This window comes from Monomorium pharaonis, chromosome 6, assembly GCF_013373865.1.
Source record: "Monomorium pharaonis isolate MP-MQ-018 chromosome 6, ASM1337386v2, whole genome shotgun sequence".
Classification (NCBI taxonomy): Eukaryota; Metazoa; Arthropoda; class Insecta; order Hymenoptera; family Formicidae; genus Monomorium; species Monomorium pharaonis.
Window position 1 is genome coordinate 13713350 of NC_050472.1, and position 72089 is coordinate 13785438.

The 72089-nt window shown below is 35.2% G+C and overlaps 3 protein-coding genes and 1 long non-coding RNA gene across 7 annotated transcripts in view; 1 reads left to right on the forward strand and 3 right to left on the reverse strand.

Moving 5' to 3' along the window:
- Window positions 1-6730: 6730 nt before the first annotated feature.
- LOC105832591 (putative GPI-anchor transamidase) lies at window positions 6731-21136 on the reverse strand. The gene is made up of 4 exons (XM_012673687.3): window positions 20930-21136; window positions 20247-20852; window positions 7072-7182; window positions 6731-6998 (listed from the first exon to the last, which is right to left on the reverse strand). The coding sequence occupies exons 1-4, from the start codon at window positions 20990-20992 to the stop codon at window positions 6762-6764; spliced, it is 1017 nt and encodes a 338-aa protein (XP_012529141.1). The 5' UTR covers window positions 20993-21136; the 3' UTR covers window positions 6731-6761.
- A 14314-nt stretch (window positions 21137-35450) lies between these two features.
- LOC118646051 (eukaryotic translation initiation factor 5B-like) lies at window positions 35451-37119 on the reverse strand. Of its 2 annotated transcripts, none has more exons than XM_036288323.1 (2): window positions 36710-37119; window positions 35451-36333 (listed from the first exon to the last, which is right to left on the reverse strand). In XM_036288323.1, the coding sequence occupies exon 2, from the start codon at window positions 36266-36268 to the stop codon at window positions 35675-35677; it is 594 nt and encodes a 197-aa protein (XP_036144216.1). In that variant the 5' UTR covers window positions 36269-36333; window positions 36710-37119; the 3' UTR covers window positions 35451-35674. The 2 variants fall into 2 exon arrangements, with proteins under 2 accessions (XP_036144216.1, XP_036144215.1); XM_036288322.1 differs by having other exon boundaries at window positions 36559-37119.
- Window positions 37120-37238: 119 nt separating this feature from the next.
- Window positions 37239-46707, reverse strand: LOC118646058. Of its 2 annotated transcripts, none has more exons than XR_004963685.1 (3): window positions 46370-46707; window positions 44706-45101; window positions 37239-37489 (listed from the first exon to the last, which is right to left on the reverse strand). It is a non-coding gene; the product is annotated as an uncharacterized LOC118646058 (long non-coding RNA). The 2 variants fall into 2 exon arrangements; XR_004963684.1 differs by lacking the exon at window positions 37239-37489 and adding an exon at window positions 42331-44191.
- A 20713-nt stretch (window positions 46708-67420) lies between these two features.
- Window positions 67421-72089, forward strand: part of LOC118646052 (tubulin-specific chaperone C-like) — a 5293-nt gene continuing 624 nt past the window's right edge. Inside the window, exons 1-7 of one of the 2 annotated variants that reach the window (XM_036288325.1) lie at window positions 67421-68502; window positions 68622-68817; window positions 68912-69190; window positions 69450-69572; window positions 69952-70023; window positions 70837-71041; window positions 71774-71952. In XM_036288325.1, the coding sequence (XP_036144218.1) occupies window positions 68790-68817; window positions 68912-69190; window positions 69450-69572; window positions 69952-70023; window positions 70837-70925 (591 nt within the window). In that variant the 5' untranslated portion in view covers window positions 67421-68502; window positions 68622-68789 and the 3' untranslated portion in view covers window positions 70926-71041; window positions 71774-71952. Of the gene's footprint in view, window positions 68818-68911; window positions 69191-69449; window positions 69573-69951; window positions 70024-70836; window positions 71042-71773; window positions 71953-72089 lie in introns of both variants that reach the window. The other variant, XM_036288324.1, reaches the window with a different exon arrangement.

Genomic DNA, 72089 nt, shown 5'->3' on the forward strand with positions numbered 1-72089 from the left:
TGGGAGAACAGAGAATTAGAGGAAGTGAAAACGTTTAAATATCTCGATTTTATTTTTAATAGGAAAGGTGATTATAAAGATCATATCATAAAGTTAGCAGGGAAAGGGAAAATGGCAGCAAATAGGGTCTGGGGGTTAGGAGAAAGAATCTGCAGAAATGATTTTAGGAGAAGATGGATGTTATTTAGGTATCTAGTAAAAAGCGTAATGGAATATGGAGTAGAAATATGGGGGTGGGAAGAAAAAAGAGAGTTAGAGAAGATAATGATGGACTACGCTAGGTGAATTTTTAGTCTGGATTTTTGTACACCAAGGTATTTAATAGCTAGAGAATTAGGATTAGACAAATTACGAATAAAATGGGGAATTAGAGCTAGGAGATTTGAGGAAAAAATAAAGGAAATGGAAGAGGATAGGTGGATTAAGAAATGTTGGAAAGAAAAAGAAAAGGATGAGTGGCAGGATCAGTATGGATTAGAGAGAGAGAATTACTATAATAGAAATGGATGGAGTACAAAGGCTGTAGATATGTTAGGACAGGAAAGGGAAAGAAACTTAGCCAAAGAATTAGAGATTACGGACAGAGATATACAAAAGCAAGAGGAAGATAGGAGATTCAGTCACGCAAAATATAACACGAGTTATAGGGAAAAAGATTTAGATATGATAGGTATTAAACCTAAGTATTTGTGTAGGAAAAATCTTGAGAATAAAAATAAAAGATGTACTATAGGTGTAAGGGCGCTAGTTAGATTGAGATGCGGTAATATGGAGGAATACAATAAGTACTGGCTGGAAGAAAAGAGGAGAGTTTGTATATTCTGTAAAAAAGGTAGGGATCAGTTATCACATTTTATAGAAGATTGCGAAGTGGCGAGCGGATGGTTTAAAGATCTAGGTAAGAACAAGGAGGAAAGAACGGAAAGGATTAGGAACGACGAATTAGATAGAGAAAAAGAAGAGATATTGAGTAAGTTTTGGAGAGAGAAGAAAAGACTAGAGATAATTAGGAAATCGGAATGCTCAAGGAACGAAGGAGAATGACCCATGGAGTAAATGCTAATCAATATTAAAGAAAGGTAGTAGTAGCAGAAGTAGTAGTATATAGTAGTATTTAGTATTTAAGTGTATAGGAGACAGGGTAAGATATAAGAGACGGTTAGTACAAATGTGATAGGAAAGAAGACTGTTTAGACTGTAAGGAAAAGAGAGAAATCTGTGATAATAGTATTTATAGTATATAGTAAATTAATAGAATGTATTATCTAGACCAAATAAGGTAACACAGCGTTGGGTAGGTTTTTTAGATCTGTTGTATTTCTTTTGTAGGATTATATTTGGATATATTTATTCTGGTAAGGGTTTTTCTTTTTTTTTTATATTAAAGTATATGTTAAATAAGGGAGAAGGTTGAACGGTAGGAAGAGAAAGGGGGTTAGAGAGGAGATAGGATAATAGGAGAGAATAAACTATACGAAGGGATGGATGGATGGATGAATGGTTAGACTGTATGTAAACCAAGTCCCCTTCTTGGCTGTAATTTGCTGAAGAGAATAAAGTATTATTATTATATTATTATTGTAATAAATAATTATTATTTTAAAAAGCATGTGTTATACGTTATTACGTTTTCAAAACTATTGCAGTTACGATACAAAAGTGTCAGTCATCGCAAGAATAATGTAATTAATAAATTACATTTGAGAAAATTTATTTTTATTCTGCTCGTGAGAGATGTTCCACTGTCGAAATGTATTGGTCGCTCTGAAAAGAGCGGATTGTTAAAAAAATTTTTTAAAGTAGATGCTCGAAATGCCCGCCGTCCATCCTAACGCAAGCTCTCATGCGTTTTAATAAATTTCTTTCGACGTTCTCCATTACTTCTTCGTCGATATCCCAAACAGCAAATCGTAATCTTGTCTCTAGGTCTTCGATATCTTCGGGAAGCGTTTTATAAATTACTTCCTTACAATATCCCCATAAGAAGAAGTCTAGAGGATTAAGATCCGGAGATCTTGCGGGCCAACGTATCGGGCCGTACCGACCCATCCAGCGTCCGGGAAAATGTTCGTTTAAGTAATTTGTAACAATTCTGGCGTTGTGTGGCCCAGCACCGTCTTGTTGAAAGATAATCTTGTTTCTTTCAAATAATAGTACATTTTCTAGGAAATCTGGTAAATTTTCTGTTAGAAAATCAACGTAGGTTCTTCCAGTTAAAATGTCTGGGAGAATAACTAGACCAAGTATCTCAGTGCCTCTTATTCCAGCCCACACATTAAGTTTCCAACGAATTTGAAAATTTCGGAGTCGCGTGACTTTGGGATTTTCTTCACTCCAAAAGTGCATATTATGCACATTAAAAATTCCTTCTTGCGTGAATAGCGATTCATCGCTGAATATTACACGAGAGGAATATCGAGGATCTCGATCGATGTTTCGCAGAAAATTTTCGCAAAATATTCGTCTTGCAGGGTAATCTGCTGGTCGTAAATGTTGCACGTGTGTATAATGAAACGCGTGCAACTTTTCTTCTTTTAATATCCTTTGTACGGTTGACCAAGATAAGTGTTGTTCTCGAGCAACTACCCGAATACTCGTTTCAGGATTATTCTCGAAAGCACGTAACACTCTCTCCGTGTTCCGTACATTTCGAACATTGCGATCTCTCCCAGCGTCATGTTTGTTCGGCAGGAGACTGCCAGTATCGTGAAGTCTTTGAGCTGCTGTATGTATGACTTGACCCGATGGATGTCTTCGGTGTGGAAACAATTCGGCGTATCTTCTTGCAGCAGGGTACGGCTGCCCGTGACACTCGCCACAAGTGCCATCATCATGTCGTAGTACTCTTGACTTGTGTATGCTGCCATATCTTCTTCGCTCTTATTGATAATCGCAAGGTTATTGATTGCGGCATCGATCGTGCGTCTAATTTATACGATCTTCGCGGGTGGTCGATGCCCCCTCCTCGCCCCCCGCGACGAATCGTGAACGTCGCGGACGCTACGACGAATCGCGAACGTCGCGCACGGTACGACAAATCGCGCCCCCAACGAGGGATAGTCAGCCGCGCCCGCGTTACGCTCGTGACGCGCCGCCCCTGCCTGCCTTCTGTACTCGACGCGTAATTCGTTAACTATTTTGGCTTATAACTCTAAAACTACGCTTCAAATAAAATTTTGGTAAAGGAAAAATCGTTTTAGAATTGCGTCAGGAATACGTCATTTTACGGACCTAATGTTATTCTGAATGACCCTGTATATATATATATATATATATACACATTGTAACAATTTATATTTATACTTTACATAAATAAAATATAATTAAACAAATATTACTAATAACTTGTTTCACATAAATAAAATATACATAAACAAATATTTGTAATACAATTTATATGTACTTAAGAAAGTACCTAGTAAAATAGAATGCAGATAAAAAATTTTTAATCAAAAATATTTTTTAAATACTAATATTAAAAAATGTTCCGGAATAATAGACTTAAAATAGTAACGCGGAGTCCCGTACGTGACTACGGGGACAGCACGTGTCGGGGAGCGCCGCAAGCGCTACGAGCACGTTGCAGGCCGGCAGGCGTCGAGAAGCCCCCCCCCTTCCCCCTGCGCTCGCGCTCAAGAGTGTTCGTCTTGAGTTATGACGCAGCCCGTTCCGTACGAAATTGAGTAACGTGCTTTGTGAGTGATGACCAGATCAGTGAAGAATGACGATCGAAGCGAGGACCACACCCAAGGTTGTAAACGAGAGGCAATCACGGATCGCGACCTTGCATGAGAGATAACGATCTTCCCGACGACGGCGCCCAGGCTGACAACCGCGTGGCTACACCAGTGGTACGACTCCCGGGGACAACGGCTTTGGAAGCCCAAACAGTACTTGACACGTCTGTAGCATTGCTCGAGTTGGTTTCCAGCTCTGCTCTTTTCACAATTACCGCCGTGAAACAAAGTTAAAGGGTTACCAACTTTGTAACTAAAAAAATAGTTAGCGAAAGCTTATTCGGAACGCACCCAAAATATTATTCAAATATTTAAACTTAAAATTTTAAAAACTATTTTTCAAATACTTGAACTTAAAAACTTAAACTTGTAAACTTTGTTTGAAATATTTTTCAAATATTTAAACTTAAAAGCTTAAACTTAATATATTTATTAAGTATTAAATTAAAATGCGCGCGTCTCAATCTTTAAAGTAGCTTTTTTGTTATATATGAAAGCCAGCTATTTTATATATACATATATAGTTAGCTTTTATATATAAAAACATTTTTACCAAAATATGTATATGTATTGTATATAAACTTAGCCACACACACATTTTTGTAAACATGTTAATTATAATAGGTTTGTAACAGTTTGTAAGTTGTTACCTTTTAATTTCAATGTTCAATTCCTTAAGTTGTACATCTAGTTTTACGAGTTTTAATTTTTCTTTACTAATATCTAGTTCTGTTTGTACTATTTCTTTTTGTGCTTTACTATTTTCTTCCCTTACATATATTTCCAGTTCTAAAGCTATTTTTTGTACTATACTAATTCTTCTTTTGCAGTTGCTAATTTAACAATATCAATTTTTTCGATAATTTTGCAACTTTAAGTTCCTTACTAACTCTTGTTTTCATAACATTTTTTACTTGTGAGTGCTTTTCCGATGAAACAAGGATTGCTCTTAAAGACAATTGCTTTTTTGATACAGACGGAACATTATTTTCATTATTGTGTAAAACATGTTTTTCGGCCTATTAATCTATACAAAATTATACTGTTAAAATTAATTTAGAACATTTATAATAAAAAAACATGTATATAATATTAATATATTATACATATCATTGGATCAATATAAAGTATTTTTGCTTTTTTAGGATATTTATCCAGCAAGTTAGTAGTTGATTGATCTAAATATACTCGCTTTCTATTTGTAGATCTGTTCATCATTCTCAACATATTTGATAGAAAGTTTACCATTCTATCTACAAATATGCAGGTGAATTGAATAAAATATGTTAATGTTTCGTTTGCTGTAAAATTAATGCTTCTACCTTCTTTAACTTCCACTTTTACTAGCTAAAAATAAATTTTATATAATATTAGTTTAGAATATTTTTTTGTGTAATAAAAATTTTTGTAAATATTTGTGTAAAAAATAACAATTAAAAAAAAAAAGTTAAAAATACAAAGATGATATTGCTTATCAGTCTACAGCAGATCTTAGTGCCTAATAATTTTTATGTAAAGTTTACTGCTTCCAGTCAACTTTATATGAATACGTCGCATTTTTGTCAGGCTTGAAACACAGCCATTACATTAAGCCAGAATACATAATTTCACAAATTAAACTGACAAGAATTTTAATAATATTGGGCTCAGAAGCAGCTAAGTATGCAAAAAATATTATATTGGCTGATGTATATATTATCTTTCATAATAGATTAGTTACAATTTTTCGGAGAGGAAAGATCTTAATATAAATGTTTCTAAGCATTAATATTATTAAATTGCTTGTCAATTTATATTTAAAATTATAATTTCCAGCATAATGTAGTGACTATGTTTCAAGATCAAAATGCGGCGTGCAATTTATATGAGCTAAAGATAGTACAAGTCACACAAAAATTCGATTCCAAGATCCGATATAGGCAATATCATCTATATAATTGATAAATTCATTAATTTTACTTCAGTTATTATTGTTAAATAAAAATCTAGCCTTATTTTTAATCATTTGAAGTTAGCGAAATACAAAACGGAAGTATATATACATATATCAAGACGTTCATACTTATTTACAGAGTTACTATTCGACGGGTATTTAATCATGAAATAACGGATTGAATCTAACTTACTGGTTAGCCAATATATACTTTACCTATGAGGTAGTCACCCATCAAGTAGTGTGATTTTACCAATAAGTTGGAACAATCGGTCCTTAATCTTACATACTTACATTGCACTTTTTTATTTAAAATTAAAATTGAATTTAAGTTGTCATATCTTTCAGGTACAGTCCTCCTTTCCTTCTACTAAGATATAATGAAGAATCCTTTTCTGTTCACGCACGTGCTTTGCAAAATTACAAACTTACATAATTTTTTAATAGTCTATATTATATTGAATTAATATAATTCAAATTAAAACTGCTAGGAGAATTTACATAAACACAAAGACTTTATCATAATAATCATTTAACATTGGGATCTGTATAATGATTCGGAAAGTTTATTAATTTTTTATTTTGACCGAACAAATTGAGAATTATGCATACCGTCCTACATTTGACCGTTTTGTATAATTTTCAATAATATTATCATAAGAAATGTTATAAACTGTATAAAAAATGTCTTAAATTCATCCTTAGTTTTCTTCGAAATTAAGCGTTATATTATTTATAGTATTATATTAATAAAAAATGAAATAGCGATTTATTTAATTTAAAGAAAAGACAAGTATCGCGCGCGAAAAGACTAATACAATTTACTATACTCTTGTGTTTCCTTTTTAAAGACATTTTAAAATTTAGATCTATTCTCTGTATCTGCTCTTTTAAAATAAAGTTATATCAATAAAGAAAAAAAGATATCAATATAAAAAAGTTAAAAAACAACGCATAAATCACAGAAATTAACTATAAACAGTATCAATTTAATTATTTTTTCATTCTCTTTATATATCGCCTTTTCTAAGTAATAATAATTGAAATTATTAAACGTGCATTAAAGAAAATATTTTGTTTTTTGTTTTTATTCATGTGTACAGAGATACTTGAGGAAATTGCGCAACATAATTATACTTCTTTTCAATTTCCTGAGTTTTTGTATGATTAGATTTAACAGGTAAAATATTTATTATGTTCGTCGTAAGTTCTACAGGCCTAAGTGAACCAAAAAAATCTGTTACTGGTACTTTATCTGGATCCCTTCTAAACAAATCTCTTCTTACACCCACTGTAGACAGACAATAATCTCTCGGACATACTTTCAACTAAAAAAATATTAATTTCTCGATTAGATATAGTGAAGCTTACCATTAAATTTAATATTAATAAAATACTTACAAATTCACCCAATGTTTTAGTACTAGATGGTTCTACTTTTTCCAAAAAGTTTAATGCATAATAAGTATATCGATCTATAATGTAAACACCAATAGCAGGATCCACATGATGCTAAAACAAATAACAAGCTGTAGAATAGATTATATCAATAATAGTAACAAAACCATTAAACTATAGTACTTACTGGAATGCACACTGTCTATGTTTCTACCCGATGACCTCAAGCTGAACTACATGGGTCAGTATTCATTATTGAATGTTATTTTAAGGTCATCTCAAGCAATGTCTTAAAATGCTAATACGGCTCTGTGATTGGTTGATGGCATCATAAGACAGTACTTAAGATGATCTTAAATATAAGATCCGACTATGAATACTGGCTATAGTGTCTATGGAACATCCCTATCTCTATTTTTTTCGTATTATCAGAAATGTCACGGTTCGCTTTTAGATAATCCACGAATGTGACACGCCTTTTGACAAAGTGGACATGAACTACGTCAATGTCCAGGTTCTCAATTTTTGCTCGTTCTCATTGAAAACCTGAATATTGGCTATATAGTTCATGTCCGCTTTGTTAAAGAGCGTATTGCATTCAAGGATTATCTAAAAGCAGACTTGGACATCTCAGCCTTCTCTCTGGTATTATTCAATAGTATAATGTGTAACCCCTCACTGCCATAAAAATTTAGGAAAAATAAACTATAGCATGTTATCTTGTGTTTATAATACAGAGGCATTGAATTACATTTGCAGCGCAATTTTTAGCGCGTTTCAAATTATGGAATCAATCAATGGTTTAAGTGCGCCATTTCAAAAAATAGTCACGCAATAGCGTGAAAAAAAGCTAATTAATTATTCGACTAATAAACATAAAGTTAAGGTTGCTTATCTACTACGCCTTTTTCAGGCGACGTATGTATGTATAATAATAGATAATTACACAGGCACACAAAAAAAAAGTGGTTGGTCCGGCGGACTAGACTAGTCAATCCTTATGTATTTCGACCCGCTGAATCCGAATCTAAGGTCAGAATTGCAAAGTTAGCTCACATTTTCAAACCACAAAAAAAATTCTTTTTTAATTACACAGGCAAACGAAAAAAAAGTGGTTGGTCCGGCGGACTAGACTAGTCAATCCTTATGTATTTCGATCCGCTGAATCCGAATCTAAGATCAGAATTGCAAAATTAGCTCGCATTTTCTAACCTCAAAAAAAATTTTTTTTTAAATATTGGTCCGGTGGGCCAGACTAGTCAATTCTTATGTATTTTGACCTGCTGAATCCGAATCCAAGATCAGAATTGCAAAGTTAGCTCGCATTTCCTAACCTAAAAAAAATTTTTTTTTGAGATTAGGAAAAAATGAGCTAATTCAGCAATTCTGACCTTGGATTTGGATTCAGCGGGTCAAAATACATAAGGATAGACTAGTCTGGTCCGCCGGACCAACATTAAAAAAAAATTTTTTTTTGAGGTTAGGAAAAAATGAGCCAATTCAGCAATTCTGACCTTGGATTTGGATTCAGCGGGTCAAAATACATAAGAATAAACTAGTCTGGTTTGCCGGACCAACATTAAAAAAAATTTTTTTTTTTTTAAGGTTAGGAAATGCGAGCTAACTTTGCAATTCTGACCTTGGACTCGGATTCAACGGGTCAAAATACATAAGGATTGACTAGTCTGGCCCACCGGACCAATATTTAAAAAAAAATTTTTTTTGAGGTTAGAAAATGCGAGCTAACTTTGCAATTCTGACCTTAGATTCGGATTCAGCGGGTCAAAATACATAAGGATTGACTAGTCTAGTCCGCCGGACCAACCACTTTTTTTTTTGTGTGTTATTTGACCGATAAATGTTTTAAATTAATAGAAAAATTATATTCAACACCAAGATACTTTACAAAATAGGAAAAACGTTAAATTTATCTTTTTTATTTAATTTTAAAGTTTTTTTATATTAGTAAGTAAGAACATAATAAATTGATGGCTGTAAGAATAATGCGCACACTCTTTAACGTTGTTCGTTATACTGCAATTTATAAATTAACTGTAAAATAAATTATTCAGTCAAATAATTTAATAACAAGCATTGACTTCTTGTTCAAGACGTTGTTTGTAACGTTAAATTATGGAGCCCAAATTTATACATACATTTATTCTTACATTACGAGCAATTGTTATCCTTAAGTGAGTTTTTATCCGATTCTTTGTTAGATGGCCACGTGATGAGGATGTGCACTATAACTACTTGCATTTTAGCATACGTGTTTTTATATTTAGGATGTATTTTTAACTTACCGCTCGAAGTTGTGAAATGCACTTGTATATTGAAAAACTACAATTGGCGGTTATTAATAAGAGAAAAAACGGTGATAGAAAAAAAGGATGTTGACACTGTTTAAGGATGTATCGGACTGAAGTTCAAAATGGTACAAAGTTGCTAAAAATTTGTGAAATTGTTCTTTTAGTTTCCCTAATGTACTGCAAAAAATTGAAAACGCATCCACTAAACGGTTGCTGAGTTATACCTATTTTAATTTTCACTGATTTTACATGGTATCCTTTTCTATCTTATAGAAAAAGATGATCTTGACGGATGAAACAGCTAAAAAAATATAGAAGAAATAGTACTAGTGTTTTGAATTTTTTTGTACATCTAGTATATGAATAAATAAAAATATCTGCCATGTTTCAATTGTCTTCACTACATCGTTTTAAAGAAATAAAATATAACTTGAGATAATTGTGCATTTTCACTGTCAAAAGTTTAAACTTATAAGTGAAAAAAATTGCAAATACGTGAAAAATACCTTTGTAAGAGTAAAAATAAGACTCCAACTATCGTTCAAGTTTCTTACATCTAGATTTATTATGCGTTAGGCGTAAATATTTAAATATTTCAAATTTCATGCACTTTTGTCTAAGATTGTATGTCCGATACACCCTTAAAAGTCGTGTCGTCAGTTTAATAGTCAAAGTTAAAATAATTTATACACATATGGTTTGATAACAATAAACAGCCTTTAACTTTTTCATGTACAGTGGAAACCACCGTTCCCATCTTTTCTTTTTCATATATTAGTAAAAGTTTCTTGCTATTTTATGGTATTCGGATCGGGTTTTTTGCGTTTTTTTGTTTGTAGGGCCCGCTTCGCGCGGGCTCAAAAGCTCTTACTTCACGCACACACAAGTATCGCGGCTGTTTGTCCGCGGACCCTAAAACTCGCACGAAAATACAGGATGTTTCCGAGATCATTGCAGTAACTTTGTTAAAAAATTCTTTTTTGAAACAACCTGTATTTCGAAATACCGCTTTATACATCGTCGAAATATTTTTCTTTTTTTTTGAACATCAATTACTCTCTACCATTCTAGTTAACTTCTGAACCTTCTTTTAAATCTTTAATTTATCCTTAAATTTATTTATTATAATAAGATATTTTTAATTTATTTCAAAATAACATGCAATATATGAAACTATCGACTTATATTTAAACTGTTTTATTCGTTTATTCACGTATTTATAACTCATTTCATTTTTCAAGTATTTGTCACAGAAGACGATTGAATAGACTCCCTCTGAAGATTTAAATTTTCAATTGTAATCACCATTAAGTCGCGCTTGTGTATGTATGCATAATTAGTTGTTTTTGAATCCTTTATCTATCCAGCTAACCATTTGCTGCCAAATTGTTAGCAGACTGCTAAAAATTTTTTGCGGAATCAGGCTGCCAAAACCATGGCCTACTGTGTCCTCGAGTGCGCCCCAATTGCAAGCAAAAATTGTTATCAAATCCTGATATCAAATTGGGTGCAACACCAGAGCAGATCTGTTACTAGCAATACAATGACAAATTCACGCAGCAAATTGAGAACAGATGTTGCAACGTAAACTCATAGCAGATTTGCGCCAAATATGTAGCAGATCTGTATTCATAAATGACGACAGATTGGCGACAGATTTGTCGAATCTTTTCATTTTCAGTTATAATTTTATTTGAAAATCGATGTAAGCAGTCTCCTGGGAAGATTTATTAATTCAGGAGTAGGAACAGATTGAATAATTTACCCCACCCTCTCCTTAGCATCTAATATTTCCTATAAGGGGACCTCAATTGACCTATCCATTTTCTCCCTTTATATCGCAGGTATATCATCTATTCTAGGTGCAATTAATTTCATTAAATTTCTTGTAGTTAAATGTCACTTAAAAAAAAAAAAAAAAAAAAAAAACTACCAATTCTGTATCATAAAAGTATAATGTGGCGGTCCTCCGCAGGCGCAACAAAGGAAGATAATTTTTGCTTATCTTAGTCGCGCTGCGAGTGGTCTTTATGTAGCGAGTTAACTGCATTTTACTCCCGAAAGAATAGGCCGCCTATCGACGGTGCTGCACTTTTTATTGCCAATTTGACATTTCGACAGATCTGCTGCATTTCTGGTATCACTCTGTCGCGTACTTTGACGCGTACACAAATGTTGTATTTCTACAGGCAATTTGCTGACATTGTTTGCACTTTGGTGTTTGTCGTCAATCTGTCATCAATACTTTCAATAAATCTGCTCGCAGTTCACTATTATTTTGTCATGTATTCTGATGACAGACGTTGCTAAATATTTGCTGAATATCTGCTAACAGTGTTTCCTAACAATGACAAAATATGTTTCTCATTTGTCGTCTTTTTGGCAACAAAATCTGTTGCCAACATTTGTCACAGCAGAAATGGTTATCAGGATATATATGTATAACACTGATATGTAAGCCTAATCATTTCTATGTCCATCCATTTGCTTTTAGTATTCAAATTTTACATTTTTTTGATCAAAAATACACGCCCGTGTGAGTAGTTCGCGGAAATACAAACTAACAAATGTGCGTACTTATCGTATAATATCGTAAAATCATTAGTAATGCCGTTTACATGAGTACATCATGCCGTACTCAAGCGTGATCTTGTCCTATACATGTTTTTACCAAACTTTTCATAATAAAAATCATGTTATGTAACCCCCTATACAATGAAAATCCGATCCATATACAGGTTGTTTCATTTAAGAACCTACATTTCTTAAAGTTACGCCATTCATTTATGAAACACCCTCCTGTATATGGAAAACCCAAACCTATGGCTGCCATCCTCAAAAAATTTGGAATAAAATGAGACCATTTGCAAGTGGTTCGGACCACAAATAACGGTGTAGTTCGCGGTCATACAGATAAACCCATATCCGTTACTAATCTATATAGAGAAAATTTTGAAAAAACCCCGTTTATGTAAAAAATAAATCCGTAATTTTAACCCGGAAGAAATTTAAAACAAAATGAAACCAATTGCATAAGGATCGGACATCAAATGACGAAAATTATCGCGGACATACAGACATACAGACAACTGAATTTATATATATAAATTTTTGAAAAACCCTGTATATGTAAATAACACTTTTTTACATTGATTATTTATTCATTTCCATATACAGGTTGTTTCATAAATGTTTGGCGTAACTTTAAGAAATGTAAGTCTTTAAATAAAACACCTTGTATATGGAAAAATCAATCTTATGGCAGCCTTACTCATTAAATTTCGAATAAAATGAGACCGTTTGCAAGAGATTCGGGCTACAAATGACGATGTTGTTCGCGGTTATACAGACAAACGTTTATCCGTTACTAATCAATATATAGATAATTTTTTAAAAACCCTGTATTTCGAAAAACCAAACCCATAGCAGCAATCCTCGTAAAATTTGGAATAAAATAAGATCTTTTGCATTAGAATCGGACCATAAATGATGGAGTAGTTCGCGGGCATACAGACTTCAATCATTCATACGTATATTTTGACCTATCATTTTTTAAACACCCTGTTTTTGAAAAATTCGAGCCCATAGTAGCCATCCCCGGAAAAAATGCTAAATTTTGAAACCAGTTGCAAGAGGATCGGACCACAAATGACGGAAAAGTTCGCGGGAATAAAAACTTCAGTCATAAAAACGTATATTTTTGCCCATCATTTTTGACAACCTGTTTTTGAAAAATTCGAGCCCATGGTAGCAGTCTCCGGAAAATTTGCTAAATTTTGACACCAGTGGCGTTAAGATCGGACCACAAATGACGAAGCAGTCCGAGGAGTTACGGACATACATACATCGCGACTTATATCTATATAGATGTTTCATTTATTGCAAAAATATTGTTGCGTGCCGCGTGTCGCCCGATACACCCCTGAAGCGCTAGTCAGCTGACGGACCGATCGATATTTTCGGCTGGTTGCCGGAAGAATTTGTTATTTAAATAAATGAATTAAGCGGCTGGTTGCCGGGAAATATTTTGTAAACAAATATTGTAGACAGTTTAACGTCGGACTCCTGCCGAGGAGGACGTGTCACGCGCTTTCTCTGTTGTAATAAAGCTTTTTGAGTTCCATAGACGTTTTGATTTTCTCGACGCGAGTGTGTGTGTGAGTGCGGGAGTGTCTTTCGACGTTCCGGCGCAACATTATAAATAAATAAATTGATTCTGAAAAATGTCTTTTCAGAAAAAATTCAATTTTTAGCAATTATTTAAATGTCTTTGATAGGTTATACGGAGATTTTTTGGATCGCTGATTACGAATCCGATATCCAAAGTTTCAAATTTAAAATGGTTAATTCTGTAACAAACCTCCCGTCCGCCGGCATCACCGACCGCGCGCGGTCCGGCCGAACACCCGCCGGACCGTACAAACGGGCACCGGCCCGTCCTAATCACCCGCAAAAAAGCGTCGAGACGAGGCATCGTCTCCGCTCCGCGTATTTCCCCGCACGCTCCCAACCTCCACGGGAGGGGAGCGAGTGCGGGGAAACCCGAAGATCCGCGAGGATCCCCGATCCTCCACCCAAGCCGGTATAAAAAGCCGCTCCGGTGGAGGCTGCGACACTTCTCGCTCCGACCGTACGCTGGATTCCGATCCCGACCAGAGTACGATCCTGAGAAGCTTCCTGCGACCGGCAATTAGGGTAGAGTGTTCTCTGCCTTAACCGAGAGCTCTCGGTACCGCTCGCATTCTAAATCCTAGTTCGTCTCCGTAGCAGAGGGTAGAGCGTACTCCGCCTTCGCCGAGAGTTCTCGGCTACGGACTTTCCTTAGTCGCCCGATCACCCGGCTCGAACACAACGGGGGTGGAGAGTTCTCCGTCTCCCTCGAGAGATCTCGAGATCGACCGGCGTTTCCTCGATCACCAGAGAAATCACCGCGCAGCATAACACCCCGCGCTTCACGCCGCGCACCGCGCACCACCGATCTCGAGGCACCGGCAATTACCACCCGCCATACCGCTCGCCTCACCGCGCCACGAAACGCCGCTTCACGCGCCAGGGCATTGCCCGCCGGCCCGTCGCCGCACACCGCAACCGTCACCGAGCGAACTACGCGCCCGACAACAAAACAGCTGTTCGGCCCGCGACGCGCGACTTACACAAACACACATACACACCCTACACCTGTAAATACACATTCCGTCGAACGACTCATCATACACACCGACACACTGACACATTGTAAATAGCCTGTACATAGCCACGAATTATTAAAATATATCTATTCTTTATTACGGAAAAGCTGAGTCTATTGTCTCAGGGACCTTCCTACACCCGATCCTAGCAAATTAAGCCCGAGTAGGAAATACGGTCCGTTACAATTCAAAATGGCGGATGAAAGTGAGAAAATGCCTTTTTTAGTAACAATTCGTTTTTTTCGCTTGAGGGAAGAAGACGATCAAAGGATAATAAGGTAGATAAAGGAGGAAGAGAAGTATTAGAAATGATAGGAGAATGTGGGTGAGAAATTTTCAATGGAAATGTAGCAGGAGATGAGAAGGGGGAGTTTACATACACGGGAGGTAGAGGAAGCACTGTGATTGATTATATTTTTGGAGATAGAAATACGAAGGAAAAAATAGAAAGAATGTTAGGAGACACGGTAGATTCGGATCATTTGCCAGTTGAGATAGAAGTCAAGAGTGCTGAGAGGGAGAGAGAGTTAAAAGTAGAAGCATAAAGGGGGGGTCTAGAATGAAGAGGGTAAAAAACGGTTCAGGGAGGAGGAATAGGGGGAGGGTGAGAGCGGAGGTTAAATAAGGATAGGATGGAAAATAGAATCACTGAGGCGATAAAGAAGACAGAGTGTGTGTGTGAGAGAGAGAGAGAGAGAGAGAGAGAGAGAGAGAGAGAGAAGAAAGGGAAAGAAGGTTAATAAGAGTTGGTGAGATAAGGAGTAGGTTGATAAAAAACAGATGAGAGGGAAATTAAAGAGGTGGAGAGGGGAAAAAGAAGAAACGAGGAGCTTAATGGAGAAGAAAGGGAAGTATAAAGAGTTATGAAAAAAAAGGAGAATAGGAAGTGGGAAAAAAGGCGGAAGAGACTAGGACAGAAAGCGAAGTTTGGAAAATAATAAATATAGATAAGAGGAAAAAAGGTAAATAAAGGGTAGAGATAGAAAAATGGAAAGAGTATTTCATGTGCTTACTAGGAGAAATAGAAGGAGGTAAAGGGGGAAGATAAGGGAAGGGGGAGAAAAGGAGGAGGTAATAAGCGGGGAGGAGGTGAGAAGTTGAAATTAGGAAAAGCGGGAGGAATGAATGGAATTTCGAAGTATGGAATCTGAAGTATGGAAGTTGGAAGGGGGAGAGAAGCTGGATGAAAGAATTTTTGGATAGGGTGTGGAAGGAAGAAGAGTGGTCAGAGAAGTGGAAGGTGTAGTTGTGCCTCTATTAAAGAAAGGAAATAGAAAGAACGTGGAGTTATAGGAGAATAACTTTGATGTCCTCACTTTATAAAGTGTATGCGATGATCCTAGTAGAGAGGTTGAAGAAAGACATTAAGGAAAAGGGGATAATTCCAGATAATCAAGCAGGTTTTAGGAAGAATAGAGGTACAATGGATAACATTTTTGTACTGAATTATCTCATAAATAGGTAGGAAAGGAGGAAAACTGGTGGCATTATTTGTAAACTTGAAGGCGGCTTTTGACTCGGTTAGGAGGATTTTGATAAAGACGATGAAAAAGAGGAGGATAAGGAAAGGTTTGATAGAGAGGGTAAAAATCTTATTAAGGGAGATAAAAAGTAGGGTTAGAATAGGGGAAGAGAGAGGGGAGGAGTAAGACAAGGATGTCTTAAGTCCGTTACTTTTTAACGTCTTGATATCTGACTTGGAGGAGGCAATAACAGTGGAGGGTAGAAGAAAAGAGAATGTGTACGCTTGCATACGCAGACAATTTGATAGTAATAGCGGAGGAGAAGTATCAGATAAGGAGTATGATAAACTAAAAACGTACTTAGATGGAAAGAACTTGGTGCTAAACGCCGGGCAATAAAAAATAATGAGATTTTAAAAAGGAGGAGTAGGGAAAGTAGAAAAAGTTGATAGTGGAAAAGAAGGAGAATAGAAGAGGTGAAGAAGCTATCTGACATGTTATGCAAAAAAAACGGGGGCAAGAGGTTCAGATAAGGGATAGAGTGAGAAAGGTGTCCGCAGTGATGGATAAGGTGGGGGATTGGAAAGAGAAGGTATGGAAAGGACTGGGAGAGGAGACTGTGGTTATTCGACAGGTTAGTGTAGACAGTTATAGATTATGGAGTTGAAATATGGAGTTGAAAAGAGAGAGATAAGCTGGAGGGGCTAGAGAAGAGATATTTAAGGTGCATCCAGCTAGGATTGGATTGGGGTACATCAGAGTATATGGTGAGAGAAGAGATACAGAGAGATAAATTGACATGTAGAGCAGGAAGAAGGGCGTGGGCATATGCAAAGAGGTTGGATGAGGGGAGGGGCAGTGGGTTGGCAAAAAAATGCTTACAGGAGATAAGAATAAAAGGTAGGACTCGAAAAATGGATGGAGAATGGAAAGGAGGAATTTTTTAAACATAGAGGGTGGAAATTAGAGGAATAAAGGGGGGAGGAGAGAATTTGAAGCTATTTTTAATAAAGATAGACAGTTACAGAGAAAGGAAAGATGAAAAAGAATTAGAGAGTCGGAATATAGCAAATGGTATAAATATGTGAAAGAGGGTGGAGTGCCAGGATATTTAAAAAAAAAAGGAGAGTAAGTGGAATAAAATCATGAGGTTTAGGCTAAGTAATGGGATGAGAGGGAATAGATACTGAGAGAACGAAAAAAAGAAAATGTGTAGATTATAAAGAAGGGCGGTAGAGACTTGAAAGCATATGTGAAAAAAATGTAGAGATTGGGAAAGAGGTAATGATAGTTGGCAGGAGGTAGTGGAGAAGATTTTAGGGGCGGAAAAAGGAGAGAGTTAGCTGAAGAAATTAGAGATGGAGAGAGAAGGGGAGAAAGAGGGGACAAAAAGAACGAAGAGGAATAGGAGAAGATATAATAATTGAATCAGAGGCAGAGGAAACAGGTGGTTGGGTTTGGGTGGGTGAATGGGTGTGTGTGTGTGTGTGTGTGTGGCCACAGCAAAGAAGTGTCGGTTGATTTGTGTTGAATAAGTTATATGACGTTTTGAACATTTAACGTCGTTTTTCTGAAAAACTATTGTTTTTATGGCAAAAATCAATAGAACGTAAAATGTGTATTTCGATGAGATCTACAACTTTTTATTTGAAGTATTTTTCGAAATTTTCATTATTTATGGAAATAAATGGAAAAAACCGTGTTTTTTATGGTTTCCGCCATAAAAATTAAATTAGCGCCAATTTTCATTATTATATTCGTAATTAGGGCGCCAAAATACAGTTTCCAAAAAATCGAAGGTATGTCGTTTCGGAAATTTATCCAAAAATATATTTGAAATATATCAGGATTTTTTCCAGTCCAAAAAAATAAATGTTTTTATTATGACACGCATTTTTGTAGCTGGAATCGCGAGAAACCCCAGTATGATTATTATACGACACAAAAGTGTGTACAACAAGAGTTAATGAAAATTTTATAAATGAAATGCTAACTCTGAAAATCACATGATAGCATCTCACCATATTTCGAATATATAACCACAGAAAAAAAAATCCGTTCTGTCGTTTAGAAACGTCCTGTCAATAGTTCTGATGATTAAATTACGTAAAAAAAAATTATTTTTACAAAACGTGTATATGCGTATGTCTGTGTATGTGTGCGTGTGTGTAATTGACATCTCAGGTAAACAAAATTAATTAAAAACATTTAGTCACTGAAAAAAATGTACGCGTGCAGAACTATACAAGACCTGCTTTAAAATAAATACAACTGTCATTTCACGTTTAGAGACAAAAACACAAGTTTTTTTAGCAAGATAATTGTTTAAAACATTGTCTAATTCTATCACCAAAACTCTTTAATAAAATAATGTACGCGTTTTAAACTATACACGAACTTTTTAAAATTAACAAAACTGTCAAAGTATGATAAAAGTATGTCCAAGATCTGTGCGAGAGAGAAAGGTATATCATGATACTTACTCTCTCTGTGCATGCGTCAATATCATTACCTGCACCGCAGTTTTAATACATTTCTGCACTTCTGTACTGTTCTGTACTTAATGTACGAATTGTATATGTGTGAAAACATATATAATGCCAGCCATTGTAACTTATAGCGTCCATAATACATTTGAGCATGCGCAGAGAGGGCAAGTATCATGATATCTTTCTTTCTCGCACAGATCTTGGACTCACTTTCAGTGCTGGCATTTCTCCTCCATGTATATGTACTCAAAGATATTTCTTATATCTGCAAGAATTGAGGTTAGTACTTTGTATGTGAAAATTAATAACCTAGTTGTTAGATTGTTCTAAAATTCTCTTTCAATTAATTCATTAAAGTTGATACTCAATAATGTTTACATTGCTAATTTATTAGATTCATGTCTATAACTTGCAATTTTCACTTTTGATTATAAATTTCCACTAATATGAGTTTTTATTTTTCAAAAACCTATTAATTAAATTTTATGCATTTTTAATGATATTTTTTGTTTATATTAAAAATTTAAAAACCAATGAACCAAAACTTTTTTTATATTAATATAATTTTTAATAATAAACTTTGAACAAATTTAATTTTTTTTGTTTAGAAGATGTAACATTGATAAGAGTAACACATCTTAACATATTACTTTATAATAAGATAAATAATATATTATAAGTTTAACAATTTCAGTATTCTTCAGTTTAAGAATATTGTAATATAAACAGTCATAAAAAGGTTCAAAATGTTTACTTTACATGATATTTGAATGTATACATAACCTTTAAAAATATGTACTTTTACATTCCTATACCAAAAACTTTTACAAAGTCAAGTATGATCTCCCTAACTAAAGTTTTATTTATTTTTGTTTATTTTTGTTTATCTCATATTTTAAACTTGTAAAATTTTAACTAATAAGTAAAATATGCGCAATACCATATCAATAATATCAATTCTTCATCAGAACCATCTATCCATAAATCAGAACTGACAAGCTATCAGTGGTAATCAATTCCATTGCACTATAAATAATATTATTTGCATTTATTGTCATTTCTAAAAATCAAATTTTTTAATTAAAATATACTCAAAGATTTAATTCAAAACTATTTAAATTATAAATAACCTAGTTTTTTCAGTTTTTCAATTTGAGAATGCAATCTGAGTAGTTCACTACGCAGATATTCTTTCCATAAAATATGTCACGTGATTAGCAGATGAGATACGCTAATCATGTAAATGTGCTAATCAGTGGATGAGTTACGCTAATCAATGGATGCGTTAATCGCTGTGTACGCGAATGCACTCTTCTAAATATGCAAAATTAATCAAAATTCGATTAATATGTTAAATTTTGATTCCAGAATATTGATCATATAGAGCCACAATTAGCATCACACAAAAAGCTAGTGGATTGTTTGACTGAATAACTCATTTTAATTTGTAAACTGCAATATTAAAAAGCTTGCATAGTATCTTTAGTTATAAATTTATCATGTTCCTACTTATTGATATCAAAAACTTTAAATTTAAATTTAAAAAAAAGTGACTCGAGTAACAATTTTCCTTATCAGAAACATTTTACACATAAAAATACACAAATTTATAAAATTAGAAGAAAATCAGAGGCGAGAGCATTATATTGCATATTAACCCAAAGCAGTATGCATTCAGTTAGCACTATAATTCAATGGGTAGAACAAATAAAAGTATCCGTTACTTACAGAAAGCGAATCTTCCCCAACTAAACTAGAAGCGACTGCTAATATGTTAGGAGAATAAAATTTCTCATACATCGAACTTGCTTGACAAGTGTCAACCACAAACAAAATTTCATGGTATCTTCGTTTTTGCCACATTTGCTCCAAAGCATCTCCTAACTCCTGACTAGTGATTTCTTCAGAATCTTGAAACTTTAAAAATCCATTACCACCATGGCCAGTTAAATAAATTAAGATATTTGAACCCTCGTCTGTTAATAATTTTTTAGATCTCGGAGTTTCCTGAACTAAGCGTCCAGTCAGCAGCCTTACAAAATTTTCGACTGTTACTTCATAACCTCTATAGTCAACTTCGACATCGTCGCCATAAACATTAATATGTTGTTTGATGTTGTTGAAAACAGTCGCTGGTCTAGGATTCCTCGGATTACACGCCATATCATCGGCTATCATAAGAATAATTTGCGAATCTGGTATTCCTAAACGTTTGACACTTCGGTAGATAGACAAAACATTTGCAACATGTCGATAATTGAACCAGAATCGTGACGTATCAACCAAAACTGCCCAATTGTTGGAATGTTCAGTTTTTGCAAAGTTATCCGGTATCTAAAATTTTAATAAAAACTAATAAAAAACGAAAAAATTAAATGTTTTCTTAAAGAAATAAATATTAAAGAAATCACCTCCCACGTATAACACGACACTAAAAGAAAAATTAGCATTGTCATAAAGGAAATCAAATACATCTTGATACATACAATGTATGTTTCCTTAATATTTTATATTATAATTTTACCGAAATCCGACTGCGCCTGTTTACTGGCCTAGTTTACATCGTCAAAACCTTAGTACGCGTATTAATGGTTTGTTCGCGTCGCCATGCTCCGACATGCTCCTACTCACTCCAACGCATTCTAATAGGTTGGCGTCATCGGAATCAACGTATTGGAGTGCGTTGGAGTGAATAGGAGCATGTTGGGGCATTTGACGCGAACAAACCATGGGTCTGTTCGCGTCACATGCTCCGACATGCTCCTATTCACCCCAACGCACTCCAATACGTTGATTCGATGACGCCAACCTATTAGAATGCGTTGGAGTGAGTAGGAGCATGTCGGAGCATGGCGACGCGAACAAACCACATAAGTTTGGTGCGCACCAAAGCCTTAGTACGGGCGCGTTTACATCGAATGTACTAATAGCGTTTTCGATTGGGCTGCACTAAAGACCCATAATCAAAGATGCGCCAATGGCCCCCCACCATGACTGCTATCCACCATCTTGTACCCATACGGTGACTGAATGGGATCTGGGGCTAAGGTCTGGAGTAGTGGAGATAATAAACAATGCGAGCCTGCTCCAAGTTGTACGCAGCCATATAACAGATGCAAATTTAATTTTTCTTGTTCTTCCTGAGTGTATCGTCAAAATATAGTGACCCTCGAGAGTGCAGAGATTGAATTACCTTATAATTTCTGACACATATTTCTTTAACCTATACTGCTCAACCACTGATCTCATTAAAGTGGATATGGCGTACCCTAATAATCTGAGGTAAAGAAGTGTGACCAATAGAATACCGGAAGCCATTAAAGTTGTAGTCAGCGTACACGCTTTTGGCGGAAAATTTGAATGACTAACACAAAATATATGTGTTAAATAAGATATATTGTAAAAATATAAAATATGATTATAATGTAACCAGTAAAAATGAATTAAAAAATTAATTAATTTACAAAATATATTAAAATGTATATGTTTAGTAATTTAAAATGTTCTAAAATATTAATCTGGAATGTGTTTATTTGAATTTTTATAATATTGTTTTATATCATACATATAACATTTAATATTATGTATTTTTTTATAATTGTAAGTGACATTTGTAAGTGACTTTATAACAAATATTTTGTAATATTTAAAAAAATATTTGGTAATATATAACATTTTTATGTATAAATTGAGTCAAAATATATAAATATTTTATTAAATAAGAGGATAAATAAAAGATTAAAAAATAAAATTTTGCAGGTGTCTAAAAATCAAAAATTTTTATTTATGACCATCTTGTTAAATAATTTTACTAATAAATAATACTACTACTACTAAACTTATAAATAAGTTTAAAGGGTATTGTTATAGCTTATTTTATCCTCGTGTCCTTGTGTTGTAATAATCCATACTTGCAGCTTGTAAAAAAAGTAACTATTAGACATAGATTAGCATAGATTTATTTAATATTTAAATATAAATATTATAATGTACATAATAAAATGTATATACATGCACTATATACATGCACAGCATAGAAGCAAATAGAAAATAAGATAATTTTTTTATCGCGTTTTTTAGAAAAAAGTAATAATAGAAAAGTAGTAATAGAAAAATGTTATTTTGCGTGCTTTATTAAACTTTGCAAGTCACATGCTGTGCTATTTAAACATAATGACAATAATGTTACATTATAAATATATTTTATAACATAAAATATATGAATTTAAAACAAACATATCACTTAAAACTTAAATTTGTAATTTAAAGCAACATAATAAAAATGTATATTCAACAAATCCTTATGTACTTATGAGGTACATATTTGAATCCAGGTTTATATTTTAATCCATTTTTCAAATAATTGTGAATATTTTTCCTTGTTTGGGAATCTGTAAAAAACATTTTATTAATACATTATATATTAAATATATTATTATTAAACTTTTCAGACTTAACCTTACTCACCTATGAAACGTTCGTTGTTTATTTTCACTTCCTTTTCCACAATAAACACATTTTTTAATTTTGGAATCTCACTATTTTACTATTTTACTATTTCTATTATAAAAAAAGTAATATTTTGGATAAAACTGCTACACATCTAGGTCTATAGATAATTAATTACACGTGGAATTTCGTATCATCGTCACAGTAAACTGTGTTCGTATTCGTATACACCGCCATATTGTGTACAGAGACTACAATCTTCAATTGGTCACACTTATTTTGTCCTATGCCATATCCACTTTAATGAGATCAGTGTGCTCAACACAGAGCACTCTCCCCTCTTCCTCGCCCAGCGTGGGTACGCAATGGCGGATAAACCATGTGACTCAAGTGACCAATCAAAATTGTGTTTGCCATTGGCGAATCTTTGATTATAGGTCTTTAGGCTGCACTGGCTGCACTCAGTAGGTTTGTTTTTTATTCCTGCACTGCTGCACTGGTGCAATAAAATAGAATAAGACATATATTAATTCTCATTCTAACTTATTGCATTAGTACAGCAGTGCAGGAATAAAAAACAAACCTAGTGTCAGGAGCGTGTTCGATTGGCAGTGCCAATGCGCACTTGGCTAGTGTCATGTAGGCCGGTATTCATAGTCGGATCTTATATTTAAGATCATTTTAAGTACTGTCTTAAGATGTCATCAACCAATCACAGAGCCGTATTAGCATCTTAAGACATTGCTTGAGACGATCTTGAAATAAGATTTGACTATGAATACCGGCCGTAAAGACCTATAATTAAAGATGCGCCAATGGCCCCTCACCATGACTGCTATCCACCATCTTGTACCCATACGGTGACTAAATGAGGGCTGAGGCCGGGGGCTGGGGTCTGGGGCTGAGGTCTGGAGTAGTGGAGATAGTAAACAATGCGAGTCTGCTCCAAGTTGTACGCAGCCATATAACAGATGCAAATTTAATTTTTCTTGTTCTTTCTGAGTGTATCGTCAAAATATAGGCTGTTTTCCAACTACGTACACAGACGACACAGTGTAACAGTGTCCACTAGTGTAAGTGAGACACACTGATATGTTCTTTCTCACACTAATGGACACTGTGTTACACTGTGTCGTCTGTGTACGTAGCTGGAAAACAGCCATAGTGACTCTCGAGAGTGCAGAGATTGAATTACCTTATAATTTCTGACACATATTCCTTTAACCTATACTGCTCAACACAGAGCACTCTCCCCTCTTCCTCGCCCAGCGTGGGTACGCAATGGCGGATGAACCATGTGACTCAAGTGACCAATCAAAATTGTGTTCGCCATTGGCGAATCTTTGATTATAGGTCTTTAGTGTCACGTGTTCGTTTGACTAAGGCACTATAAAAGTGAGTATTCTCTGCCATTTTTCTTCTAACTACCAGGAAAAATTAGGTATGTTTTGTATATATATATATATATATATATATATATATATACCCAGTGAACACAGTAATATAGCAGCAGTGTAACAGCACTGTAACCGAATATAACAGGTTACGTTACTCTGAAATTACACGTAACTTACATGTAAGTTACAATTTCCGACTCAGCAATATAACATGTTATAATTACATGTTATCTAACCGTTACACAACAGTTACAAAGAAAAATAAAATAAAATTAAAATTTCATTTTTTTGAAATTATTTTTATCAACAGCACATACTACATTTAGGATAAATTTTTATTAATTAATTAAATTTAAATTATGTTATTTTTTATTTTATTCTTACTTGCCGCTGCTAGGTTTGAACCCGGGAGCTTAGGATTACGAACCTTGTACTCTACCTGCTACGCCAATTTGACTCATCGATATAGGTACTTGTTATTGTCTACATGTACCTATATGTAAACTGACGCGACTATATTATTTTTTATAAAAGCAATTAAATTTTGCAAAACATATTAAAAATAAATAGCATTTATTTATTTACTTATTAATTTCATTGTTAAATTTATCTTTTTCCATAACCTTAATAATTTGATAGAAATTGCGATCTATTTAGCACTAATCTTTGAAGCGTTCAAATGATTAATTAGATGGTTAACTATATAGATCATAATTCTAAGAAAAATTGAATAGTATACATTTATTATTCTGTTTTTGTTCAGCACATGATGAATTTAGATTTTGTGCATTTTTTGTTTGCAGTAATTGTAGACAAACCGTTATTTTTGAAAACATTATCTTTATAATAATTTTTTTTATTATTAAATAGATCTGTTATTCAGGATGTTATAATGTCTGATTTCTGAGTCAACTACAACGCATCGTTCCGTAATAACATTGATACGAACGTGTTATGTTACGATTATACAATTTTTGTTGAATAACTGTAACGCCAAAACGATGTATAACAGCTAGATCACTTGCGTATAACAAATATTACGTAACAGGTTACTTCCATGTCATATAGCACCTACATATCACAAGAATAACAATGTTAAATTACTTGTAACTTCCATGTTATATTGCCGCTATAAAATGTGTTCACTGGGATACTTGGTTCTCTGTTCTCGACAATCTCGACGAGCTCCTTTTATTAATTTAGTAGGTAAATCTTTTTCACGAGAAACGCGCCATCTCGAGATAGATTATAGTAAAGTCACCCAGAAATAAAGTTTAAAATCCGATAATGCAACCCTGTTATTTGCATAAAATATGCGTCATACTATTTGCGACTAGCCTTGCCTAATTAATCATTTGAACGCTTCAAAGATTATTAGTGCTAAATAGATCGCAATTTTCCATCAAATTATTAAAGTTATGGAAAAAGATAAATTTAACAATGAAATTAATAAGTAAATAAATTAATGCTATTTATTTTTAATATGTTTTGCAAAATTTAATTGCTTTTATAGAAAATAATATAGTTGCGTCAGTTTATAACATATAGGTATATGTAGACAATAACAAGTACCCATATCAATGAGTCAAATTGGCGTAACAGGTAGAGTACAAGGTTCGTCATCCTAAGGTCCCGGATTCAAACCTAGCAGCGGCAAGTAAGAATAAAATAAAAAATAACATAATTTAAATTTAATTAATTAATAAAAATTTATCCTAAATTTAGTATGTGTTGTTAATAAAAATAATTTAAAGAAAATGAAATTTTTATTTTATTTTATTTTTCTTTGTAACTGTTGTGTGACGGTTAGATAACATGTAATTATAACATGTTATATTGCTGAGTCGGAAATTGTAACTTACATATAAGTTACGTGTAATTTCAGAGTAACGTAACCTGTTATATTCGGTTACGTTGCTGTTACACTGCTACTATATTACTGTGTTCACTGGGCTTCTTTCTCTTACAAAATTATTGTAGAAATAATTTGAACTTTTAATTTTTTGTTAAAGTTTTTTTTCAATTCTCAAAAGCTGTTAAAAATACTTAGAAATATTTAAAAATTTTCTAAATTAATCGGAATTTTTTATTTTTTTAATTTTTCTGAGAAACGTTTCAATTCTTATAAAAAATCGATACATTTATTAAAAATCCTAAAAAAAATCTAAAAAATCTGATAAAAAGTGGTCATTGTTTGCTATTCCTGAGGATGTCCTGAGGAAATCCTATGGTATCCTCAGGACGTCCGATGGACTGTCCTCAGGATGTTCTGAGGACTAAAAAGTGGCGCTCGTTTGCTATTCCTCAGGATGTCCTGAGGACGTCCCGGGATAAAATCAGGACGTCCTCAGGATATCCACGAAGTCCGTCCTGGACGTCCTCAGGATATCCACGAAGTCCGTCCTGGACGTCCTACAAACGTCCGTGTGCTATCTGGGACACTTCTTGTACACTTTTGTACTTAATTACGAATTGTATGTGTGTGTGAAACATACAATGCCAGCCATTGTATACATATAGCGTTTGACGCATGCACAGAGAAAGCAAGTATCATGATATACCTTTCTCTCTCGCACAGATCTTGGACACACTTTCAGTGCTGGCATTCCTCCTCCATGTATATTATACTCAAAGTTCACAATCCAGTACAAAGTTATATCTCTTGATTGCGTTCTGTAAAGTGCACCTATGCGTTTTTTAAATAATAAACATTATATATATTGTAAACAAATACGCAATATGAAAATTTTAAAACATATTATAGTTTATCAATATCTTAAATTTTTAAAAGAAATTATCACAAAGACATGCAAAATTATTTTTAAGAACTTAAAAACAATAGTAAATAAAATATTAAATGATAAAAATGATAAAAATGGATGATGAGTTAAACACTCTGAAACATAAAAATACAGTTTATATTTTTCAAACAAGGAAAAGGAAAATGAAGAAAAAACAGAATAATATAAATTAAAATTATAAATTTATTCACGTGTGGTAAAATTATTTATATAATATAAAATATATTTATAGAATATAAAAAACATAAAAGTAAGATTTTTTATAATATATTACTGTCCTTTAAAAAGTATTAACTTCGTAAAGTTGTGTCGAATATACTGTGGTTGTTTACTTATTATTTTTGCTTCATAATTCATAAGAATTTTAACATAATATTCTATAATTAATTTTATTAAATAATACTTGTGATTTTCCATAATATCTAACTCTTTAATATGATTATTGAAATTAATAAATTATCAATATCAATATTTTGTATAGTATTTATAATTATTGATTGAAAAGCTTTTTTTACCTAAATTGTTTTGCAGTTTAAACAAATTAAATATTTTGTCCGCAGCAATAATTACTTTACATGTGTCTATTCGCGGGTAATGTAAAAATCCATAACTTTTCTTTTTTATAAATGTAGATTTTATATTTGCACATTCATGAATAAGATGAAGGCATGTTTCGCAAATCGTAATCTTAATAATTTTCTCTCAACAAATCCTGCCATATAAATTATAACATGTTCTTTGCCTTCAATATAATTTCTATTTGAGTAAAAATTAGTAACAGTAATTGGCATTTCATCATTATTTATTTCAATATCAGTAACATTAGCTACTACTGTTTTCCGTGAAGATATTGTGAGTATATTTATCGTATCTAATGGAATACAATTTGCTGCTGCAGAAGATTTTATTTCGTTACAATGCAATAATTTTTTATAAGCAGCAGAAAATTGTATTGCATTGTTATTGAATCCTCCTATAGCTCTAATACACGAAAAGAAGATTTCGAGGTGATTTTGTGAAAATTTGTAAGTCATTATATGTATAGTTTATTAGATTCTTTTCGACATACTCTGTATATATATTTTCAAAATTTTTCATGTCATTAATTAAACCTAAAAAGCCCATTTTGCTTTTAGTTTGTAGAATATATTTTTTATTATAATTTTCTGTAGGAACTTTAATTTTAATTTTTGATAAGTATAATTTTGCTTTTGTAAAAAATGAACTTATATTATTAAAAGTTTGTGGAGATATCGGTTGCTTATATCCGTAAGAATATAAACTGCGAGAATTTAGAATATCAAAAACGTCATTAATAATATTAATAAATTCAACTGTAGCAGAACAGCCTATAAAATCTTTAACATTATCTTCTTTCAATTGTTGTAAAGCAGTTGCAACACTTTTGCTAAGTGTTTGTACTGATAATTTAACGTTCATTTTGTTCTTTTTCCATTGAATATGCTTTTTTGTCAATTTATTCGCTAAATGAAAAATACCTTTCTCTTGAAGTTCTACTAATTTAACAATAAAATTTCAATTTATTTCTTTATTATCTGCATTATATAATATACGTACCTTTACTGGCAAAAATATTTCTTATTAATTTATGCATGTGAGCGGCGTCTAAAATAATAAAAAATTTTTGGTTAGAAATGGAAGGATGAAAAAATATGATGTCTACTGAAATATCTGCTCCAAGATTAGCAGCCATAGAAATATTGGCAAATAACCCATCAAATGTAAGAGCAATAATTGTTATCCCAGATGGAACAAGGAAATCTAATACTTTTTTAATGATTTCTGCTCGTTCGTATGCAGTGAGAGAATAAAAAAAATATGCAACTGGAATCTTCCATCTTTCATTAATGCCATTAATCAAGTACACTCTAATGCTTCTTTAGCAATTGGTAATTGTTCTGGTTCGGGTATAAAAGTTCCATAATCAATATATCCTACAAATTTTTTTGTAGAATAAACCCACTGAATCTGCTTGCAGATGGCCATTTTATCCATCATTAGACATCCGTATAATTCTTTTTCTTGACTTTTTGCTACTTTACTTTTCATTTTCAAGATTTCTAAAGATTCCATAGAAAATCCTGGACTTCCATCAGTATTGCTATACCACGATCTAATTGTGGATGAAGCAGGTAATTTATTTTTATACACTCGATGAACGTAATCATATGCTTTATGACTATAAAAGTGTAAGGTTAATGCAAAAGTTTCTAATTGTGGCGGATATTTTCCTTTAACTTTTTCTCTCTATATGTTTAATGATATCATCGTCTGAAATATTCTATATAGTGTTATATATTATTAAAAACAATTTAAAAATACAATTGGATATATAATAATAAAAATAAATACACAATTAGATATTAGAATAGACACACGATTACATATTTAAAATATTTTATTTATATTGTTTCCATGTTACAAAAATACTGCAGCTCAATCAACAAAACAATATTAAAAAAATGTTTTCAATAGTATTTAAAAAACATTTTAAAAAACATTTCTAAAAACGTTAAAAATAATGAGATAAGTTCCCTTTTTTAAATTAAAAAAACGTTTTTTTAAATGTTTGAACAATATTTTTTTAACATTTAATCAATATTTGTTTTAAAATTTAAGAAAATGTTTTTTTGACATTTGGTAAATGATTTTTTTAATATTTACTAAACATATTTACAACAAAAGCAAAAAATTGATTGCATTATTAAATAATTTTGATAAATTCAACATAATCTGATCAATCTAATAAATTTCTACGATAATTTTGTAAAGAGGAGAAGACTATACATGTTTCAGCTAAGCCACAATATCTGTTTTTAGAACATATTTAATTTCTACGCCTGAAAAAACGGTCACCCATCCAAGCGTCACAACTCCCGACGTTGCTTGACTTCGAAGATCGTACCCATCCTAATGCTTCGTGATGATCCATGAATACTTTATGTTAATGCATACATATTTGTTATACATTATTTCAATAGATGTTGTCAGAAGGATGAAACATATATAGTTAATTTATATTTTTATATATAAATATAAAGTATTACAATTTTTTACTGATTTTCACATATGCAAAATAGTATATGAAATATGAAAAAATCTATTTTTGCTCTGTTCGTAAAAAATAAAAAATAAATGTAATTTCTTATAATTTTTTAGTATTGTTAATATGCCATATTCATTGTTTCAATAAGTGCAATGTTGTTTTAATCTCCACTTTCTTTATGTTCCGATGTTTCAATCTGTGCTTCAGAGGTTTTATACGCTTTTGTGACTCTTTCATTACATAGATTCACTCCTTTTTTACACTTGATTTACATAATTAGTCAAGCTTCCCAACCATAATTTAAGTATTTTTTAAAATATTATTTTAAACAACTTTTTAAATGCAAAATAATTATTACATAAACATTAAATAAATGTTACGTAAATATTATTTTAAAAAATTTATTAAAATGTTAATTAATAATAAACATTAATTAAATATTATATAAATATTTGTCTTAAATTATTATAATTATTGTAACTTAAATATTAAATTAATATTAAATAAATAAATATAAAATATTATTTTAAATATTTTTTTAAAGATAAAGTATATAACATAAACATTAAATAAATGTTATATAAATATTATTTTAAACGATTTATTAAATTGTTAAATTAATATTAAATAAATATAAATTAAACATTATATAAATATTTGTTCAAAATTATTATTTCAAATAATTAATCATTGTAACATAAATATTATATTGATATTAAAAAATATTTTCTAAGTATTACTTTAAATATTATTTTAAAAATAAAATAAATATTACATAAACATTAAATAAATAATGTTACGTAAATATTATTTTAAACGATTTATTAAAATGTAAAGTCAATATATTAAATAAATATTAAATATTATATAAATATTTGTTCTAAATTATTATTTTAAATAATTAATAATTAAAATATAAATATTAAATTAATATTAAATAAATATTTTTTTAAGTTTTATTTTAGATATTGTTTTAAATATAAAATAAATATTAAATAAACATTAAATAAATATTGCGTAAATAATTTTCTTAAACTATTATTTTTAATAATATTTTAATAATAAAATTAATTATTTTTTAATATTAACCCTCAATCCCTCCCGTGTTTTTCGGCACCTTCCCAAATAGCACTGGATGTTCCAAAAACGTCCATTTTAAGTCCAATTCAGGTCCGCATGTTCATGGATATAAAATGGACATTCATAGGATGTCCATTATTGGAATTAAAACGGATGTTCTATTCAGAACGTCCTATGCTGGATATCTGATCTTTATGTCCGCACTTGGATCTTATATATATAATTTATCTTATATATATATATATATAAATATATATATATAAAAGTTACATATTTATATATATAACTTTTATATAATTTATCTTTATTATTTTTATTATATAATCTAAAAGAAATATTGTAAATTATATATATATATATATATATATATATATATATATATTATTTACAATATTTCTAATTAATATTAATTTATAAATAATAATAAATTATATTATTTTTAATTTTCGAAAGGTTTGTTTTAATTGTTCTACTTTTAGATATAATATAAAATAATATGAAATAATACGTATTATTTTTTTATTTATTATTAACATTATTGATTATTGGTATTTTTTTAAATGTTTGTTATAATAATAATGTTTATTGCTTATCCCTTGCGGGGTACAAGCAGACCTCCGCTCCGCTTACAATCAGTCTTCGCTTTCTCTGTACTTAAACTAATATCCGCCGCTTGACTCACATTCACATTCGCATTCGCTTGAGAGAGAGAAAGAGCATTCATACCTCCATTCCCATTCACACTTGGACCTCCGCTTCCGCTGCACACTTCTTCCATTCCATTTCTTTTACATTCATCCATCCACATGCGCTCTACCTTCTTTTCTTCCCTTCCCTTTCCCCCTCCCTCCTCTTCTATCCTCCTATCCTCCCTTAATCTATCTAACCTTTCCATCCACCACTCTCCTTCCCCCTCCTCCCCCAATATTTCCTCCACCATCTCCTGCCAACCTTTTTGTACCCCCCAATCTATACACTCTTCCCAAACATGCTCCCACGTCTCCTCCCCCCATCCACACAACCTACATGTCCTCCTCTCCTCCTCCTCTCAATATCTCCCCCCCCCCTCATTAGTCCCCCTAACCTATACCTTGCCACCCTCTGCCATCTTTTTTCCTCCCAATTCCTTTTTAAATATTCCGGAATCCCCTCCCCTTTTACTCTCCAATACCACCCATTGTACTTTGAATCCTTAATTCCCTCCCATCTTTCCTTTCTTTGTTTTTCCCTCTCTCTCTTTACCATCTCCTCTCCTCTTAGCCTCCCTTTCTCCCTTAACCTCTCCACCTCCCATCCCCTCTCTTTATAAAAATTTTTCCTTCTTCCCACCCCGATTTTGCCTTGCCCTCCCTCGCTTTCTTCTTTATCTCCGTCCAACATCTCCTTGCCAGCTCTCCCCCTCCTCCCTCTTCTAACTTCTTTTCATATCCCCATGCTCTCATTCCCGCTCTTCCCTCCAATCTATCCCTTTGCAATTCTTCTCTTATCATATATCCTGGAACACTTCTCTCTACTCCTAACATCCATCTCAAGTATCTCTCCTGCAATCTTTCTATCCCTATTCTCATCTTCCACCCCCAAATCTCTACTCCATAACTTACCACTGACCACACCAACCTATCAAATAACCATAGCCTTCTTCCCCAATCTCTTCCAAACCTCCTTTTCCCTATTCCCCAGATCTGTCCTAAAATAGCCGAACCCTTTTTTACTCTTTCTTCTACATGTCCATCCTGTTTTCCATTTGCCAACAACGTGTACCCCAAGTATTTAAACCTATTTACCTCCTCTAACTTCTTTCCTTTCCATCTCCAGTTTACCTTCTTCTTTCTCCCCCCACCTCTTTTACATCTCATAATCTTTGTTTTCTCCGTATTTACTTCCAACTTCTTCCCATCCAGATAACTCTCCAATTTACCCATCATCCCTTTTATTCCCTCTTCATCCTTCGCTATTAACACCACATCATCTGCATACGCCAGCGAATATACTTTCTTTCCCTCCAATTCAATTCCCCCCATCCTCCTTTCTTTAATTTTTCATCTATATCCGCTAAAAGTAAGGTAAACAGGCACGGACTCAACGGGCATCCCTGTCTTAAACCCTTTTCTGTCCAAAACTTTTTCCCTCCCGTTTTTCCTACCTTCACCCTGCTTCCTGTCTCCTTTAGCACCTCTCCACATCTCTTGACTAGCCCCTCTCTTACTCCTCTCTTTCTCATTGCTGTTATCAAAACCTCTCTATCTACCGAGTCAAAAGCCGCCTTCATGTCTACAAATAATAAAATTAGTTTCCCCCCCCTCTTCTCTAATTGCCTGTTTATCAAATAGTTCAAGACATACACATTATCCACTGTACCCCATCCCCTTCTGAATCCTGCTTGACTCGGCGGCAAAATACTCTTCTCTTCTAACTCTATCCTTAACCTTTCTGCCAATACTGCCGTGTACACCTTATATGCCGTTTGCATTAACGTTACTTCTTTGTACTCCTCCACTTTTACCCCTTCCCCCTTTTTCACTATAGGTACTACTATCCCTTCTGGCCAACCCTCTCCTTTCCATACCCTATTACATAATTTCCACAAACTAGTCTCCAACTCTTCCCCTCCATATTTCCACACCTCATTCGGTATCCCATCTTCTCCCGTTGCTCTCCCAACCTTCAAACTTTTCACTACCCTCCTTATCTCTTCCCTACCTATTTCCTCCTCCTCATCCTCAACCCTCTCTCCTACCCATTCCATCCTTACCCTCTTTTCCACCCCTCCCAACAGCTTCCTAAAGTAGCCGTCCCATTCTTCTATTTCTATTGACTCATCCACCCTCCCTCTCTTTTTCCGCTCCCTATTTACTATTTTCCATACCTGCCCCTCCGACCTCGCCCTCCCTACCTCCTTCTCCCACTCTTCTCTCTCCCTTTCCTTTTTTTCCTCATAATCTCTTGTATTTCCCCTTTTCCCTTCTGAATTCCTCCCCATCCCCTCCCTTTCTTTTCCACCTCCTTAGTTCCCTTCTCACTCTCCTCTTTCCCTCTCTACACTCCTCATCCCACCATCCCTTTCTCCCCCCCAACTCCTTTCTTTACCATGCTCTCCATAGCCTCCTCTATCTTTATTTTCATCCTTCCCCATTCTTCCTCCACCTCTATGTCCCCCGAATTTATAACCCCATACTTCTCCGCAAACCTTTTCCTCCCTTCCTCCGACCATACTACTTTCTTCCTCCCTCTATCTTGTTCTTCTTTATTCCTCCCCTTTTCCCTCTTTCCTTTTAACTATACCGACACTGGCTGATGATCCGAATCTATTTTATCCTCCACCTCCATTTTAATCAACCTTTCTCTCATTTCCTCGTTCCCGATCACGTAATCAATTACCGATCCTCCTTTCCATCCCACATGCGTCCATTCCCCTCTCTCATCCCCTTTCACATCCCCATTTATAATCGCGTATCCCATCTCTCCTATAAACCTACAGAACTTCCTCCCTTCACTATTCACCGTAGCATCTCTCGATTCTCTCTTCCCCTCACCTTCCATATATCTTCCCCCCTCTCTACCCGTCCTTACATTGAAATCTCCTCCTATAATCATCCTCACTCCCTCCTCTCTCCCCTCCATCCACCCTTTCAACGACTCCATTTTAGCTTCTAGGTCTTTATTTACATATACTCCTATCACCCTCCACCATTCATCTCCTAGACACATTTTCCTTACCAACACCCCTTCTATCTCCCCCCCCTGCCCACTTCTATCTATCTTTATCCCCTTTCTTATTCCTATTACCATCTCCCCCTTTTGCCCTCCCTCTTAATCTTTCTCTACCCGCCCATTGTGCATCCCACGTGTAACCCTTCGGTAACCTTTCCTTCACTTTTACCCATCCTCCCTTATCCACCCACGTCTCACTCATTACAATTACATCCCAATCCTTCAAACCTTCCCAGAAGTCTTTGTCCTTATTCCCTAACCCTGCTATGTTCCAAAATCCTACTTTATATTCCCCTCCTGCTCCTTCCCCCCTCCCTTTCTCCCCTCCCCCTCCCTTCCTTCCCCTTTTCCTCCCCTCATACCGCCTCTCCTTACTCGTTTTCCTTATCTCCAAACCACATTTCTCCTATCTTATCCCATATCTTCATTTTCCCATCTACCCACATCCTCATATATCCTACATTAACTCTCTTCCCTTTTTCCCTCTCTTTATCTGCTTCCCTTTCTATTTTCCATCTCGCTCTCCTCTCTTCTCTCGTTAAATCGTCATCTATCCTCTCCCTTCTACCTTTTAATCTCTTCTTTGCCTCCATCAACCTCTTCTTACTCTCTAAGCTTCCTAACTTCACTAACATTATCCCTCTCCCCTCTCTATCTACCCCCCCCTACTCTCCTTACCTCCCTTAGGCTCTCTTCTATACCTATTTCCCCCCATAATTCTTTTATTGTCTCCTCCACCTTTCCCTCTCCTATCTTAATTCCTTTGACTATTATATTATTTCTCCTTGTTTCCCTCTCCCTTTTGTCTAACCTTACTTCGAAATCTCTCATTCTTCTTGTTATCCCCCCTTCCCCCTCCTTTCCTTCTTTTCTCCCCTCTTCTTTTAAAATTTCCGTCTTTTTATCCCCCTCCTTCTCCAATTTCTCTTCTAAGTCTTCTATTCTTTTTTCCATCAACTCTATCCTATCCCTCATTTCTCTTCTTTCTTCCTCCCACCTATTTTTTAAATCTACTATCTGTTTCTTCAGCTCCTCCTTTCCTTCGTCCATTTTCTTTCCCAACTTTCCTAATTGCTCTAATATTTTACCCAAATTGCCCCCTCTACACTCATTTATCTCCGGTGACCCCTTTCCTATCCTGCTTCTTTTAAGTATCTCCTCCTCCTCCATTAATTCCATCCCCTCCTCATCCTGCTCTCGTTCCTTCCTTTTTCCCCTTGTCAACATTTCTTCTATGCTATTCATGCTTCTTGTTCTTTCCCTAGTCAGCCTTTCTAAATTTGTCGGCCTCCCCTTCTTTTTCGCTACATCTCCCTTGTTTTTCAACCCTCCCCCCCTTTCTCCCTCTTCCCCCACCTGTTCCTCTCCTCCTAATCCCTCCTCCTCTCTATTTTCGTTTTCCGCCATACCCTCCTTATTGTTCTCCTAACTTACTTACTTCTTTCTATACCGCTCTCCACGAACTCACTCGCCCGCCTCTCTAACTCTCCGCCCGTCCACTCGCGCCGCTCGTGTCTCCCTCCTACTCGCTACTCCTCTTCGCTTGCCTCTCTCTATCCCTTACTTTCTCTATGTTCTCTAACCTGCCCACTCACTTTTCTTTCGTCTCTAATTAACTAATTACTATTTTCTCCGCTCCTACTCTTCCTCCCCTACTCCACCCAACGTACCTTCTCTCACTGCCACCCCTCTCGCAATTATTCTCTGCTTCTTAACCACCTTACTCACTCGCTCTTTCATACGCCACACACACACCTGTCACTCTCTACGACACCGGAAACGGAAGTCCTAAATGTTTGTTATAATATATTATTGTTTCTTTTTCGTTTTTTATTGTTTTGTTTTTTTATTTTTGTTTTTTTGTTTTCTTTTTCGTTTTTTTTTTCGTTTCTTTTTCCGACCAAAAGAGGGACACAGCAATTGGTCTGGGTCAAGCGCTGTCTCTGTCTAACCAGTAGCATAATGGGCACTAGACAAAGAAAGAAATTGACCCGGATCATGTCTCCTCTTTGTCTTACTGCCGGACACTTTTCAAGAGCTTTTTGCAGGAAATGCGCAGTCCATGCTTCATGTCGATAATTTTTACAAAATGTGGATTAACCCACTATTGCAGCAAGCTCTTTAATTGAAAAAGGCCCAAAAGAAATAATCAAACCATAATAGGTCCAAAATTTGGTTTACTTCGGACTTTCTATGAATGTCCAAAATTGTGACAAACGTATATACCATGGACGTCCATTAAAGGACTTTCTATGAACGTACAAAGTTGTGCCAAACGTATATCCTGTGGACGTCCATCGAATGTCCGACGGACCTTATTTGGACTCTTAATGGACGTCCGAATATCCAGAAGCGGATATCCATTAGACATACAATGAATGTCCTTGTGCTATCTGGGTTCTATCCCTCCCTATGGGTCGTTTTCGTCCTTGCCCTTATAACCATATGAATAATGGTTTAAAAAATCTGAAAAAAATCATGTATACTCTTTAAACATTTCTCTTTAAGAAACTACTATTATATTATCTTTCACTTCTAAATTTAATATGTATTTTTTAATAAACAATGACAAAAATCAATAAAAAAGTTAATTTTTAAAAAAATATATGGCAATGGTAAAAATTAAAAAAAAATTTTTTTTAATCACTTTCTGGAAGAAAAGAAGTTCCTCTTTACAAAAAAAAATGTTTGATCAACGTAGAATAAAAGCAGATATCCAATTTCAGCGTATAAAAATTGGTATTTTTTTAGGATGATAAATAATGTTGTAAAATAGGGAAACATCAATAAATCTACAATTATTTTTTCTACTTAATGTTTTAACAAATTATTATTTAATACTGTGACGTGACAGCCGCAGGCTGCTGTCCGTCACAAGGCCCTGAGGGCCCTTACGCAATAACATCACGCGGGCCCTGCGTCCTCCCGCTCGGGAGCGGACGCAAAAGCGTATTCTCTGTACTTTTGTGTGTGTGGCGTCCCACGTGCTGTCCATTTAATTACGTGTTAAGATTTTTTGCGAGCGTTATACCGCGGGTGCGGCGGAGATCGGTGGCTGTGAAGATCTCATTGTAGTTGTCGGACGTCTCGTCTCCACGGAAAATCTTCCCGGAGATTGCAGAGGAACGGACAACGAGGGAGTCAAGGAAGACCCTTTTTAAGCGGGGGTCCGCAGGTAATGCCGCCCTTATCTTGCCTACCGTTTGTGCCATGTAAGAATTCCGATACTGCCGCTGAATCACGCTTTCAGGATCCAGTGACGGCGCGCGAGGCCGACATCCCGACGGGGCGACTGCAGACCCGATACCGCGGGAAGTGCGGCGAAGGAATCACGACAACTCAAGATCCGCCTACGCCCCGTCGAGGAGGAAATGACGCCCCGATGGCGGAGGATACGCCGGGCGAAAAGAAAAGAGTCGGCCGCGCAAGGAAGCGCCAGGATTCCCGTGCCCGGGGCCCATAAACATCGACCGCCGTGCGTGGATCGATCAGCCGGCGACAGCGTGGGCACCGCGCTCTGCGCGAAAATCGATTTTCGCGAAATCCGCCAATAAGGGCCGGGAACGCCGGGGGCAAGGTGGGGCGCACCGCCGAGCGGTCCCCGCGAGATCCAGGATTCCTCACTCGTGCTGCGGACGTATCCGTAAAAACTGTGTGTGCGTTTTCGAGCTCCCGAGCCTAGCCGTACAGAAGGACGCAGGGAAGAACGTCATCCCGACCCGGAGGAGGCCAGCCAAGGAGAGGCGAAGTGGTGAGACGAGCGTCAAGCCTATTGTAAAGCCACCGATTTCGCGGGTTGGGCGAGCCGCGAGGAAATCGCGTACTTGTCGCAAAATCTCTCGGCGTTTAGGAGAATCTCGAGCTTCCGGATTCAACGGAGCTTCGTCGTCTCGCCCGATCGCGCCCGTCCGCGTGATTTCGCTACGTGCCGTGTGTTTCTGAATCGTTTCGCGTTGCGTGTGCGTCCCGATCCGCAGCCGAGTCAATTGTTGTTGCGTCCGGTCGTCGTGTCGCGGGTTATCCCCGCGCTGTATCTTGTCGCGTCGTAGAAGATTTTGTTCGTCAATGCTGTAAAATTTGGTCGATCGCACTGTGACTGCGAGCCCTTCGGGGAGTATATTCGGATAATTGTCGACGCGTTTGTCGTATCCCGCCGTGCGGGAGAAGCATTAGTAATCATCGCGCTTATCTTCGCGAGAATCGTTCGAGCACGGGAGAACACGAGTCCGTCGCATGTCGCGCGGGCTCGGAGTTGCGATCCGTCCCGTTCGCCCTTGGCGAGGTCACCCTGACGGAAGTCGGCGTCCTCCAACGACGCCGAGTAAAGCGTAAGACAAGTCGGAGAGTTCCCGCGTACGCATTATAACCCGCTCGTTTAACAGACCGTTCTCGAAGAATTTGATATCCAGCGGACACCCGCTGATAACGCGCGCGAGCCACCACCGCTCCGCAGAGTCGGTAGTTTCTGTATTATTTACGATCAAATACACTTGTTATTTTTATTTGTTACATCTGTGTCGTACAAGTAATTCTCTCGCCTTCCCGATTCCATCCGCCCGCACCGAACCTCCCCCTCTACCCTTTGAGGGCTGAGCAGCTGGATCTCGGAGCCGCTAACGCCCCGGTCGCCTAGCGTGCGCCCGTCTTTCCCGAGATTCACGTCTCGAAACATTGGTTTGCGAGTTGGTGCACACAGAGTGGTACGCTTAACGTACCTGGCGCCCAACTTAGTGTTGCGTCGGGAAACCTCGCGAGGATAGCCGTCCCGACACCCGGGCGGCTCAGGGCCGCGGCCAGGGACGGAGGCGAAGTTGGCCGTCGCTCGTGAGCGGCGGTTACAATACATAGTAAAAATACAAAATTTTGTTATAAAAATAGAAAAAGAACAGTTTAAAAACAGTCGCGACAGCAATTTAAACGATAATAATCGCAAACGGGTTTGTTGCATCGAGCACAACATTGATTGGTTTTTTTATCATTTTTGTATAAACAATAAAAACATCTTTTTTTTTTAAATTTATTAGTTAATGTCCAATCTTCCCAATATTTGCCGAAAACTGAATTTTATTGATCTGCTCGAAATATTCTGGATTTCTAATTTCCATTGTAGATGTACAACTTAAAATATATACATAATTATGTTCTAAAATGCATGTACGTGTCCCAAAATACGTAATTTAAAAAAAAATTTTTTTTTTAAAGTCATTTTTACTTACGTAATCCCTCCCTATGGGTCGAAAACGTCCTATTTGAATTTTATCTGGCTGGCGTTTGGAGTAGAACAAACGGACCGGGCTGGCCTTTGGCACTGAAAACCCTTCCCCCCCCAAGTTTTTTTTAGTATAACTTTAATGGCGCTAACATCGCGGTTGTACGAGAAGTTAACAATAGTAGTTTTAAGTAGGACGAAAACGACCCATAGAGAGGGATTGAGGGTTAAATGAACGTTAAATAAACAATTTATAAATATTTTTTCTAAATTGTTATTTAAACTGAATAATTTATATAAAATACATATTAAATAAATATTAAATAAATATTATTTGTACAATAAATATTAATAATGTAAAAATAATTAAAAATAAATATTTGAAAAACATTTAAAAAATATTGCTTGCTGATTGGGAGTATATGCATAATTTCCTATACCAATAATTTTACTAACATGCTTATTCTATTACTTCTGTAATAAACATTATTATTAGATACATCATATACATTATTTATTATATAATAATAATCTATATATATATAAGTCGCAATGTATGTATGTCCGTAACTCCTCGGACTGCTTCGTCATTTGTGATCCGATCTTCATGCCAGTGGTGTCAAAATTTAGCAAATTTTCCGGAGAGTGCTACCATGAGGTCTGATTTTTCAAAAATAAGTTGTTACAAAAATGATAGGCAAAAATATACGTTTTTTGGACTAAAGTCTGTATTCCAGCGAACTCCTCTGTTATTTGTGGTCCGATCCTATTGCAACTGGTCTCAAAATTTAGTATTTTTTCCGGGGATAGCTACTATGGACTCGGATTTTTTAAAAACAGGGTGTTTAAAAAGTGATAGGCCTTAATATACGTATAAATGACTGAACCCACACAGCACACTTTATCCTGAGGATATCTCAAATTATCCCAGACAGACGAAGGCGATCCCACGGATATCTCAATGAGTAGCTCCCGGGATATCCTACAAAAATATCTTAAAATATCGTAAAATATCTTAAGATATCATATGATGTCCCATTAATATGTTTCGATATCCTAAAAAAATATCTTAAAATATTATAAGATATTGTAAGATATTCTATTATATCTTACGATATCCTATTACATCCAGATAATATCCCATCATATCTTTTATCTCTACAATTAACAGAGCGTAAATCAAGTGTAAAGGAAAAGTGAATTATAATGTAATAAAAGAGTGACAAAAGCGTTAATTAAATCTCTAAGAAACGTGAATTAAAACAGAACATAAAGAAAGTACGCTTATCGAAACAATGTGGTATATATTAATAATACTAAAAAAATTATAAAAAATGACATTAAAAATTTTTTTTGATTTTATACAAACAGAGCAAAAACAAACTTTTTAATAAGTTATTCCACATGCTATTTTGCACGCATATGTAAAAATGAATAAAAAACTAAAACTTCATATTTATTCATAAAAATGTAAGTTAACTATACATATTTCATCCTTCTGATAACATATATTGTAATGATCTATAACAAATATGTATGCATAGACAAGAAGTGTTCATGGATTATCACGTGGCGTTAGGATGCGTACGGTCTTCGAAGTCAAGCAACGTCGGCGATGGTTGATACTTGGATGGGTGATCGTTTTTTCAGATATAGAGATTAAACATGCTTTAACGGGTACGACTGTGGCTTGGCTGAAACATGTTGTTATAGTCTTCTTCCTCTTACATGATTACCGTAAAAATAATTAGAATTTTTTATATTTTGTTCAAGTTTTTTTCAATTTTTAGAAACTCTCAAAAATACTTATAAATATTCAAAAATTTTTTAAATTAATCAAAATTCTTCATTTTTAAAGTTTTTTCGAGAAACGTTTCAATTCTTATAAAAAATCGGAATATTTATTAGAAATCCTGAAAAAAATTTTTTTAATTCTAACAAATTTTTTCACTAGGATATTACGATATCTCAGGAAATCCCTTGGACATCCTCTGAATATCGTTTGAGATATCTACAGAATGTCAAATCAGTGGACATTTGTGCATCCCTTGGATATCCCTTGGATATCGCAGACGGTCCATCGATATTGCGATATCCCAAAATGACATCCCAGGGACATCCCTAGGATAAAGTGTGCTGTGTGGGAAGTCTGTTTGCCCGCGAACTACACCGTCATTTGAGGTCCGATCCCCTTGCAACTGGTCTCAAAATTTGGCATTTTTTCCGGGGATGGCTACTATGGACTCGAATTTTTCAAAAACAGGGTGTTTCAAAAGTAATAGGCCAAAATATACGTATAAATCACTAAAGTCTGTATGCCCGCGAACTATTCCGTCATTTGTAGTTCGATCTTAATGCAAATGGTCTCAAAATTTAGCATTTTTTCCGGGAATAGCTACTATGACTCGAATTTTTCAAAAACAGGGTGTATCAAAAATGATAGGCCAAAATATACGTTATGAATGATTGAAATCTGTATGCCCGCGAACTCCGTTATTTGTGGTCCAATTTTAATGCAAAAGATCTTATTTTATTCCAAATTTTACGAGGATTGCTGCTATGGGTTTGCTTTTTCAAATATAGGGTTTTTAAAAAATTATCTATATATTGATTAATAACGGATAAACGTTTGTCTGTATAACCGCGAACAACATCGACATTTGTAGCCCGAATCTCTTGCAAATGGTCTTATCTTATTCCAAATTTAACAAGTAAGGCTGCCATGGGATTGGATTTTCCCTATACAAGGTGTTTCATTTAAGGACATACATTTCTTTAAGTTACGCCAAACATTTATGAAACAACCTGTATACGGAAATAAATAAATAATCAATGTAAAAAGATGTTATTTACAGGGTTTTCCAAAAATTTATGTATATAAGTTCAGTTGTCTGTATGTCTGCATGTCCGCGAACTACACCGTCATTTGTGGCCAGAACCACTTGCAAATGGTCTCATTTAATTCCAAATTTTTTTAGGATGGCAGCCATGGGTTTGGATTTTACATATACAGGAGGGTGTTTCATAAATGATTGGCGTAACTTTAAGAAATGTAGGTCCTTACACGAAACAACCTGTATATGGATCCATTGAATCGGATTTTCATTATAGAGGGAATTACGTAACATGATCTTCATTCATAAAAAATAATTGGTAAAACATGTATAGGACAAGATCACGCTTGAGTACTGATGTACTGATGTAAACGGCACCACTAATGATTTTGTATTATACGATAAGTAGGCATGTTTGTTAGATTGTATTTCCGTGAACTACTCACACGGGCATGTATTTTTGATAAAAAAATGTAAAACTTGAATACTAAAAGCAAATGGATGGACATAAAAATGATTAGTTACATTTCTTACATTTCAGCGGACAAACAGACGCGGTACTTATATATGTGTGTGCATGAAGTAAGAAGCGCGGGCGAAAAAGCTAGTATCAATAATAATACATAAAATTGACATAAAAAATTAGTTTTTGCTCTTGTTTTATTTCTAATTGTTTTTTTCGATACTAGTTTAGCAATGGATTTTAATAAATTAATTTATGATTTATTATTAAGTCTTAAAAAAATAATATTTAAGATTATAAAATTAAATATTTTATTTATGTAAAAAATTATATGTTATGATGTTTTATATTAATAAATACATAATTATTTATTGCATACATATATCAAATTTTTTAAATTAATTAAAAAACATTTTTAAATAAACTAAAGTTTTGTATTTTTGTTAATAACTTTATTTAGCTAGACAAACGACATGTTTGGTTGGACAAATAAATTTTGTTGTCATTTTTTAAAAATTTACACTTGGGGATGCAATCTTTACAAAGCTAAAATAGATTTATTTTATCTATTGTTTTTTTATGTTACTAACAAGGGTTTTTTTATGTTACTAACATTGATAACACCAGTATTTATGTCGCGCAGAAATGTATGCCACAGAAGTCTGTAAAAAAATAGAAAAAATAAATATGGCTTGTTCACAATTTTTTTGTTATATGCCTATATGTCATAGTAAGAGTGTTTAGTATACATATATATATTTTTTATTTACATATATATATTTTTTTTATTATATATGTATAATATTTCTATTCTTTTGTTAATATTAATAAAGACATTGAGTTGAATTAATTTTTTAATGTAATAAGTACCATCACATATTATGACTTACATAAAATAATTACTGTAGAGAGATAATATATGGCGCTACTTATTACATTGAAAATTCAATTCAGTTCAATGTCTCTATTAATATTAACTAAAAGAATAGAAAATTACAAAAAATTAAATAAAATATAAAGTAAAAAAATAAAAATAGAAAATGAAAAATAATCCACAAAAAATAAAAATAAAAAAATTACAAAAAGTAATTGAATGATTTAAAAAGGTGCGATCATACCTTTTTAAATCCTTTAATTATTTCTTTATTTTTGTATAATTAAATTATTCAAAGTTACCTGTAGCACTTGATGAGCATTTGTAGAAATGAGATTATTTTTTCTCAAATTAATTAAAAAACTTTTGAAACATACAATTTTCTTCTTTTGATAATATGTTTTCTTTCTTAAGTTTTTGATTATTTTCTGTTGATTAAAATATTTTCGTCTTAAAATTTTTGTATATTTTATTAAAGCATTTCGACATATATTCGAGTGCCTTTCCTGAAATATCTTTTGGATATCTTAACATATTTATTGTTTGAGTGCTCGTTGTTGGAATTCCGACGTTTATAAAACATTCTCTTAATTTCTACTCCGTTTTGAGTCGAAGAGCATGTTACTGTTGATTCAACTTCCATTAGTATGTCAGATGTAGCATTAGTTTCAACATCAAAGTCAATTATTTTTTTTACACTGAAAACAATATTATTTTTAATGTAAATATTGTTATTTTATCAAACAGATACTAATCTCAAATTTTATTAATGTTATTCATTTTAATAAACACACTGGTAAAACCCGGGAAAAAATGTTTCATGTAAAAACATATAAATATATACAGGGTGTCCCAAAGCACGTGGGTCAATTGGCGTAAAAAGATAGAAGGGACCGAGATGAACATAAAAGTCCAATATTGTCTCGGATTAGGTTTAAAAATAATCGAGATATTAATTTTTCAAATTGTGCGAATGAGAGCGCGCCGTAGGAAGAGCCGAACCGCTCGAGCCGTAGCGCGGCCCACTGTGTCAAGCATTGGCTGTCGGCGGCGGGAGGAAGGAAGAGAAGCGGCGCCGCTGTCTGTACTTCGCCGCCCTCACATCCCGCCGCACTGCGTCCAGACTCGCATCAATGGCCGCTCTCGCATCCCACCGCACAGCGCGCAGCGCCTAGACTCGCGTCGTTACGCACATTCGCAATTACTTGACAAAATTATTCAGCAAAGATAGGGACAAATTAAAACCGTAATCAATTTCTGTGACTGAGAAAGTCGAAAGAGAGAGAGAGAGAGAGAGCGATAGAAACTTATAAAATATTCAAATAATCTAATTTCTATTGTAATTGTGAATATAGTAAATTAATGAAAGTTTTCGTTACATTGACGATATTTTTTTTTTTCTTAAATATCTTATTTACAGTATCACACAATTCTAACTTTGTTTCTTATCGAATTGCATCGTACTGTTAAATCCTCGATGAAAACATTGATAAAAATTCGTAAATTCATTTGTAGAATCATTATCGTAAATTCACGATTGATTCTCAAATTGATAGTTTTTTTTATTCGTCTATTATAATATTTGCCACGTCGAGTTCTCTCATTGTTATCTTTTTTCTCTTACACGATATATTCATAAATATTTCTTCATATTTAATCAAAATGATGCAACAATGTGTAACGAGCCGTTCCTCCGCTGCCGCTAGAACGGAGGTAGGGCCGTTACCCCTACCTCGCTCGCTCGCTCCGTTCTTCTCTATTTCCCTCACCACCGAGTGGAGGGTATATAAGCCCTCCACTTGCGACAGAAGGCAGAGCTTCCCCGGCCTGCGAAGTGAGTAGACCGAGCCTCCTGGTGAAGTGAGCCAGGCTTCCTGGCGCGCACATTGAGCGCCGTAACCTAAAACTCGATCCTTCCCGGCACGCAGTGAGTGCCTTCCTGACCGCGTACCAAGCGGTAACTCACCGACACGATCCGTACCCGAGCTCTCGGCCGCGCACTGAGCGGTCGCCGTCGTTCCGACCCGGGGATTCCGCAGTGAGGAGGAACCGGCTCCGCGACTTGTCACCACGCGTGGTGACAACAACGCCGTCGATCGATCAGCTGATGCGCCGAACAGCTGACACCGGGCACCGTGCCGACGACCGCGCCAATTCACAGCGCCGCTAGCGTTAGGCCTTAGGGCCACAGCGTACTACCGGGCACCGCTGCCGCCGATACCGCACCTGCCGCCATTCGCCGCGCCGACCGACCGGCGCGCACGCCGCCGTAGCCAACCGAGGCATCATGCCGACACCGATCACACGCACCGCCACCGTAGCCAATCAGGGCACCGCACCGATTGCGCGCGCAGACACCCCGCGACATAACCGCCAACATATCACACGCGGACGCCTCGCATTTCAAGGACCACACTGTATATATTAGCGTAGGGAATTGTACATATTAGCATAGGCTTGTTATTAATCAATAAACCATAGTATTAGACCGAACACACCGTCTTCTCACTTATTCGAGCCCGCCGCCCGGATCCTGAATTCCGCGGCTATCCGCAGTCAATAAGCACACAGGATTCACGGTTACAAATGGAACAAACTTTTCTAACAGAAAATGCGAGAACGATAGAAAATGATACCATTTCTTTAAATTTGTTCTTTTTGATTTAGAGAAGTGATGGATTATAAAATAGGAATCAATTAGATTCTCGTGTTTCTATTTTAAATAAATCACTGAAAATCTATCGTAATTAATAATGCAATTAAAGATAGAAGAAACTCTAAGTTTTTTATCGTCATGAAACAAAACCCTTCGTTGTATTGACTATGAAGACTAGAACCTGGATACCGATCTCTATGATTTTGAGTGAGGCGAAAATCTGTTAGAAATGTAGTACCAAATGATGGCGCTGATGATGCTGGTACACCGGGATAAACCGGAATATATTCCAACTCTAGATACAATCGTCTAGTCTATGTTTATCGTAGTCAACCGTGCTAGTGGTGCTAGGCTGTACGCAGTTGTTGTATTGGTATAAGAAAACTGAGATAAGTACTCTAAATGTAAAATTGCTAAGATTTTTATTATAAATTTGCATTTATTGTCAAATGCTTGTCGTTATATTCCATATTGTTTCCGGTAAACCACTGTCGCCAGCGTCACCATTTGGTACTACATTTCTAACAAATTTTCGTCTCACTTTTGGAGGCGAAATCAGGCTTAGTTCGGTCTCCTGGTTCTAGTCTTCATAGTATTGACAATACGTGATATTAAACGTTAATCTCTAAGCATAATTATCGTAGAAGATGCATCGCGCCTAATCTATTGTTGCACGCATACTGCACGCGTCGCCCGGCCGCGCGAGTCAACTGGTTGCTATGGGGAAGAGCGTTGTCGTATTGTTGTTTATGTCAGTTCTCGAGCTGTCAAGCTCGGAGAGTATCGGAGTGCTTTGAATAAATTCCGTTCTTTTAAGAAAGCGTGCTATTGTAGACTTTATTTGAATCCTCATGTGTACTTGCATGAAACCGGTGGAAGGCCTACTACTTTCTGTCGGTTAAGAAGAGCAGGCAGCAATTAATTAACACTCGCGAGTTGTAATGTAACAAGAACTCTTTTAATGTAGCGTTACGCGGCGGGAGTACAAAATGTGTCTATTGGTAATGGCGGACCAAGCAGATCTCTTGGCGACGGAAGACCGCAGCGCCGCGTAGGCATGGGCGCTGAGCTACACGAGAGAGGAAACTCTCTAGTCGCCACACTATCCTATTTTGTGCGCACGGGAGTGCGCAATTGTGTACAGAGTTTGTAGAGCTGGCGAGTGCGAGAGCGCGACGCAAGAAGCGCAACACTATTGTGAAATCGTCACGTCAACAGGGGGGCATTTTTCTATTGTTATTACAAAGAGTGTAACATATTATGGATAATATTTCACGCATTTTAGTAGACACCTCTCACACACACACACACACACACACACACACACACACACACACACACACACACACACACACACACACACACACACACACACACACACACACACACACACACACACACACACACACACACACACACACACACACACACACACTTTTCCTCTCAAGTACTACGTACACAAATACAATAAATATTATCACTTTTAACAACATTTTCAATTTGTACTATTCTACTTTTATTTTGTGTAATTTAAATAAAATTTTAACAATAATTATTTCTTTATATTTTTATTATTAAACACATTCGAACAACAAAATTAGCGAAAATTATCACTAGAACTGCGATAAATAATCAGCACGATACTTTCTCTCTGAATGTCATATCGTGTTTAATGTTAAAAGTGTTAAAGGAATAGTAATCTCGTTTAAAAAATTTTTTATGACACATAATAAAACTCAAATAGTATTGATTGGAACTGTTGTTAAGAATGCTGTTTATTGTGTTTCTGTAAATACTTTAGAGAGAAAGATATTTTGTTAAATTCGCGAAATACATCTTTTTATCTTTGTTTTTTTTAAATATAAAATTGCAACAATATTCTGCCTTATTTTTAGTATTGCAGAGTCAAAAACGTTCTCAATAAAAGTTGGACCAACTTCGCAAATTTACGAAAACGCTATCATTTCCGTACCACCACCGAGGTGGATAGCTTGGCGCGTTTTTTTTTTTAAGTGGTTTCCCTAGTAGGCCTAATTCATTCTTATTATTTTAATGCAATAATTACTTGAAGTGTTTGCCTTGTGCATCTAAGCACAGTTCGGCTCTTCGAACAATCTGCTGTGTTGCTCGGCGTATCATGTCTGGCGTTACTGTATTAAAAGCCGCTGATATCGCTTCGCGTATTTCGACTTCAGTACGTTTACGCTCGACTTTCGCTTTAATATGGCCCCAAACAAAGTAGTCGAGCACGTTTAAATTTGGCGATCGTGGTGGCCAGGCGATGGGCCATCTCGACCCATCCATCTATCTGGATAACGTTTGTCTAAAATCTCACACGTCAGAAAAAATGTGCCGGAGCCCCATCATGCTGGAAAATCATATTACCCCGTACGTGTAGAGGGATATCCTCTAGAAGCTGCGGCAAATCATTGATTAAAAAATTTGCATACGCTAGTTCGTTAAGTCGTGATGGCAGAAAAAATGGACCAATCTAAAAATTAGTAGTAATTTGTAACAGTGACAATTATTAGTAACAGTTATTAATATACGCGTCGAGTATATGTATTATAAGTACAGCGAAGGAGAAATTCTCATTTCGTAAGAATATTTACCAATCTATCGTCAATTACACCTGCCTGGCCATACGTTAATTGCCCAGCGATATTGAAATGCAATTTGACGAATGGCGTGAGGCTGCTTACACATATACTTGACGCGTATATTAATAACTGTCACTATATAATAATTACCATTGTTACAAATTATTACTAATTTTTAGATTGGTCCATTTTTTCTGCCACCACGACTTAACGAACTAGCGTATGCAAATTTTTTAATCAATGATTTGCCGCCGCTCTTAGAAGATATCCCTCTACACGTACGGGTTAATATGATTTTTCAGCATGATGGGGCTCTGGCACATTTCTCCCGGCGTGTGCGTGAGATTTTAAACGAACGTTATCCAGATAGATGGATGGGTCGAGATGGCCCATCGCCTGGCCACCACGATCGCCAAATTTAAACGTGCTCGACTACTTTGTTTGGGGCCATATTAAAGCGAAAGTCGAGCGTAAACGTACTGAAGTCGAAATACGCGAAGCGATATCAGCGGCTTTTAATACAGTAACGCCAGACATGATACGCCGAGCAACACAGCAGATTGTTCGAAGAGCCGAACTGTGCTTAGATGCACAAGGCAAACACTTCAAGTAATTATTGCATTAAAATAATAAGAATGAATTAGGCCTACTAGGGAAACCACTTAAAAAAAAAAACGCGCCAAGCTATCTACCTCATTGGTGGTGCGAAAACGACAGCGTTTTCGTGAATTTGCGAAGTTGGTCCAACTTTTATTGAGAACGTTTTTGACTCTGCAATACTAAAAATAAAGCAGAATATTGTTGCAACTTTTATATTAAAAAAAAAGATTAAAAAATGTATTTCGCGAATTTAACAAAATACCTTTCCCTCTAAAGTATTTACAGAAACACAATAAACAGCATTCTTAACAACAGTTCCAATCAATACTATTTAAGTTTTATTATGTGCTATAAAAAATTTTTTAAACGAGATTACTATTTCTTTAACACTTTTAACATTAAACACGATATGACATTTAGAGAGAAAGTATCGTGCTGATTATTTATCGCAGTTCTAGTGATAATTTTCGCTAATTTTATTCTTCGAGCGTGTTTAATAATAAAAATATAAAGAAGTAATTATTGTTAAAATTTTATTTAAATTACACAAAATGGAAGTAGAATAGTACAAACTGGAAATGTTGTTAAAAGTGATAATATTTATTGTATTTGTGTACGTAGTACTTGAGAAAAAAAGAGAGAGGGAGCGGGACAGGGAAAGACTGAGAGAGAGAGAAAGAGAGAAAGAGAGAGAGAGAAAGGGAGAAAGAGAGAGAGAGAAGTGTCTTATAAAATGCGCGAAATACTTAGTCATAATATGTTACACTCTTTATAATTACACACAAAAAATGTTGATGTAACCCAATGAGCATTATTGAGAGAAGGAATTTTTTGAGAGGACTTTTTTAAGACCTCATGAATTTCTCTTGAAAATGATATCAATAAGTTATCTTTCTGCAAGATATCTTTTAAAAGAGCTCTTTATGATATCGATTTATAGATGTCTTTAGAATCTTAAGAAAAAGAGGTCTTAAAGAGAACTTTTAAAAGATCTCGTTAATTTTTCTGGAAAATGATATCAGTGAGTTATCTCTTGTAAGATGTTTCTCAAAAAACATAACCTGAATCTGTGAGATATCCTAAAAAGTAATACTTTTAATTTTGGAAGTTTTGTGGAAGTTTTGTGAAAGTTTTTTTTAGAAATTGGCAAGGAGAAAAGAGAGGAATAATCAAAAACGATAGAAGGTAACACACTCAGGGCCTGTTGTTTCAACTTATCAAAAGTACCCAGTGAACACATTTTATAGCGGCAATATAACATGGAAGTTACAAGTAATTTAACATTATTATTCTTGTGATTGTAGGTGCTATATGACATGGAAATAACCTGTTACGTAATATTTGTTATACGCAAGTGATATAGCTGTTATACATCGTTTTAGCGTTACAGTTATTCAACAAAAATTGTATAATCGTAACATAACACGTTCGTATCAATGATTACGGAACGATGCGTCGTAGTTGACTCAGAAATCAGACAACATTATAACATTCTGAATAATAGATCTATTTGATAATAAAAAAAATTATTATAAAAATAATGTTTTCAAAAATAACGGTTTGTCTACAATTACTGCGCACAAAAAATGCACAAAATCGAAATTCATCATGTGCTGAACAAAAACAGAATAATAATGTATACTATTCAATTTTTCTTAGAATTACGATCTATATAGTTAACCATCTAATTAATCATTTGAACGCTTCAAAGATTAGTGCTAAATAGATCGCAATTTCCATCAAATTATTAAGGTTCTGGAAAAAGATAAATTTGACAATGAAATTAGTAAGTAAATAAATTAATGCTATTTATTTTTATAAAAAATAATATAGTTGCGTCAGTTTATAACATATAAGTATATGTAGACAATAACAAGTACCCATATCGATGAGTCAAATTGGCGTAGCAGGTAGAGTACAAGGTTCGTCATCCTAAGGTCCCGGGTTCAAACCTAGCAGCGGCAAGTAAGAATAAAATAAAAAATTACATAATTTAAATTTAATTAATTAATAAAAATTTATTCTAAATGTAGTATGTGCTGTTGATAAAAATAATTTAAAAAAAATGAAATTTTTATTTTATTTTATTTTTCTTTGTAACTGTTGTGTAACGGTTAGATAACATGTAATTATAACATGTTATATTGCTGAGTCGGAAATTGTAACATGTAAGTTACGTGTAATTTCAGAGTAACGTAACCTGTTATATTCGGTTACATTGCTGTTACACTGCTGCTATATTACTGTGTTCACTGGGTAAACATATGCGTTTGTCTTTATCCTTTTTCTAAATAAATTATAGATAAATAGAGTACTTCTCAAATAAAGTTTTCCAATAAATTGGAACAATTAGCCCTAAAACATACATTAAAACATATATTAAAACATATATTAAAAATTACAAAAGTTGATAACCTATGTAACATTTAAAAATATATATAATACTTTTTTTATAGAAAAAAATAATTTCCACTTTGGGAGGGAAAAATGCCGAACCACATGTACGAAATGCATTAAAATGCACTTTGACATTTTGGCTTATCAAATGTCATGGACAGGACAAAAAAATACTATTCAAACAAGAGGAATGAAATTTGTTAACATTATTATAGGTATTTTTGTTTTGTGTGTTTTATTATTTTTAATGGTCACTTGCACCAAACTCTGTTGATTAACCTAATCGTTGATTATTCCATTGGAATTGACCAATCGCATTTGTTAATTTTGTTTAACGACAAATACAATTGGTCAATTCCAATGGAATAATCAACGATTAGGTTAATCACAGTTTGGTGCAAGTGGCCCTAAATATGTCAGACTTATACATAACATGACAAGTCAGTGACTTTTTAAAACATTATTAAAAAGCTAGGTGTCCTTTGCCAGCAGCACATATGTCATGTTATGTTTAAGTTTGTGTGCAAATCTTTAGTAATAATTTAATTATATAATACATTTTTGACAGAAATAGTGTAAAATGTAGAGCACATATCAAAAAGAATGTATACTTACATTACTGGTAATTGATGTGGTACTTGCAGTGCTACAAAATAAATTCCACATTAATTAGCTCTTAGTACATGTTTCACATTATGGCTGCATTCTGATATTCACTGATAGCACTGGAAAATTATAGTTTTTAATTTAATATTATGTATAAAATTTTACTACTATCAGCGAATATTGAAACAGCCTGGATGTTTCTATGGAAAATAATAAATTTATTGATTTTACCTTGATATATGCTTTACATTAGTTTTTCACTGGGTATTTCTGTCAAAAATATACATATAATTTAATAATTATATACATACATGCATATAAAATTAAATATATTACTATATAACTTTATAATTTTAATTTTTATTACAAAATTAATCTAATTTTTCAGAAATAATCATTGGTGGAAACAATACTTCTTCGCATTTGGTTCAAAACGTCATTAAAAGCTACCTACAGCATGCTGGCGATCGAATAACTCAAGAAAGAAAACATCATGAATCACGAAAAAATATGTAACCGTTTGCGCCATATCACAGAAGAATTTGTTTTGTTACATTATTTTGTTACATTAGTATTATAGGTCGCGCACAACAATAATATGCGAATAATACTAAATCATCTTACAAGGGGACTTTACGGGTCATGGGTCATTTTTTTCATACTTATAGGATTTAAAGATCAGTACCCAGACTTCAATTTCCTAAAGCAATACGATGCGCTTCTAAAAAAAATATTCGAGAAAATCGATTTTGAAGATTTCCGATATATTTAAGTACAGAAAATTTTGACCTATCGTCAGAGCCGCTCGTAGCCGAGCGCACAGAGCTCTAGTTTCGTAAGCGCGGAGTCGCTGATTCGATTCTCGCTCTGGCCCCAATTTTTTTTTATTAAGTCAATGGAATTTTTTTTTAATCCTTAATCTTAACATTTATCAAATTGAAATGCTAATTAATTATTAAATATTTATTCGTTATTTTTTAAATAAAAATTAACATATTTTTATTTTTAATTACTATATACTTGCTTGAAAATGCGAATATTTATAATAAATTAAAATTTGGTACAAAAATGGAAAAGGTCTTATTGTTAAATGCAAAAATAATATGTATAAATAATATTCAGTTATTTTATATAAGTATGAAAAGAATTGATGACCCATGACCCGTAAGGTCCCCTTGATAGTATTATCTAGAGTATAAATAAGTGACAATTATAAAATGCTTTTCTCTCTTTAGTTTCTCATTCAATATTATCTACATTATATAAATTATTCAGTTCAACTTTGGAAGGAAAAAACTGCAGAACGTGTACAAAGGGAAGAAAAAGTACAGGAATAATAACGTAATAGACATTTTTTAAATATATTATATTTTTGATATGAAAAATTTACAAATTATATTATTAATATTTGTTTACAATTTAATAGCGTTATTAATTTATTAAAAATAATAACGCTACTAAATTGCATACATAATATTAATAATATAACACTATTAAATCTGACATATTTAAAAGACGTCAACAAATTTCATGCCTTTTGTGATTTTTGGATAGTATTTTTTAGCCTGTCTATGACATTTGATAAGTCAAATAAGAATCAGTTAAAGACTATTTTAATGCATTTTGTACACATTCTGCATTTTTTCCTCCCAAAGTTAAACTGATTAATATAATAATTTAGATTATGCAGATAATATTGAATAAAAAACTAAAGGGCGGAGGGGGAAGCATTTTATAGTCGTCAATTTATACTCTTAGCTAGATGATTTTGTATTATTTATTTAGTATTACTTTTTTTGTTTATTTTTAATTTTTTATAAACTTTACATTTTTGAGAATATATAGACTTGCAATTAGATATACGTATGAGAAACATGAGATGAGAAAAAAATTATTCAAATGTGATTTATAAGAATATAGTTTGTTATATATAATTATATAGTTTATTATATATAATATTTTTTATATAAACATGTACGCGTTATTTTATAATTAATAAAAATAAAGTTTATACAGTGTGTTTGGTAAAGATTTATGCAATTTTTATAAGCAGGTAGAGCGCATTAAGCTGAACATAAAATCCTCATCGTTTTTCCATTTTCACAATAGTTAACTAGTTATAGACTTGTAAAATTTCCTGTATTAGCCCGGTCTACCGGCAAATGCAAGCACGCCGAGCGCCTGACCGCGGCGGCCGCCCCTCCCTAGCGCTTGAACCTTGAGATTGCTAGGCGCGCGGGGGGAGTTGTTACAACAAGCGGCAATGGCTACCCACAATGTGTACGTGTGCATACATGTGTACAAAAAAATATCAGTTCTAATGCTTAAAGAAGCAATTACTAAATTTATTTTTTTTAATAAATAATGATTATTTTTAATAAAAAAATTTTTTTGGTGATAGTCTTAAATGTCGTAAACTGTCATAAATTTTAAAAGAAGCTATTATCATGTGCTCAAAAACAAATTTATCCTTCTTTAAACAACATTAGAAAATTTTATCGATTAAAATGGAAATAACAACCAAATAAAATGTTTCAACTTTATATTCTTAATTTGTTTCAACTTTATATTCTTAATTAAAAATTAAATAACGAGGATATTTATATTTTTAATAAATTTAATCCTTGTGATAGACTTATAATACACGGAAAAAACTTTGTGGTAAAAATTACTATGGTAAGTAGTAAACGCGTGCTAAGGAGGAATTATGAAAATTTTTATTATGTTCTTCATCAAATTACGATAATATTTACACTACTTATATGATATAATTCTCTGAAATTTCTTCTTACAGTTCGTGGTTACTATCATAAATAATAAATCATACATAATTTTACTATAAAATTTTCTCCGTGTAGATTTACAAATATATGAATTTATTAAATGTTTGAAAACTTATAAACAATATTTATTTAATTCAAGAAAATTTTAGTATGTAATGTGTGTGTATTTGGTGTGTGTGTGTGTGTGTGTGTGTGTGTGTGTGTGTGTGTGTGTGTGTGAGATACATACACGAAAATGTTAAACATTATTTGTTTTGAAATGAATAATTGATTTTCTTAAAACTAGAATCATATTTTTCTACGTGTGCGTGTATTATATAGTAATCAGCATGAATAATAATAGTGATATAAAATCGCGAACTAAGGAATGATTATTCATTTTCCTGTCACAAAGTGATTATTCTTTTCTCGCGTATGTACGTACATACACCACACACACACACACACACACACACACACACACACACACACACACACACACACACACACACACACACACACACACACACACACACACACACACACACACACACACACACACACACACACACACACACACACACACACACACACACACACACACACACACACACACACACACACACACACACACACACACACACACACACACACACACACACACACACACACACACACACACACACACACACACACACACACACACACAAACACACGCACACGCACACGCACACGCACACCAAATACACACACACACACACACAAACACACGCACACGCACACGCACACCAAATACACACACATTACATACTAAATTTTCTTGAATTAAATAAATATTGTTTATAAGTTTTCAAACATTTAATAAATTTATATATTCGTAAATCTACACGGAGAAAATTTTATAGTAAAATTATATATGATTTATTATTTATGATAGTAACCACGAACTGTAAGAAGAAATTTCAGAGAATTATATCATATAAGTAATGTAAATATTATCGTAATTTGATGAAAAACGTAATAAAAATTTTCATAATTTCTCCTTGTCACGCGTTTATTACTTACCAGAGTAATTTTTACCATAAAGTTTTTTCCGTGTATTATAAGTCTATCACAAGGATTAATTTTATTAAAAATATAAATATCCTTGTTATTTAATTTTTAATTAAGAATATAAAGTTGAAACTGTTGTGAGCGTTTGCTCGTTTCGGGAATTCTTTCCCGTCGGTAGTTGGGATCGTTCTGCCTGAAGGGTTGGGACCCAAAGGGTGTAGGTTCGGCTCGGTGTATAGGAGAAAAGAAGACGCTTCTTACGTGCTTGTTCGTTATCTTTATTTCTGTTTCTTGCGCTTACAATCAGCTGTGATGGTGTTAGGTATCACTCGCGATAAGGTGTATAGTACGCGACGCGGCTCGGACGTTGTTATGTTTTTCTCCGCCCGGTCACGGCGTGGTCGCGTTTATATATTATGATATGTGGCACAATTTCGGGGGCCAGTGACCGGGCGTCGATAGCTTCCGCGGGGCTAAGCGTTTCGACATCGGAACGCGGTAGCCTTGCGATTTGATTTTGCAGCGTAGGGCCTATTTCTAGGGCGATACGAACTGCTTCCGAGTGCGCTGTTGTAATCTCACGGAAGTTAATTGAGGCTTCCGTGAGCGCGGCGGATTCTTGTGCGTCTTTCGAAAGAGGTGCTTCTTGCAACGTCTTTCGAAAGATGCGTGTCGCAATTTTAATAGATATAGTTGTAATCGGCTTACAACATCCCTCCCCCGTTAGATAAGAAAACGAGGGTGCGATGTTTTCGCTTACAACTTTGTTCTCAGATGACAACCTGCTTTGTTAGGCCTTGGTGGTTTGCTAGTTTGTTTTGTATATATCATGTAAATCATGATGGCTATTATGATTAAAGCGGTAACGCCGCTGGTTGTCATTTTCGACGAAAAAAAAGGCTCTTGGTTAATTTTTGGTTTTTTTTTTTACATGCACCCAAGAGTCTTTAGTTGTTTTTTTTTTTCAGATTACACGCTCGCTTGGGAGATGATTCGTGTTACAATATTTGTTGTGGTTATGTATATACATATATTGCTTTTGTATCTATCTTATTTATTACATTTGTTTTGCAGACGATAAAGTATTTTTATAATTCGCAATAGCGCTGGTACTTATTAGTGCTAACTATTCGAGAATCTCAGTCGCGTCTTGCAGTAAGTCGTTTTGTTAAGGCGTTTGTCAACTTCGTCTGTTGTGTATGGGTGTTTGGTTTTGGATTTTGTTTGTGATTTTTTTTTTTTGTGTGTAAGTTTTATTAGTGTACCATTTTGTTGTGTTCTTTCTTTGGATTATTTTGGGATTATACTTGAATCTTTGCTTGGATCTGCTGCTTGGTGAGTCCTTTTACTTCTCTATAAATAACTTTAACCGGTTCGCGTGTACGCGTAAGGTCTTTCGTCCCATTTTTATTGTATAGTTGACGTCATTATTTTTCTCAATTATTTTGTACGGTCCGATCCATTTTGCGTCTAATTTTTTCGATCGGCCGCGTCTTACGGTTTCGTCGAAGAGTAGAACTTTTTCTCCGACCTTAAAAATTGCTGGCTTTGATTTTTTATCGTATTGCTTCTTCGCCTTTTGTTTTTCTTCTTGTGCCTTTTCTTTTGCTATTCTGCTTGAGGCTCGCAATTTTTCTCGTAGCTCCTGCGCATAGTCGTCGTAGGAATATGTCAGTCTAGGCGGTTGGTTTAGGGCTGTAGGTAAAGTCGCTCTATGTCCATATATCAATTCAAAGGGGGTGAGCCCGGTTACGGTATGTGGTGTCGTATTGTACGTGAACATAGCGTACGGTAGCCACTCGTCCCAATCTGTTTGATCGGTATTTATGTAGTGACGCAAATATTCTGCCAGAGTCCGGTGTGATCTTTCCACTGTTCCGTTGCTCTCTGGGTGATATGCAGTAGTTTGCATTTTTTCGATCTTCAGCAATTTGCATACGTTCTTGAAAATTTCACTTGTAAAATTCGTACCTTGGTCTGTGAGTAGTTTCTCTGGTATTCCGTGTTCAAAAATTATTTTAGTGGCAAATGCTCGTGCCACTGTATTCGCATCCTGACTTTCTATCGGGATCGCCTTGCTGAATTTCGTAAGAATATCTTGGAAGGTCAAGATATATTTATTTCCTGTGGTCGTTATTGTTAATGGTCCCACGATATCCATAGCGCATTTTTCAAATGGTTTTTTGGGGGTATCCGTTATCACCATAGGCATCTTTGTTTTTGCTTTTAATTTGTTTTTCTGGCAGTGTTCACATTTTGCGATGTAGTCTTCCACATCTTTCGTGATTCCTCGCCAATTATGGTCCAATCGTATCCTTTTTAGCGTACGTGCGATTCCTTGATGCCCTCCTAGAGGAACGTCGTGATATTCATATAATATCTGTTCCTTTTCTTTTTCCGTGTATTTCCGGTTTGTTGTTTCTTCTTCTTCTTCCTCTTCTTCCTGTCGGTTTTTATCTTCGATGGTATTTACGTGCTCCGTGTCTTCTATTACGGGGTGTCGGCTCAGTGCATCGGCATTGGTATTGCCTTTGCCTGCCTTGTGTATTATCTCGTAATCGTATTCGGCGAGCTTGAGTCTCCATCTTATCAGACGAGATCCTGGATCTGTCACATTAAATAGCCATACGAGTGGCTTGTGATCCGTAATTATCTTGAATTTTGTGCCGTATACATATGGTCGAAAATGTTTCACGGCCCATACGATCGCTAATAATTCTTTTTTGGTCGTATTATAATTCTGTTCTGCTCGATTCATTATTCTGCTTGCGTAAGCGATCGGGCGGTCTTGGCCGACGGTGCCTTGAGATAACACCGCTCCTACCGCGTAATCTGACGCGTCGGTAGTGACGAGAAATTCTTCACTGAAGTCCGGATATTTTAATACCGGTGCGGTAGTTAATTTTATTTTGAGTGTGTCAAACGCATTTTGTTGCGTGGTCGTCCATGCGAATTTTTCCCCTTTTTTTGTTAACATTGTTAAAGGTTTCGCTATTTTTGAAAAATTTTCAATAAATTTTCGGTAGTATCCCGCTAGTCCAATAAACGCTTGCACGTCCTTTACTTTTGTAGGGGTGGGAAATTTCTCCACGGCGTCCAGTTTTTTGGGATCGGGTAAAATTCCGTCCTCGGTGATTACACGGCCTAGGTAGTTCACCTCCTTGCGCATGAACTCGCACTTCTCCGGCTGGAGTTTCAAGTTACTGTCTCTCAGCCGTGTTAACACAGCGGCTAGCCGTTTGTAATGCTCACTCAGGCTCGGCCCGTAAATAACAATATCGTCTAAATATACTAGACATTTGAGACCTTGTAAACCCGTTAAAACTGAGTTCATTAGGCGTTGGAACGTCGCGGGGGCATTCCTTAATCCGAACGGCATTCGATTGAACTCGTAATGCCCGTACGGTGTGGAGAATGCCGTCTTCCCCTTATCTTTTTCTGCTACTGATATCTGATGATATCCGGCAGCGAGATCGAGCGTGGTGAAATATTTTGCATTTCCGAGTTGATCCAATATATCTGTTATGTTCGGGATCGGGAAAGAGTCTCCGATTGTAATTTCGTTGAGTTTTCGGAAATCTACCACTACTCGGAATCTCGGTTTTCCTGTAGCGTCAGGTTTTTTCGGGACGACCAGTAATGGTGCGTTCCATTGGCTTTTGCTTTGACGGATTATTCCTTGTTCTAGCATTTCACGGATTTGTTTATCTACTTCCGTTTTTTGTTTTTCGGGCAGTCTGTATGGTCGTACATTCACGCTCGCAGATTCTGTCCTGGTGTGTATCTCGTGTTCCACGAGAGTTGTGTATGTGAGCTTACCTCCTTCTAGATAGAAGACGTCGCTGAACTCTTCGCATAGTGCTTGGATCGCTTTCTTTTCCTCTTCGTTTAAATGTTTTAACTGAAGTAGTTTAATTATGCGCTCTGCGCGAGGTATCGGTATCTCATGTTTCCATGCATCTCGGATTACGTTCGCCGTGTGGGTATCCGGTGCGTTGTTTATATTTATTTTTTCAATTTCGACACGAGGTAATTGTAGGTCGACCTTTTTGTCGTTTGTATTTATGATACTTATTGGGCACGTGTGATTTTCGGGTTCTACTAGGCAGCTTCCTAAGAATACTCCCGGTGCCATCTCCTCGGAGTTGATGACTCCTAGGGTGTTTACACTCGCTGTGACTTGCACTATCGTCTCGCTCCGTGGCTGCAGAGTGACTCGGCGGTACGGGTACAGTTTGAATTTGGTGTCGCCTAGTCTTACTGTTTTAGTCCCATAGTTGCATGTGACATTATTTTTTCTTGTAAAATCAGCTCCTAGTATGCCCTCATATTCTATTGGGGCATCGTCTCGTATGACGTACATCGGATGCTTGATTTTTTTGTCGTGCATTACCACGTTCACGGATGTTCTTCCTAGTGTCATAATAGAATGCCCGGTTATTCCGGTCAATTTGATGTGTTCATCACGGATTTTGGTTTGTCCCTTTAGTGTTTTTAATTTTATTAATGACACGGTTGAGCCGGTGTCAAACAGGAACTCAATCTTGCCCCGCTCTGCTTCGCGTACGGGCAGTGTAATCATGTCGAGGCCAGTGTCGCTGCCCCGTGCATGCTTCACGTGTGTCACACGATACGCATCAGCTGTGCGCGAGGAGCTTGCGTCATCGCTCGAGCTCTCGTCGCTGCTCGCTGTCTCGGCATGCTTAATCATTTTTATTTCCTTGCTCGCTCGCTTGCCGTTTTCGATCCTTTTCATAATTTTAGGCTTTTCGCTCCGGCGGTCATTGTCTTTTTTCTTGGGTCGACCGTGAAGGGACCAACACTCTTTTCGGGTGTGGCCTGCCCTTTTGCAATGGTCACAGTATAGTTCCACTGTGTTTACGAGAGGTCGTCCCTCCGGATGGTAACTCGAACCGGTTAGCGTATCGGCTGCTGCGGCATTCTCGCCCGTCATGTCCATTCTTGCCGCACTTTCCGCATCGCAGAATATTTCGTGCGTACTTGGGGACGGTGCGAGGGTCTTCCTTCCGATTTCGGTTAGGTTCCCTTACTTTTTCTTCGGCACTGGCGCCGGATATCGCGTCCTGCAGCGTTCTGTATCGCTGGGCGCGTACCAGGAGTTTGATGTCTTCATGCAAACCGATCTGGTAGTTATACAGGGCCTGTTCCTTAATATTATCCAGGATGGCTCGCTGTTGTTCGATAGTGTGGTTCTTGCCCTCCTCCATGGACTCATATAGTTCCATGGCGAGCAGGTCCACTCGCCGTCCGAATTCCTGCGCGCTTTCCGCGGGTTTCTGCTTGAGCGAGTTAAACTCTTGTTGCAGATGTGCGGTGCTCCGTTTGGAAAAGTACTCATTTTCGAGCTCTCTTTTCAATTGTTCGAAGCTGTATACATCGCGCGTGTAGAAGTCCATCATTGCCTTACCTTTAAATTTCGTGCATAGGATGGCTTCTAGCAGGGTATGTTCGTCGGCTGGGTGTATGTTTTTCATCGCGTATGTACCGGCGCTAATAAATTCGCGGACGCGGTTTCGCTGTGTGCCGTCGATGTCCGGTATCATATTTCGCGCTTCTTTCATACTCAAAAAATTTACTGTCGATCCGCGCTGATTTCTAATGTCGTTATTCGATCGTCCGTACGACAAATCTAAGGCGTGATCGTGAAAATTTTGGGGTCTCAGGGGTGCTTCCGTCCTTCTCTGATAACCCGGATCTCTTCTACTTAGACCTAATTGGAATTTCAGGTCGCGTAGTTCATGCATAACATCATGCAATAACATTGTTTCTCGTGGCGGGAGGTTCGGATTTATCCTCTGTGCCGGTCGTTCTTCTGCATGGTCATTTTCCTCATGCAGAGAATTATGAAGTCGCAATATTTCTGCTTCGACTTCATTTCGTGGTATATTTCCGGACGCTTCGGCGGGAGAGTGAGCCATTGTCGTGGGACTAGATGTCAGTCGATTGTCGGTCCGATTTCGTCCGTTTAAGTCACGCGTCGTATTAGGTTCGGCGCTTATCAAACTAAACTCGCGTGCGTTTACTGTGGTTCCCCGTTCGGTGACGACGTGTGTTCCGCGGTCGCTTATAACACGTAGCGCGTGTTGCGTCGCGTCTCGTATATCGCGTAACGCGGTTTCCGCTATGCCTACTGCCTCGTGTTCTGGAGATTCTATTATTTCTTCCGAGGGCTGCTGGCCTTCGTTTCGCGGGCTGTCTCCGTTTTGGGACATTAATTATTTGTTTGAATTATTCGAGACAGTGTGCAGCTCGCATGCTGTATGTCTCGCGGTCGTCTCCCGAGTATTATCGGTGGAGTCGGATTACGCACGGCTAAGCGTCTTATCGCGGTCGCGTGTGTACGTGCTAGAGCGTTGTACTCGAATCAAAGTTTTATTCGCTGATACTGTATTATTGATTGGCACGTATATAAAATAAAATCTTTTTTTTTTTGACAGGCGTTTTCTTTTGCGGTTAAACTTCGCGTTGCCTCGTTCTTTCGCGCGGTGTTAATTTTCTGCTGAATTATTATTTCTCGATCGCGTTGCCCTTCGCACGGGACATTACAGTGGGTGCGCAAATATTTGTTACAATTCTGACTTACATTAGTAGAACGGCGCGCATGGCGGTTGTCGTAGGTCAGCTCGCTGGATGGACTGGCGCGTACGGCGTTGTAGTAGGATGTGTTGCTTTTCCTCGTAGTCTACAGTTGTCTAGTCGTCGCCCCTTGTTGTGGTCCACCTCTCGTTGGCTAGTCGGCCGTTCCGTTCCCCGGCAGGGAAGCTCGTTCTTCAAGGACACTTAGCACCGTGTAGTGACGCGTTGGCACAGATCTTTGCACTCGCGCACTGAATAACACGATGGTGCTGTCTCAGCTCGTCTTACTGTCGGCTGGTCTTCTTCTCGCAGGATTGTGCTTCCTTCGAGTTTTTGGATTTGCTGGTCCTTTGTTAGTTTCAGCTTCTTCTATCCGTTTTTTTTATGTCTCTTGTCCTTGACGGCTTCTTGGATCCCACCGCTGCCACCAATTTTGTTGTGAGCGTTTGCTCGTTTCGGGAATTCTTTCCCGTCGGTAGTTGGGATCGTTCTGCCTGAAGGGTTGGGACCCAAAGGGTGTAGGTTCGGCTCGGTGTATAGGAGAAAAGAAGACGCTTCTTACGTGCTTGTTCGTTGTCTTTATTTCTGTTTCTTGCGCTTACAATCAGCTGTGATGGTGTTAGGTATCACTCGCGATAAGGTGTATAGTACGCGACGCGGCTCGGACGTTGTTATGTTTTTCTCCGCCCGGTCACGGCGTGGTCGCGTTTATATATTATGATATGTGGCACAATTTCGGGGGCCAGTGACCGGGCGTCGATAGCTTCCGCGGGGCTAAGCGTTTCGACATCGGAACGCGGTAGCCTTGCGGTTTGATTTTGCAGCGTAGGGCCTATTTCTAGGGCGATACGAACTGCTTCCGAGTGCGCTGTTGTAATCTCACGGAAGTTAATTGAGGCTTCCGTGAGCGCGGCGGATTCTTGTGCGTCTTTCGAAAGAGGTGCTTCTTGCAACGTCTTTCGAAAGATGCGTGTCGCAATTTTAATAGATATAGTTGTAATCGGCTTACAACAAAACAAACATTTTATTTGGTTGTTATTTCCATTTTAATCGATAAAATTTTCTAATGTTGTTTAAAGAAGGATAAATTTGTTTTTGAGCACATGATAATAGCTTCTTTTAAAATTTATGACAGTTTACGACATTTAAGACTATCACCAAAAAAATTTTTTTATTAAAAATAATCATTATTTATTAAAAAAAAATAAATTTAGTAATTGCTTCTTTAAGCATTAGAACTGATATTTTTTTGTACACATGTATGTACACGTACACATTGTGCGTAGCCATTGCCGCTTGTTGTAACAACTCCCTCCGCGCGCCTAGCAATCTCAAGGTTCAAGCGCTAGGGAGGGGCGGCCGCCGCGGTCGGGCGCTTGACGTGCTTGCATTTGCCGGTAGGCCGGGCTAATACAGAAAATTTTACAAGTCTATAACTCGTTAACTATTGTGAAAATGGAAAAACGATAAGGATTTTATGTTCAGCTTAATGCGCTCTACCTGCTTATAAAAATTGCATAAATCTTTACCAAACACCCTGTATACAGGGTGTCCCAACGCATGTGGACCACCACTCGTAAAAAGGTAGAAGGGATCGAGATGAACATACAGGTCCAATATTTTCTTGGGTTAGGTTTACAAATAATCGAGATATCAATTTTTTTAATTGTGCGAATGAGAGCGCGCCGCGGCGCGCCGTAGGAAGAGCCGAGCCGCTCGTAGCGCGGCCCACTGTGTGAAGCATTGGCTGCCGGCGGCAGGGAGAAGGAGGAGAAGCGGCGCCGCTGCCTGTGCTTCGCCGCCCTCACGTCCCGCAGCACCGCGTCTAGACTCGCATCAATGGCCGCTCTCGCCTCCCACCGCACCGCGCCTAGACTCGCGTCGTTACGCACATTCGCAATTACTTGACAAAATTATTTAGCAAAGATAGGGACAAATTAAAACCGTAATAAACTTCTGTGATTGAGAAAGTCGAAAGAGAGAAAGCGATGGAAACTTATGGAATCTTAAAATAATCTAATTTCTATCGTAATTGTGAATATAGTAAATTAATGATAGTTTTCGGTACATTGACGATATATTCTTTCTTTTTCCTAAATATCTTATTTACAGTATCATACAATTCGAACTTTGTTTCTTATCGAATTGTATCGTACTGTTAAATCCTTGATAAAAACATTGATAAAAATTTGTAAATTTATTCGTCAAATCATTATCGTAAATTCACGATTGATTCTCAAATTGATAGTTTTTTTTTTCGTCTATTATAATATTTGCTACATCGAGTTCTCTCATCGTTATCTTTTTTCTCTTACACGATATATTCATAAATATTTCTTCATATTTAATCAAAATAATGCAACAATGGAACAAACTTTTCTAACAGAAAATGCGAGAACGATAGAAAATAATATCATTTCTTTAAATTTGTTCCTTTTGATTTAGAGATGGATTATAAAATAAAAATCAATTAGATTTTCGTGTTGCTATTTTAAATAAATCACTGAAAATCTATCGTAATTAATAATGCAATTAAAGATAGCAGAAACTCTAAGTTTTCTATCGTCATGAAAGAAAACTTAGAGTTGTATTGACAATACGTGATGTTGAACGTTAATCTCTAAGCATAATTATCGTAGAAGACGCATCGCCCCTAATCTATTGTTGCACGCGTACTGCACGCGTCGCCCGGCCGCGCGAGTCAGCTGGTTGCTATAGAGAAGAACGTTGTCGTATTGCTGTTTATGTCGGTTCTCGAGCTGTCGAGCTCGTGTATCGGAGTGTTTTGAATAAATTCCGTTTTTTTTTTTAAGAAAATGTGCTATCCTATTTCGTGTACACCAATCACTGTTGCTCACTTATCTAATTGATTTCTATTTCATAATTCATCGCTTCTCTAAATCAAAAAGAACAAATTTAAAGAAATGATATTTTCTATCGTTCTCGCATTTTCTGTTAGAAAAGTTTGTTCCATTGTTGCATCATTTTGATTAAATATGAAGAAATATTTATGAATATATCGTGTAAGAGAAAAAAGATAACGATGAGAGAACTCGATGTAGCAAATATTATAATAGACGAAAAAAAAAACTATCAATTTGAGAATCAATCGTGAATTTACGATAATGATTTGACGAATAAATTTACAAATTTTTATCAATGTTTTTATCAAGGATTTAACAGTACGATACAATTCGATAAGAAACAAAGTTCGAGTTGTATGATACTGTAAATAAGATATTTAGGAAAAAGAAAGAATATATCGTCAATGTACCGAAAACTATCATTAATTTACTATATTCACAATTACGATAGAAATTAGATTATTTTAAGATTCCATAAGTTTCCATCGCTTTCTCTCTTTCGACTTTCTCAATCACAGAAGTTTATTACGGTTTTAATTTGTCCCTATCTTTGCTAAATAATTTTGTCAAGTAATTGCGAATGTGCGTAACGACGCGAGTCTAGGCGCGGTGCGGTGGGAGGCGAGAGCGGCCATTGATGCGAGTCTAGACGCGGTGCTGCGGGACGTGAGGGCGGCGAAGCACAGGCAGCGGCGCCGCTTCTCCTCCTTCTCCCTGCCGCCGGCAGCCAATGCTTCACACAGTGGGCCGCGCTACGAGCGGCTCGGCTCTTCCTACGGCGCGCCGCGGCGCGCTCTCATTCGCACAATTAAAAAAATTGATATCTCGATTATTTGTAAACCTAACCCAAGAAAATATTGGACCTGTATGTTCATCTCGATCCCTTCTACCTTTTTACGAGTGGTGGTCCACATGCGTTGGGACACCCTGTATATCGGGATTGACTTTGTGTTGCAAAATAAATTAATCACGGTTATTAAGATGAGATACGGTAATGGCTCGTGCCAAGCAAACATGTAGTGTGAGTTAATTCACTCCGTGTACCTTACGCGAGTCAGCGAATTAAAGATACTTTTGATCTCAATATATAATTACTGAATTTACATGTGACACGTGCTCTGTATATCGAGATTGACTTCGTGTAGCAATACGCGTAAATCACGTTATTTATATAATAATACGTATTATGCACACTGCAGTTCATTACTGATTGTAAAAACAAAGGAAGCCTTAGTACGAAATGAGCTGCGCTGCGAAGTGAACCGCGCGCGTTTTGGCTATTATATCTGCGATTGGTCGATACTCGCGCGATAAAGAAGGATGGCACTGCCTAATCTCTATCGTACATTAGTTAACGCAAGCCGTATATCAATCGATCAATCGCAGATATAGTAGCCGAAACGTGTGCAGTTTATGTCGTACCAAACCTTTTCCAGAAAGAAAAGAGGATAAGACAAACTGTGTAAGAAATTTAGCTAAAACGAACAGGCATAATTTATTCTTACATTCAGTATCAACTGCAGTATGCATAACACGTATTATGATGTAAATAACGTGATTATTGCTACACGAAATCAATCTCGATATACAGAGTGAACATAACACGTGTTATATATAAGTTCAGTAATTATTGAGATCAATCTCAAGTATCTTTAATTCGCTGACTCGCCTAAGGTACACGGAGTGAACCTCACGCTACATGTTTATTACTTGGCACGAGTCTTATCTTAATGACCGTGATTAATTTATTTTAATTGCAACACAAAGTCAATCCCGATATATACACAGAGTGAGAGGGAAGACGCTGTTAAACTTAATTTATTTTAATTGCAACACAAAGTCAATCCCGATATATACACAGAGTGAGAGGGAAGACGCTGTTAAACTTAATTGCCAGGACAAATTTATTAGGATATTTCTAGGACATTTCTTTGAATAATGCCAAAGTCGATGCTAGAGTAAGAGTAAGTATTATCCTCGATTAATAATAGATAATATATTTATCAGTAACTTTTATTACCAAAGATTAATTTGTAATACATATAATAGTACAGATTTAAAAATATATAAATTTTGTTTGTAGGAAGGACAGACATATATGTATTTTGTCGTTTTTGGGGGATGAATGGTGCGCTACCATACTTTTTGGATTTTAGTAAAATCTCAAGTTTTAAAATGGCCACCCAAAAATAAAAATCCTACAAAAGAGAGTAAGAGAGGACCTAAACCTCAAGAAAACTGATCAAGAATTATGTATACCAAATTATTAGGTCCGTTTGGTATGTAATTTATAAATATAATAATATATATATTTTTTTTTTCTAACATGACTTGTAGAGATAAATAATATATTTCATATTTAACATTATACAGATACTTTTGAAGATGCAAGAGAAATAGAAAACAGCACATTAGATATTTCAACTAATGACGCAGAAATGCCCACAGAAGCAACACAAATGCATACTGATGGTGGAAAGGTTCCACAAAAAAGGGAAATTCAAAAATCATCTCGTTTTTGTCGGTCTTCCTTGTCCTCTTCTCCTTCTGAGACAAAAGGGGAAAATCTATTAAAGGTACAAAACATTGACAAAGAAAAAAACCAATGTTCGATAAACCAAACAGTTAAAAATGAGACAACAAGAAGTACATGTAAGTTACAATAATTTTTCTTTTTTAAATTTTTATATATTTAGATAACAATAATTAAAGTATATTTTTATAGATATTCATAAATCTCCATCAAATTATAAATTATAAGATAAAAGATTAATACAGCATATGCCAAAAAATAAAAATAAACAGTCATCCAAAGAATATAATGATTTATTCCTTGTAAAATATTAAAAATAAAAAATAAAAAATTTTTTATTTTTTCAATTAATATAGGTTAATATTTGTTTATTACTAGATTGTACTGAGGAAGAACTTAGTGAAGTGAATAGCGATCCTTTATTGTATGGAAATTTTTTTCCACAGGATTTTATTCAAAAAAATAATTTCGAAAAAGCTGAAGATACAATGATAGATAAAGGTATAAAGTTTTTAAAATAAAATTTTATATAATTTACATAATTTTATATCAGTTATATTAAAAAATTATGGAAATAAAACTATTTTCAATATAATTTATATATAAATTAAATATAACTTACTAATAAATTTATTAAAAATTAAATGTGGTTGTATTAAAAAATTATAGAAATAAAACTATTTTAAATATAATTCGTATATAAATATAACTCACTAATAAATTCACTATAAACTAAATGTATCAGTTATTCAGATTAAAACTTATAAATGTAATAAATATTTGTTTTATTAATAATTTGAAACATAATTAAAATCTATAAAATGTGTTATAAAATAATAATCATTTCTGTTTTATTTTATTTAATAATGTATTATTACAGATTCTTTATGCATCACGGAAACTAAATCAAAAGCGTCATCAAAACCAACTATTACGAGTACTGTTGTAACAAGTAAGTTCTTAATATATATATTCTATCCTTTAATACTTTTAAAGTTATAAAGTGTGTTGTAAGCCGATTACAACTATATCTATTAAAATTGCGACACGCATCTTTCGAAAGACGTTGCAAGAAGCACCTCTTTCGAAAGACGCACAAGAATCCGCCGCGCTCACGGAAGCCCCAATTAACTTCCGTGAGATTACAACAGCGCACTCGGAAGCAGTTCGTATCGCCCTAGAAATAGGCCCTACGCTGCAAAATCAAACCGCAAGGCTACCGCGTTCCGATGTCGAAACGCTTAGCCTCGCGGAAGCTATCGACGCCCGGTCACTGGCCCCCGAAATTGTGCCACATATCATAATATATAAACGCGACCACGCCGTGACCGAGCGGAGAGAAACATAACAACGTCCGAGCCTCGTCGCGTACTATACACCTTATCGCGAGTGATACCTAACACCATCACAGCTGATTGTAAGCGCAAGAAACAGAAATAAAGACAACGAACAAGCACGTAAGAAGCGTCTTCTTTTTTCTTATACACCGAGCCGAACCATCACCCTTTGGGTCCCAACCCTTCAGGCAGAACGATCCCAACTACCGACGGGAAAGAATTCCCAAAACGAGCAAACGCTCACAACAAGTGTTTAGATATATATAAATTTTGGAAATTTTTTAAATTTCCCCAAAAAAGTTTTTATAAAACATCCTATTTTTTAGTTTATATTTTATAACTTTATTATACATATTCATTACTAGTTTACTTGTACTCTTTTCTTTTTATAATAAACATTAAACTTATTTTAATCTTATTTTTTACAGGTATACCGTTACCTGCTGGAATTTTTTCTAATAACGTTAATGATAACGATCAATTGTCGAATAATGAAAATAATATACAAAGGTTTTAAATCTGAATAGAGAGATATTCAACAAGAAGCAGATAGATCACGAATACAAACGCCATTAGAAAAAACAAACTAGAAGCAAGAAATAGATTATAGTCATCATGATCATGAGTGTTGTAGTAAGTTTCAATATTTATTATTTCTAGGATTTAGAAGTTTTAATAACCATATTAATATAACGGCTTATAATTCGAATTAATAACTACTATGTACTAATTGATCCAACATCTTTTCTTTTGATCATAATGATTATTTAAATACAAACATATTTTGTTATTCTTAATATTAGAATCAATCTCTCTTTTGATAGATATAAGAAATTGTAAATAAGTATCAAGTAATAGGGTTCATATTTGAACGATTATTACAATGAAAAAAATTTTTTAGATCCGGTAGTATATGATTGTTATTATTCTTTATAAGAAATTATTAGTTTACAAAAATTAGATAGTAATATTAATATGATTTAAGCACAAAATTTATTTCTGTTTTCTCTATCATAAAGAGAAAAAAAGAACGTTATTTTAATTAAAATTATGCAATGATTAAATAAAATGTTTCAGAAAATAAAAAAAAATAGTACCATTAATTATCTTGTAGGAAATATAATTAACTATTTAAAATTGATTGTACTATAAAATAAATTTTATTTATGTAACAAAAATGTATTAATAAAAAAGTAATTATATAATTAAAGCATGATACTTGTTTATTAAAATATTATTGTAAAGGAAATTTTTTACTAATATAATTTATATATAATCATGCCATTTGTTAGTAGTATTGGTAGATTTATTTTCTATTAAGTTGTTAATTTATTATTATATATATATTTTTTTTTCTTTGAACAGGCATTTGTTGAAACATTAAAAAAATTTTACACAGTCCTAGCAATACAACAAATACTTTTAAACTCAATTTTTGTCAGATGCAAGAGGAAAATATAGATTTCAATTTGCCAATCTGGAATATTAACCGGTTACAGGAATTTAATAAAAAACTCAGTGAGTGTTCTACTCGATTGCAATATGTAAGTATTGTTTATTAGTAAACTTTGTACCACATATTTCATTAATTTTCTTTTTATATTTTTTTTTATTTCTTTATTTGTTGATTTTTTAATACTTAAAAACATTAACAGTTCTGAAAAGATGTTAAATGTATTGT

Bases quoted from the DNA above. Each gene is read 5' to 3' on its own strand.
- LOC105832591 (XM_012673687.3), bottom strand. From the start codon at position 20,992: ATGTATTTGATTTCCTTTATGACAATGCTAATTTTTCTTTTAGTGTCG. The intron at 20,853-20,929 runs GTGATTTCTTTA...TTAAAATTTTAG, and splicing joins TGTCGTGTTATACGTGGGAG to ATACCGGATAACTTTGCAAA. The intron at 6,999-7,071 runs GTAAGTATTTTA...ATATTTTTTTAG, and splicing joins CTAAAACATTGGGTGAATTT to TTGAAAGTATGTCCGAGAGA.
- LOC118646051 (XM_036288323.1), bottom strand. From the start codon at position 36,268: ATGAATAGCATAGAAGAAATGTTGACAAGGGGAAAAAGGAAGGAACGA.